The sequence below is a fragment of the Schistocerca cancellata genome, chromosome 1 (genome assembly GCF_023864275.1).
Source record: "Schistocerca cancellata isolate TAMUIC-IGC-003103 chromosome 1, iqSchCanc2.1, whole genome shotgun sequence".
Lineage (NCBI taxonomy): Eukaryota > Metazoa > Arthropoda > Insecta > Orthoptera > Acrididae > Schistocerca > Schistocerca cancellata.
In genome coordinates this window covers 678,500,654-678,572,742 of record NC_064626.1, presented here as the reverse complement: position 1 = coordinate 678,572,742, position 72,089 = coordinate 678,500,654, and the positions used below count along the sequence as shown (strand labels likewise).

Here is a 72,089-nt window from a genome sequence, read left to right as displayed (position 1 = left end):
TAACTATTCACTTTTTCTAAGTTCGAGGAAAGGTACACTCAATCCCCAACGAAATTAGTATAGGCACGCTAATTCAGATACAGAGATATGTAAACAGGCAGAATACGGCGCTGCAGTCGACAAGGCCTATATAAGACAAGTGCTTGGCGCAGTTGTTAGGCCGGTTACTGCTGCTACAACGGCAGGTTATCAAGATTAAGCGAGTTTGAATGTGGTGTTATAGACGGCGCACGAGCGATGGGACACACTATCTTAGAGGTAGCGATGAAGTGGGGCTTTACCCGTACGATCGTTTCAAGAGTGTACCGTAAATATCTGGAATCCGGTAAAACATCAAATCTGCGACATCGCTGCGGCCTGAAAAAGATCCTGCAAGAACGGGACCCTCGACGATGAAGAGAATCTTTCAACGCAGAAGTGCAACCCTCGCGCAAATTGGTGCAGATTTCAATGCTGGGCTAACAATAAGTGTCAGAGAGCGAACCATTCAACGAAACATCATATATATATGGGCCTTCGGAGCCGAAGGCCCACTCATCTACCCGTGATGACTGCACGACACAAAGTTTTCAAAGTTTTATGCCTCTCATGGGCCCGTCAACACCGGCTTTGGACTGTTTATGACTGGAAACATATTGCCTGGTCGGACGGGTCTCGTTTCAAATTGTATCTAGCGAATGGACGTGTACGGGTATGGTGACAACCTTATGAATCCACGGACCCTGTGTGTCAGCAGGTGACTATTCAAGCTGGTGGAGGCTCTATAATGGTGTCGGGCGTGTGCAGTACGAGTGATATGGGATTGTGTCGAGGTCCGGTGGCCGGCAAGTCTGTGGATGGTTTTTAGGCGGTTTTCCATCTGCTGGTTCCCCTTATTCCGCCTCAGCTACACTATGTCGGCGATTGCTGCGCAAACAAGTTCTCCACGTACGCGTAGACCACCATTACTCTACCACGCAAACATAGGGGTTACACTCGTCTGGTGTGAGACGTTCCCTGGGGGGTCCACCGGGGGCCAAACCGCACAATAACCCTGGGTTCGGTGTGGGGCTTCGGAGGGGTGAAGTGGACTGCGGTAGTCGTCGTGGGGTTGTGGACCACTGCGGCTGCGGCGGGGACGGAGCCTCTCCGTCGTTTCTAGGTGGCCTGTTAACATAACATAACTGTCCAAGTCAAATGCGCCGGTAAAGCTGTTGTCCTGCATCATCGCTCAGTCTACGTGTCTGTAACACAGCATAAAAGTATTCTTATGATCGTACTTGACTGTACTGGACACAGCTCAGCTCAGCTTCCGCTCCATGTGAAATGAAATCCAATAAGAAACGCGGAAGAATACATGATATGATGTTAACATCAGGTTTATTCTTAAGGTGAACACAGTACCGAAAAAAAATCTGTGTTTAGTAAGACGTGAGACGTGTATCATCTTAAAAAAAAAGAAATACCCGTTATTTCAGACAATTTGTGGCATTACCAATATCGGTTGCGGAGCCAATAGCTGACGGACGGGATTTTAGTTGTCAGCGCGGCGACCGAGAAGGGCTGGCCACGGTCCACGGGTTAGCAGAGCGTCTAGTGGGTGCGGGATTTTCCTTGGCAGGGACACGCAGACATGGGTGAGGCGGTTGAAGAAAAGACGTGACTATACTGAACGAAGTATAAGATCTGTTTTGAATTTTCAGGGAAACTACCTAACCGTTCTTATAAACATGACGCAACAAAATGCAACATATTAATCACAAAGATGAGATGAGCTCATTGCAACTTTAAGCGTGGTCGTATCATAAGTATTACGAAAGTTCCAACTGTTCCCTTTCAACTATTTCAAGTGATGCAATATTCATTCTGCATCGAGTCACACTTGCAAGGACACCGAAAGTACACTTGATACTACCCTAAACAATGAGATAAAAAGTGAACTTTCGTGTTTCATATTTTATTCATCCATGTGTACACTTCCTAACACTTCCTGACTGTGACCTCGTTCAATAATTTAATTTTGTTTAATTTTTTTGCACTTTTGGATCCGTGTGAGTGATCTTCCTGCTGGTGATATGGGGGCTGGCGAAGAGTAGAGGTGTAGTCGAAAGTTTACTAGCTCGATATTCTGTAACTTGACAAAAGAAACCAAAGATGTGAGCGGCGAGGTTCAATCAACGACAGTTAGTGCCATTTGCAGATCGGGGACTGGTGGAGAGGAGACGCTGGCGGTAGCGCGCAACAGTTGATCTTAGTTTACTGCTATGAAATGAGAAGTCAACCCCAGCTTTGTGGGCATGTGACATATTTACGATGGAATACTGATCAAAACGCTTATTTTTTCAGATAATATTTTGTGTTAATTGATAGGGGGACATTTCAGTTCAATGAGATGCTAATTCAATGGTTAGCGCTGGGTGATACTTGCAGTAGGTCCATTCCTCACGCCATGACCCATTTCTTTCTTCAGGTTTCAAGAATAAGTTTTAGGATAGCATGCGTTAGGTTAGAGATACTTGAAATGTTTAAGTGCTTGTGTTAACCTTCAGTTGCTATAAACTAAGCGCACTAATCGAAGAATTCTTCATTTTGTGTGTAATGCTTTTTTCAGTGGCCAAGCAGGTCTTCTGGGAGTAGCATTCTCTGCTATGCCTCTGCGGAGTATGTACCACATTTACACTTACATGGCAGCAAGGAAAGTAGAACGTGCTTGAGCCACGTCATAAGTTGAGGAAATGCGAGTGTACACAGTAAGTCGAAATTACTAAATATCCAGTAATCGTCTCCATGCCGTTCATGGCTGAAATTGCACGACGGTAACCGTGTAACGTGATGTTGTTAATTGTCCTACAACTTTTCCACATTCAGGCGACCCACAAATAACACATACGAGGGCTATTCGGAAAGTGAGGAACGATCAGTCGCGAAATGGAAAGCACTGTGAAAATCTGACGAGGCTTTTCACGGACGTTTTGGGCAGTGTCTCTAGTATGCCCGTCGACCGCATCAAGACGCTCTTTTCAGTTGTGAGCGCACTGTGAGCGAGTAAAGGTGCCTAGACCAACAATGTCTCCCACCAAGTAGGAGGGCTCGCTGAGAGGCTTCGCCTTAATGAATGCAGCCCATCCAACACAACTGCCACGCACTTCATCCTTCATGGCAATTCTCAGCCGCACTCTGCAGGGGCAGTGAAGACGCTCCTGCAGCCTTTTCGATGGGAAGTGTTCGACCACCCACGACACAGCCCTAGTTGGCTCGTCCTGAGTATCATCTCTGTTCACATGAAACGCTGGATACGAAGACAACACTTGGACGCAGGCTACGCGCTATAGACCAGCGTAGAGAATTATTGGAAAACACAGGCGGCTGCCTTCTACGACGGTATTGGAAATTTGGTATAAAGCTCCGACAAATGTCTAAGTCGGAGCGGCGACTATGTAGAGAAGTATCTGGAAAGTGTAGCTAAATGTGCAAAGAAAACAGTTTTGATTTTCACTGTGGTTTCCATTTTGCGACAGATCGGTCCTTACTTTCCGAACAACCATCGTATAACCTATTCTAGAGCTAAGGTGATCTCACTATGTTGGTGATTTCGTTGTGTACTGTGGCCAACCCCAACGAACTGCTATTTAAAGTCAAAGAGATATCCCGTCGAGTTTCATGTCGACCTTCATCCATAACCTAACCTCTGGTTTTCATATAATACCTTGCAGCTAAGACCGCACAGTGAGACCCATCTTGGGGTACAAAGAGTTGTAGCGACGACTTTTGTGTCTAATTTTGTATTTGCTTACACATTAAGCTGCAGCATATGCTAGAGTGGCACATTTGTACTGTGTGTTATTTGCAGTTTGTTTTGCGCTATCAGGCAGTATCCTGTCGGCCGCTCTGCAAATACGCGCGCCGCTGGTTACGCCGCCGCATTTCCTACAGCTGCCAGCGACGCACGAGGGCGCTGCCACGAAGATTATGCAGCTGCCAATGGGATCAAGCATTCCTTCTCCGAAGCTCCAGAGGCTGGTGTACTTAAGTTGGAACAATCACGTACTGAAACCAATTTCGTGTGTTTGCCAGCTGAATAACATTTACAGACCTTCATAGTGGCCGGGATTCGACGTCTTCTGAATATACATTTTATTGAAGAGTGATAGGTTTATAAATCTTTTCTACACGTATATATTTATACATTCAAATCAACTGTTAGCAACCGACGCTGCAAATAAAGCAACGAAGTTATATACTATTTTTACTACTTGGGAGAAGATGTAGACTGAATTAATATCCTAGTTCTACGTTCATGAAGAGATGTGTTCCTCGCTTCTGTATCCACTAAAGAACCACACGCCGTGCAAAGGAAGACATAACATACTTCTTTTGTATGTGTGTGTGTGTGTGTGTGTGTGTGTGTGTGTGTGTGTGTGTGTGTGTGCATGTGGGCGTGTGTGTTTTGGGGGTCTTAACTGGGGTAAATTTATATTTGTATGTGGAGATTTACTCCGACATGTGAAGGTTTTCTGTGCTTAGGGTAATTTATGTATGTGAAATCTGTGACAGCGACAAATCTCTGTGGTGTAGATCTAGATTTCGTTGTTAAAACATTAATTGGGTTAGTCAAGCGCGGTCTAGTGGTGTAAAGAAAGCTTTTCCCCGTGAGGTTTCAGTCGAATCTGAGGAACGTGTCAGTTTGAATGGAATTTGAGGAACGGGTCAATAGCAGTCGCATTTCCTGAAAACACGGAAACCGCACTGACAAGCGAACAGAGTGAAAGTAACATCGCTTGCAAAACGAATCGACCATGGCGAACAGCAGCTCGAATTTCGGATTTGTGGGGATCATTCCATTCCGGGCAAGACAGATGCTAGAACAACCAGAAGTAGACAGAAAGAAGTGCAGATGAGGGATAGAAAGGCCGAAGCAGACAGGAAACAATTTGGGAAAGAGATGCTGAAGAACGGCAGAAAGCAGCATGACCAGTCTGGTCCGGCATGTGTCAAAATTGAACAAAGTAAAGGAAACAAACATCTTCTCTTTCTGAAAGAATCCAGACTATAGAGGACACTATCACCTCATTATCTAAGTTTTATCTCAAGAGCGCAGTCGCTGGAGGAGCAAACTGTATCAGAGGCTGCAGAACCGGTTCGGGTCTCAGACGTCACTAACGTGTATAGCAGGGCGTATTCTGAAAGGTAGCGCCTTCCTCGATGAAAAACAGGCCCATTGTCAGAGAAGTGTGTGCGGAATTCGTGTCCGTGTCCGTCAAGGGGCAGGATTTTGACGACCAGCACTTTTTTCTCAGTAATGAGATCCTCACTTATACCGCAGGTGGAGGCCACATATTGAAACGTTGATTAAAAAGTTTAATGATAGCCTGCTGAGCTCTTGGCCAATTAGAAGAAAGTTGAAGTTCATGAGTAACTTCGTAATCGTGAAATTTTTACCAGTCACAATACACTGTACAACCTTCGCAGAATTTGAATCTGATTTTATAAAGTTGTACTGCTTTCCTGCAGAACAAAATATGGTAAGCGTCATAAAAGTTCCGCCACTGAATGGAGCACACTTTCAATCTTATTTAACGTATTTCGATGAGATCCAAAAATGGTATCAGCATCTTGACTACCCTTTAATAGTACCCTTTCAATAGTGGTGAGCTAATTAACTGTCCATAAACAGAATACCGACCTACATAGAAGATCCCTGCCTCTTAATCTCGTGCTGGGCCTTCTTTTGCCCGGCGTAGTGTAGCAACTCGACGTAGCATGGTCTCAACAAGTCGTAGGAAGTGCCCTGCAGAAATATTGGGCCATGTTGCCCCTACAGCCCCAAATATTTGCGAAAGTGTTGCTGATGTAGGATTTTGTGCATGAACTGACCTCGCAATTATCTCCCATAAATATTCAGTGGGGTTCATGTCCGGCTATCTGTGTGATCAAATCGTGCGCTCAATTTGTCCACAACGTTCTTCAAATCAATCGCGTACAGTTGTGGCCAGATGGCATGGCGCTTTGTCATCCATAAAACGTCCATCATTGATTGGGAACATGAGATCCATGAATGATTGCAACTGGTCTCAAAGTAGCTGAACATAAAAATATTTCCAGTCAATGATTGTTTCAGATGGACGAGAGGATCCAGTCCATTCCAAGTAAACACATCTCACACCTTAATGGAGCCACCAGCATCTTGCACTGTACCTTGTTCACAACTTGGGTCCATGACTTCGTGTGGTCTGCGCCACACTCTAACCCTACCATAAGTCCTTACCAGCTGAAATCGGAACTCATCTCACCAGGCCATAGCTTACCAGTCGTCTAGGGTCCAACCGATATGCTCACGAGCCCAGTAGAGGCGCTGCAGACGATGTTGTGCTGTTAGGAAAGGAACTCGCGTCGGCCATCTGCTGCCATAACCAATTAACGGCAGATGTCGCCACTCTGACCTAATCGATACGTTCGGCGTATGTCCCACATTGATTTTTGCGGCTATATCACGCTCTATTGCTTGTCTGTTGATACTGTCAACTCTACGCAAACGCCGCTGCTCTCGGTCGTTAAGTGAAGGCCGTCAGCCACTGTGTTGTTCATGGTGAGAGGTAGTGCCTGAAACGTGGTATCTCGGCACACTCTTGTCACTGTGGATTCGGAATGTGAATTGTCTAACGATTTCCGAAATGGAATGTCCCATGTGTCTAGCTGGAACTACCATCCCGGGTTCAAAGTCTGTTATTTCCCGTCGTGCGACCATAACCATGTCGGTATCTTTTTCACAAGAACCACCTGAGTACAAATCACTGCTCCGCCAATATTCTGGCTTTTTATACCTTGTGTACGCTGTACTACCACCGCCTGTATACGCCCATGTCGCTATCCCATGACTTTTGTCACCTCAATGTATGGTATAAAGCAGCCGATCTCTAAATCAGATGTATAATTGACGACATCAGACACCCAGATAATGTAATGAGAGATATTTTCCTCGAAATGGTCTGTAAGGTCAGCCAAGGCAGCAGGTAAGTGGAGCAGCGGGAATAGTCGAAATACGAGATCCATCTCCAAACCGTAGCTTAAACGTATTGCCTACCAAGCTAACTCTGTGGTTTGGATTGAGGACTTTTTTGGTGGAGAGAACGCAGCAAAATGTTTTGGATGGAGAGTCAACAACACATGTGGAAGTAATTTCGGGTGTGTCCCAGAGGAGAGTGTTGGGATACTCGCTTTTCATGTTTTGTATAAACGACACTGGGGACAATATTAGTAGTAGCCTCAGACTTGTTACAGGTGCTGCAGTTACCTATAAATAAGTACTGTCTGAAAGAAACTGCATTAATATTCACTCAGATATTGATAAGATTCAAAGTGGTTCAAAAAGTAACAACTTGGTTTAAATGTTCAGAAACGTAAAATTTTGCAGTTCACAAAATGAAGAAAAAAATACGTAGTATCCTATGACTACAGTGTCAGTGAGTCACAGCTGGAATAGTTTAACTCATACAGATACTTGGGTGTAACACTTTGTGAGGATTGTCTCACCCATTGGTAAAGCATGTGATGGACGTCAGTTTATTCGTAGAATACTGGGGAAACTCTGTTAGTCTACCAGGTGATCAAAAAGTCAGTATAAATTTGAAAACTGAATAAATCACGGAATAATGTAGATAGAGAGGTACAAATTGACACACATGCTTGGAATCACATGGGGTTTTATTAGAACAAAAAAAATACAAAAGTTCAAAAAATGTCCGACAGATGGCGCTTCATCTGATCAGAATAGCGATAGTTAGTATAACAAAGTAAGACAAGGTAGAAATGATGTTCTTTACAGGAAATGCTCAATATGTCAGTGACAGTGGTTAGAGTAGATTGTGTAAAATCTGGACTATGTCAAAACCGGGAGTTTGTACGGGCCCTGATGACCGTGCACTTGAGCACCCCACAAATTAGTCATCATCATCATTATGAGCAACTTCACCTCAATAGCTGTAGTCGAGGAATAATGTTGTGAACAGCACTGTAAAGCATGTCCGAAGTTATGGTGAAGCATTGGCTCGGATGTTGTCTTTCAGCATCCCTAGAGATGTCGGTCGATCACGATACACTTGCTACTTCAGGTAAACCCAAAGCCAAAAATCGCACGGACTGAGGTCTGGGGACCTGGGAGGCCAAGCATGACGAAAGTGGCGGCTGAGCACACGATCATCACCAAACGACGCGTGCAAGAGATCTTTCACGCGTCTAGCAATACTTTTTTTTCGTTCTAATAAAACCCCATGTCATTCCAACCATGTGTGTCAATTTGTACCTCTCTATCTACATTATTCCGTGATTTATTCAGTTTTCAAATTTATACTGACTTTTTGATCACCCGGTACTTTGAGAGATTGCGTACAAGAGCCATCCTGCATAAACATCGTACGTTCCAGCAGGTGTTTATCAGCCAGGCTGGGGATGATGCGATTATGTAACATATCGGCGTACCTCTCACCCGTCACGGTAGCAGTTACAAAACCAGAATCACGCATTTCCTCGAAGATAAAGGGCCCAATGTGGTAAATCCAAATCATATCGTGACTTTCTCGTCGTGCAATGGAGTTTCCACGACAGTTCTAGGATTTTAGGTAGCCCAAATTCTGCAGCTGTGGGCGTTGACAAACCCTCGTAGCGTGAAATGAGCTTCGTCGGTCCACAACACATTACTCAACCAATCGTCATCTTCCGCCATCTTTTGAAACGCCCACATCGCAAATTTCCTCCGCAGCACTAAATCGCCAGGTAACAGTTCATGATGCCGATGGATTTTGTACGTATAGCATCGGAGGGTACACTAAGTTCCAACCAAACAGTAGTGTATGGAATGCCGGTGCGACGTGCGACTTCACGAGCGCTGACTTCCCCGTGCATAGACGAACCCGCTGCAGTCTCCATTTCTTCCTGAACTGTCTCAGCAGCATTACGCCTTGTGCTCGGTCGGCCACTACGGGGTCTATCGTCTAAACAACCCGTGGCTTTGAACTTCGAAATCATTCTCGCCACAGCTGCATTTGTCAACGGACCTTTACCCGTTCGAATCTCCTTCCTATGGTGATAAGACCGTAACACTGAACTAGCACATTCCCCATTCTGATAATACAGCTTCACTAAAAGCGCCTTTTCAGGTAACGTCAACATGCTGCGACTGCTGGCGCATCTGATACTCTCTCTTTTTTTTTCTTTATTGTCATTTTGAAACCTGTATACAGGCAGGCCTGCAGTAGCATACTACGCCGCTCTTTGGCCGCAGAGAAACACAAAGATACAACGAAGACAATTAGTGAAAAAAGATGGTGGACATATAAACAGAGACAAACACTTTTTAAAATACAAGGTGCCGTTCACGGGCGTAGAGTCCAAGATAAAATTGTTCAGACACTTGGACACAGACAGAAACGAAAATCGTCACACGTGAACGTAGGTGCACAAAACGAATAACACTGAACCACTTAAGCACAAAACGACGGCACACACAGAACACGAGGCGTTGATCTCCGGCGCGCGAATGTTCACTAACCATGTACGAGTCCGGGGACCTGCCAAGAGAGGTGAAGGGGGGGTGGGAGAGGGAGAAGGGAGAGCAGATGCCACGGGCAGGGGAGATAGGGGGAAGGGAGGAAGGTGGAGGGGAAGCCCGGGGGAAGAGGGGTGGAGGGAGGGGACAGGGGAAAAGGAAAGAGAAGGGAGGGAGGGTGCCTAAAGGAAAGGGCACAGGAAGTGTAGGGGAGGATCAAAGTTGATAGGAGGGGTAGATGGAGGGTAGGAAGACATCATCAGGGAGGGGGAGCTGGCGGAAGCCACCTTAGGAGAGGGTAAGGAGGGTGGAGAGATGGAGACTGGGTGGGACGTAGGGATACAGGCGCAGCAGCGGGCTGGGGTGGGAGAGGATGGGTGAGATAAGCAGATGAGGAGGATCGAGTTTGCGGGAGGTGTACAGGATCTGTATCCTTTCAAGGAAGAGGAGGAAGTGGGGGAAGGGGATGGGATCATACAGGATCTGCGTGTGGGAGGGGAGACGGATGCGACAGGCGAGGCGGAGAGCATGGCGTTCAAGGATTTGGAGGGATTTATAAAAGGTAGGGGGGGGGGCGGAGATCCAGGCCGGATGGGCGTAACAAAGGATAGGGCGGAGGAGGATTTATAGGTGTGGAGGATGGTGGAGGGGCCCACACCCCACGTACGGCAGGAAAGGAGACGGAGTCGGGAGTGTGCCCTGGCTTGGATTGTCAGGAGATGGGGAGTCCAGGAGAGGCGACGGTCGAGGGTGACGCCAAGGTACTTAAGGGTGGGAGTGAGGGCGATAGGACGGCCATAGATGGTGACTGATTCTCTCTCTCATTACAGCTCCTTTTATACACGATTGTCATGCGCAGTCACTGACGTTTTGCTGTCCAGCGCCATCTGTCGGACATTTTGTTCTAATAAAACCCCGTGTCATTCCAGGAATGTGTGTCAATTTTTACCTCTCTATCTACATTATTCCGTGGTTTATTAAGTTTTCAAATTTATAGTGACTTTTTGATCACCCGGTACTTTGGGAGATTGCATACAAGTCACTTATGCGACCCATCCTAGAAAACTACTTAGGTGTGTGGGACCTGTACCGAATACGACTAAAAGGGGACGTTGAAAGTGTACAAAGAAGGGAGTACGAATATCCACAGGTTTGTTGTATTTGTGAGAGAGAGTCACAGAGGAGAATTGAACTTATAGACTCTTGAAGACAGACGCAAGCTATCCAAAGAAAATCTACTTACAAAATTTCAAGAATTGACTTTAAATGACGAGTCTAGGAATATAGTACAATCCTCTACGTATTGGTTCCGTAGGGACTGCGAAGACAAGAATAGACTAATTACAGGATGCACTTAGGCATTTAAACAATTATTCTTCCCGTGTCCATAAGTGAATGGAATGGGAAAAATCTCTAATAGCTGGTGCAATGAGACGTGCCCTCCGCTATGCACTTCACAGTGGTGAGAAGAGTATAGATGTAGATGTAGATTCAGACTGCTAAAGTATTACATGGTCAGAGACGACCTGTTGGCGGACATGAGCGGCACTGAAGATGTTGTGTGTCCCATCGTAGCTATTAAAATTGGTAATCAAGTTTATGTTTAGCAGTAAGATCTTTGATGATTTACCTTCTGATGCTTCTGATTCCAATAGTTTGCAAGTACATGTCCTTTTTTGGAGTCAATTACACTTTTAGATTAGCACTGTGGCAGTCAGTAGTGAGGCATGGTAATATTAATACAAGGTCAGTGTTAGAAATGCGCAACCACTGTATGGAAGTATTTATCTGCATGTCAACATTTTCTTGTCTTCACTGCACATAGCGTAATAACCCCATATTGCATGAGTATATGCCAGTTTTACAAATGTTTTAGATGATGCAGTGCAGCTACAAGCAGTGGCAAACATCGGCGGAGCCTGACGAAAAGTATTTTGTTTTCCTTCAAGAGCGTCAATGAAGCAATGGGTCAGGTAACAAAAGTGATGTTTCGTTCTGAAAATGTAGGGTGTGTGTGACATGAGGAGGAATTACGAGTATTATATCCTGCTTCATCATAGAATGCACTGTAGATGATTTTATTAGTTTTTTGACATAGTTCCAGCTGCGTATTATACCATGGGGTACTTGCCGAGATAATCAGAGGATTTGTCAGACGCCAGCTTTCGCCAATAGAGCGCTGAGCGATCCTGACCATATTTAAGTTAGGAATTTTGTTTTCTTGTTTGTCACTTTTGTACTTTGACCAGCCCATATTGCTAGAAGTGTTGCCCAATTTGGATTACGTCATCTTTTCTGAACTTGCTATGCGTATTGCAAATGTGACTCAGATTATCACATGGACAGATCTATGACGGTGACGGTGCACCCTTCTAAGCGTCAAAAAGCTCTCTTGAGAACTTAGCAGAACTATCACTCCTGGAAGAAAGAATATTTGCGAAGACATAGGCTTAGCCACAGCCTGGGGGATGTTTCCAGAATGAAATTTTCACTCTGCAGCGGAGTGTGCTAAGCCGTCGTATGAGAGGCCGCGTCAAGTGGACATCGCCGTGGATTTAGCCACATTCATTTTACTGCCCGCTGCAGTTCCGTACGTTGATATCAAATCAAGATTGATTCTGACAGTGCATTCGACAAGGTGCGGCATCGTTTTCTGTACTCAGTAATGAGCCAAATGGGTTTTCCACCCGCCTTTATCGATGTCATTCGGTGCCTCTACGGCAGCACCGGATCGCTGATTCAGGTCAATGACCGTGTGGAGGGACCAGTTACGATCCGGTGTTCCATAACGCAAGGTTGCCCACTTTCGACAATACTCTATGCCATAAGCCTGGAGCCACTCATCCGGAGTCTGACGAGCCACCCTTCTGGTCTCACTTTGCGACAGCGAAATCTCCTCTGCAGACTCGATTCTTTACAAGGTCTCGAATACCTCAATCAACATGTGGCGTTCAGAGTGTTCCATATCGCACAGGTTCTCCTGCTGTCATCAACTATTGGACGCAGCCTCCAGGTTGCGTTCGGATACTCTCTTACGGCCGGTACGCTCTTTAAGGTCCGTTACGAAACACTCACCCTCCCCCAGACCTTGTCCGTGTGTGACTCCGAGCGGCGTCTTTGTACATGTCCACCGTGCAGAAGCAGTGGAACATGGGCCCGTCCCTTACGCGCAGCTTGCTGGAAATTCTTATGCCCGTGACCATAACGCCAGCCACCACTACCAGTCGGACACATCAAGCACCATCTGGCGCACATTTCTCATTTCATCGTCGACTTCAGTTATGCTCACACTCACTTACCGAGCACGCGTCTTCTTCGAACTAAAGATTTTTACATTCCATTTGTTCATATCCAGCAACAACATCGAACTCAAAACATCCATCGACGCGGTGGCCCACGGTCTGGCGTCATATCCACCAACGCCTCCTTCCGTCCAATGTCCGGGCAACATGGTACCACGTCACATGTGGAAAATTCGCCACAAATCAACGCCTTCACGCTATCGGACTAACGGACACTCCGCTTTGTTCGATATGCTACCTCACTGATGACGACGCCCACCAACTGACTTGTGCTGCTACCAGCGACGTCTGGAATCTGGGTCGACAGTTCGTTGCTTGTTATCTCCGCGTTCTGCCGGATTCGATTCACCCATGGACTTCTATCCATCCCGAGGATACTTATTCCCCCACCAACAAAAATCATGCGATCGTATGGTTCAAGGGGTGGACTATCACCTACATTTATAATGATGACGACAAATCACGCCTTGGCCTCTGGCAGTACTTACAAACTGCCCACAATGAAGTCGCGCACAGACCGCGGTAACGCGCCTTCTTCGCCAATTAACTAGATGCGATCTTTACGTCTCCTTCGCTCAGCTGGATGATACGACACTCCCCCCCCCCCCCACCTCCCCCACCCCTCCCGCCCTGCTGACATCTGAAACTTTCCGCGCTACATTACTATGTCGCAACCCACAGTGGAATAGGCGCATGGACGCGTGTCCCCCCCCTTTTTTTGTGGACTATACCAGAGCACCCTGGTCATTCCCCCAACTGTCTCCTCCTTCTTGGCTTCTGTCCCCCTTTCGGGCACACCGTGGCCAGGCCTCGCGTGTTGACCCCTGCCCACTCTGCCTCCACGCTCCATCTGCCAAGCAGATGCCTGCAAGCCTTATCGTACCCCCGTACCTTCTTCCCTTTTTGTCTGTGGCTTCACACGTCTTAGCTTACTTCAGTATTATTGTTATTATTTTTTCCCACACCTTGTTAATAAAGACTACTGCTCGCTTTGTTCGAGTGTATCGTCTCGTGTTGATTCCGCCGGAAGGATGGCCTTTCTGTTGTATTTATGTTTGTACAAATAAAGATACTTTGTTTACTTACCCTGTTTCTGGTAAAAAAAAAGGAAAAAAATGTTGGTAGAGCACTTTCCCCCGAAAAGCAAAGGTCCCTAGTTCGAGTCTCGGTCTGACACACAGTTTTAATCTGCCAGGAAGTTTCATATCAGCCCACACTCCGCTTCAGAGTGAAAATTTCATTCTAGAAATGAGATTCTTTGCGTCACGGTCTGCACTTAACTTTTGCTGTGGAAATCGTGTTTTGCTTTGTCTTGATTTGCTGCAGACATCAAGCTAAAGTCCATTTTTCTAAATATGTCAAGGTTGCATTTTTATTCCGATCTTCAGACATAGGGAAGATTTGATGTCAGGATTATCGTGTGCTGTTGAGGTTTTGTATACAGTTATCAAACTAGCTAGTAAATCTTAGGACTATTACATAAGCAGGTTGTACAACTTATAAATAGTAAGAACAAATGAACAAGCCTTTTCTAGTGTGAGGGCCATTAGGTACTACGTTAGAGGGTGTTATCTGTTAGGCTCTCATGAACTGTTAAGTTCACAACATATCCTTCTGATGCAAATTTACGTACTAGAGATAAGTTTTACTTGTGTTACATTTATGCAAAAAAGCAACATTATTACAGCAATTATGACATCCCGATGTCACAGAAAAATGTTTTATGATATCTGATCATTTTTTTTTTAAGAAAAGTAGTTCCAGGTTGAATTTCGCAAGTATTTTGAGCGAAATGTTTAACCATCACATATTTTTGTTAAAACTAGGGATATTGTGATGATCATGTAGCATATTTGAGACTTGGGGGGGCACTGGTCCATGAAAGATGCATATTACGCACATGTTATGTAATGTAACGGAAATAATTGATTAGTGAAGTCGACAAACACGAAGCTTCTATTAGCTAGTTTGCACTATGAGCCCAGGCTAAAAGGTAACTTTATTTGATTTATGTTATGTATAACGGAGATTCCTGGTGTTATGTTTTGATATTGCTAACACATTTCATCTATATACAAACCTGAGGTGTTATAAATCTAGCAGGTAATATAACGCCTTGTCATTTTGTAAATATTGATATAAGACATTCTAGTTCCATTGTTTGTTTATTTAATTTCTGGGATGGTTGAAATAGGTGACGAACGAGTATGCAATTTTCGGAGTTTTTTATTCTTTTCTGAAAGGTTGATGAAGGGGTTCTAATATCTCGTATGATACAAGTCGCGCCAGGGACGTTATTTAATGGGCAGTAGCTGGAATGGCGTGTGGCGCTAGAAGTTGTGTGGCTGTTAGAGACTTTGTGCTTCAGAAGTTAGGGTAACGCTCGTTTCACAACAATTTCCGCAAACGTGACGTCATTTTGATAGCATTCGATACCGACCTCTTTCAAGGTTTCAAGCACGCGTACGAAAGATTTACAAAAACATGTCATTCTTGGAATGATTTATCGTAATTATGTCAGTTAGCAATTTATCGAAAGTTAATGCCTTCATATAAGAGTGCTTTCTTAGGAGTGAGTTATTATCGTCGATAATTTACAAATTTAAGAATGAAACAAATTTGCTTTCTAATTTTCAGTATGTAGTTTCAACGGAGCATTAAAAATTTATAACAAACACGTCAGTATTATCATTAAATATTGCTTAATAACGCATCAACGATACAAGCCTTCAACATAGAATATGGTTTCTAAGACCGGAGTTAGACAGCGCATGGTTAAGTGCTAGCGTAGTGAATAACGTGGTGGTTTCTGGAGTCGAAAGTTTTTGGTTCGCGTTTTGGTTCTGCGTTTTTTTCATGTTAGCGTTGTTAATACGTTCTGTTACTTTCTTATGAATGTAATGCAAGTACAGTCTGCAGTATTGGATATTATTTACATTTATTCCGATCTGAGAACGAAGGATGAAATAAATATTTAGAGATTTCCGAGTATGTGGTTAGGCTTTAATTGCTGCGACTGAAACAAGCAGTAATAAATATTTCTCTCTTTATAATATTTCCGAATATGTGACTATTTCCGAATGTGTGGTTAGGCAGGAAACTAAGAGTGCAGCTTTAAATGCTAGGACTAAAATGAGCTGCAAAAAAATTTGTATTTTTTCTTCTCACAAATATTTGTCTCTTTATTTCCGAATATGTTGCAACTTCCGAGGGTGTGGTTAGGCAGGAACCTACGAGGACAGCTTAAGTTACTGCGAGTGAATCGAGGAGCAATAATATTCATATTATTCGATAATCGATCATGTGGCCGTCGATATTGTGTTTGACGTCAAAATGACGTCACGTTTGTGGGAATTGTGAAACGAGCATTACTCCAGAAATTACAGTTATTCTATTCGCTTGTTATAGGAATAAGGTTGATCTGAGGGAGGCGTTATTTGAGAAAAGATAATCATTGTTCGTATGTAGACGGTATTTAACAAGGATAATAGTATTATTACTTACCCTAAGGGAGATCTTTTTTGAGGAAAAGTGGTCACTGTTGGTATGTGGACAGTACAGAACAAGAATAATAGTACTATTACACATAGCGAGATAACTATGAATCGTATATGATATAAAATAAGGTGAGAGTGAAAATAACGACTTTTCCTTGTGATGAAATACATCTTCGAACGTTGACGATAGATAGGAAGAATTTCTGACTGGTGACTACGCAGCTAGGACCTACAGCACTGCCTTTAAACACAATCGATTGCCACACAGTACTCGTCGGTGAGTAATAACTCCTGACCCTAAGAGCAGTTTCGTCCCAGCTATAGTTAGCAGACTCCTTGTTTTTATGTGTGAACTCTATCATTAAAAGTAACTGGAAGAATGACAAACCAGCAAGATCGGACGTTGCGTTGCCAGTGATTACGAAATTCACAATAAGGAGGACAAAGTCAGTCCTTACCAGAGTCTTGTTTCTTAAAAATATTAGAGGCTGATGTGACATGACTGTCAAATATCCCTATGTGATATTTTTTTCATTTCTCTGCCAGTATTTTATGTGGGTGTTTTTCTTTTATTCTTTTTTTTTTAAATCAAGAGTACTGTGCACGTATGCTTGGCTGGAAGACATTGCACTTTTCTCTTAGAGAAGGTTTGCTCCCTGTGTGGTCTGCAGTTCTTGTTTGTCACCAGAAGTTGGTCAGTTGAATTTCTTAAGGAGGGGTAAACATTCCTGGGGAGTGGAGCAGTTTAGCAGAAGTGGGGCTACGTTCCACTCTTGTGCTTTTGGTGACTAGAGCCGGTGTCTATCCTCTCTGAGGGCAGAGACCGCCATGTCAGCACTGGCGTCCTCAGAGAATAATTGAGCATGACATTTTTGCTTTTCCTGTACGAACATCAAAGTACCGTACTCTATGGCGCCGACTGAGCAGCGCGAGCAAGTCAGTTGCTTTCGCTCCAAATTTTTGGTATATCCAAACGAATGAGTCGCCGTCACCGCAGTTCTTGGCACGAAGAGGTTGAGCAATCACTGGGGACACTCCTCCAGGCCAGTAACAACCTCTTGTTTCTTGAAGTGCGTTTTGTACGCCAAAAGAGGGAAGTTTCTTCTGCGTTCCCATGTCTTTTTCAAATAAGTGATTATATAACGTTGGGATTAGAGACCAGACAAACAACACGCCCGTAATTATAGTAACGCCATCCATATTCTGCGAGGTTTGCAACTTACTTATTCTGCCACGTAGCTTGTGTTACCTATTGGATTACAATATTTCGTCTGTTTTGCTCGTCATCTTTGGATTCACAAGCTGCCCCGATGAGGAGATATTGCTATTTTTTCCCACACAATCTTCCCTATAAGTTCGTACTCCAGATATGCATGGCGACTGTCGAGACAATCTGGGCGGCGAAGCAGCTGTGCTACTTAAATAACGTACCGTTGAACAGACTAATTTTGTTGAGCGTAGGCTCAAACCGTATCATTGGACTTTACGGTATTTTTTGTGACTGAGCGCCCGTATACCTTTTAACTACGGACTTGAGGCAGATGCGAAATGTAACTATTTTGCTTGTGATCGGTTTTTGTTTGTTTTCAAAGTGATCATTCAGGATAATGACCTTGAGCTTTGTGTCTCGATTAATAATGAAAATCTGTATCGCCCGATTTTGAATATTTCTGTTGAACATCGTTGTTAAACTAATTTTTCTTGCTCGTCTTTGTTTGCGATGCTGTGTTGCATTATTTGTTTGAATTTGATTCCACAACTGTGTAAGACCACCATTCGCGAATGTGTGAAATTATAACAACAAACAAGTACTCGATTTAAACAATAATTATTCTGTTTCGACAGAGTGCGTTTATTCATAAATTATTTCGCTAATCTGCCTAACACATCTAACAGTCAATTCCTTAATAAATGCATTGGCTAAAGAGATGGTGTACGACAGACACCTACCACAATGAAGCGAGCCAAGCTTATGCTCTAGGTTTACACTTCCCGTACCGATGGTGCAGTCACAAAAGCGAACTTTTTTTAACACAGTGTTCCTGAACGCTCATTAAAAGATAACCTGATTGCGTCAGAGGTCGAAAGCTAAAGTGTCTGATAAATCTAATTTCATTTATAAAGGAAAGTGATCAGTATGTGACAACCGTATTTACAAAATAAGAACAGTGTTGAAATTTATCTCCAGCAAACACATAGAAAAAGGTGATGGACATTTAACGTCCTGTTAACGACGTGATCATTATAGGAGGAGTACAAGCTCTGATTGGACAATGATGGCGCAAGAAAATTGGTTTCGGTCTTTTCAGAGGAACCTTTCTGGCTTTCACCATAAAATGATTTAGCAGAACTATGGAAAATCTGAAGCGGAGTGTAAATTAATTTTTCTCGTACAGATACTAGTCTACGTTTCAATCACCTCTCCTGGTGACAATACGGAGCTTATTGGGAATAGGGGTTAACCCAGCGCACTACTGGACAGTCAGGTGTTCATGAATTTCTTCTCCATTTCTTGGGGAAATACAATCTATTCGTCTGAATTCAAACACGCAAACTAAGAATGTTTTCGTAGTTGTAACTGTGTCACGAAATGTGAAATGACTCTGCATCAGGTTGTATCCAAACCGGTCTGACGACGTTTGTTAAGATTTTTAATCGGTTGCCTAACACGTCACTAGCGCAAAATAACTTGAAGTTTGAAAATCTTAATGTAGCACTCTCAAGTTTAACTGAAAAATAGAAATTTGAACAAACATTTTTCATTTCAGTTTACATACTCTGGATTCACGGTATTTCCATTCATAATAAAAGAAAATTACTGATATGTATGTTCCTTATTCAACATTCGAGTCGCCTTTTATGTTCCTTACGCAAATAAGTTGTGCATTTATGAGCCAAATGTTTGACGATGATAGTTTCCTCATCGGCTCTACCTTACCAGCTATGATTTGATAACATTTAAATCTCTTGTAGTAATGCTAGTTACAAGCAATTTCTGGTCCCTAACGTCCCTGACGCTAGGTTCCGGTAGTCATCGCAATATGTCTAGCAATAGACAGAATAAATTATAATCAGTCTTGCTTCAGATTTTGAGCCAAGCGACTCAAGAGGCAGTGTTTGGAGCCAAGTGACTCAGGAGTGACAGCTGCTTTGGATTCAGCTCGGACATTCTTTCGTGGATTCATCCGGATTACAGTCGTCTGGTCCACCTACACGACTGTCCATTTCCTCGTTGATCTGCGCAAAAGTTTTGTTCCTCGTCTCGGGCATGATTGCGTAGACATAAATAACAGCACACATGCACATCACGGTGAATCCCCAGAAGGAGTAGTAGGCGCCCAGGCCGTCAGAGACCACTTGGAACATCTTCTTGAGGAAGAAGCCATACAGCCCCATCACAGTCGTGCCAATAGACACACCGATGCCCTTCACAGATACGTGGAACAGTTCACCCATGATCAAGGACATCACTGGTGCCGGGCCGACAGAGAATGAAATCTGGAACAAGTTTAACATACATTATAACTTCACATTTTCCGGTCTTCTTAGAGAAAGCTAAGATAATCTAACATGTAGCTAAAAATATTAAAAAGTGCAATGCTAAAACGTGTATTGGCCTTCCACATTTCGAAACCAATAGAAACATGAATAACTCGTTGAAGTCACTCAAAAGCTGCGTATGCTGTTACCATAGTAGTGCTGCATAAAACTGACAGTTACGCAGAAGTGAAGTTACAATCTGCTTTTATCATGTGTAGCTAAGAGCCAGTGTCTTGTAGAGAAACACTTGCTTCTGTGACGGTAAGGGAAGGTAGATGTGATAACGAGCTGCATGAAATAACGACGACAGATGGACAAGTTTTAATGGTGTTCGAGTTTCACACTGAAACGTCTCAGACACAGATGGTCAAAATATGTTACTGAAAAATCTATTGTGGTGCAGAACATTCACTATTTGTATTTTGATTGACAAGTATGAAAATATTCCTATCAAACAGTGACGGAAGAATCCATGATGCGGTCTAAATTTCTTCATTCTCGTGTTCAAAGTTACTGGATGTACATCAAACCATAGCTTCAGCTTGGGAAACTATCGGCCAACGACGCCCAGTGGTTAGAAGGCACATACATCACCGATATTTTGTTGTTTTGTACTCAACTGGTAAGACCACAGTGTCCGTACTACATACGCTCTTCCCTTGCTGCAGTCTCTGGGCGGTTGTATCTTCATGAAGATAATACGTAAGTGAGGCCACCGACAACGTGTGCACAGATTGCGATTCGTTAGAGGGGTAAGTTTTAAAGCAAAGCACACCAATATTTTTACTGAACTGATAATCGTTCTCTTCAAGAATGAATTCTTGTGTAGGCAGTAAAATTAAAGGAGGCAAGTTACATTATCGCTAATAGCCGGAACTTATAACACACCGTTCTAAACGAACAGATGTGGATCCTTCTATGTAGATGGATTCTGAGTAGGAGATGTGGCAGAAAATAATGAAACTAACAAAGAAAACGCTTACCCAACTGCAGATACCGGTTTTCCAAAACAGTCACCCAGTTGGAAACTGTATAGCTTTTCTTCACCAATATACGTTGGTAAACCTGCACCCACAGAAACGTTATGACTGGTATCGCTGACAGCGATCTGGCAACATTGCTGACTTATATTCTCCGACGCTTCTAGGTAAAAAAAAAAAAAAAATGATTCATATGGTTCTGAGCACTATGGGACTTAACGTCTGAGGTCATCAGTCCCCTAGAACTTAGAACTACTTAAACCTAACTAACCTAAGGACATCACACACACATCCATGCCCGAGGCAGGATTCGAACCTGCGACCGTAGCAGTTGCGCGGTTCTGGACTGAAGCACCTAGAACCGCTCGGCCACTGCGGCCGTCGCTTCTAGGTCAATCTCTCTTTGGCGGGCAGTCTCCTGCAGGAGATACATAGCCGTATACAACTAGATAAGGGAAGATGAGTTTTTGTACTGCGTCACGAAAGAAGGGACAGCCACATCTGGACGAACGTGTGCCTACAGTTTTTATATAAAGTTTCGCGAATTCCCGAACGATTGTCCTAAGTCTTCAGGGGACGTTCCTTTTCAGGGCACAAGTTTTTGAATCGCATAGTAAAAGAGAAACAGTAAAAGACGAGTTGTGGTAACGGGGGCTAACGACGTCAAAAATTGACGCAAATGTGAAATGAGTAACGCTCTTCTCGGCTGAGACCGCCAGATAATGAGGTTAAGGATTAGGAAGTTGAGTTTACCTTTCTCCAGAGTGTGGTACAATATTGGGACACGAAAAGTTTGTATGTCAAGCTGGTTTCAAAACATAAATTAGAACTGAACGAAAAGACAATTGATCGTCGTATGTTCTGACTTTCTTGACATAACTGCCAATGGTCTAGGTTTCTTCAATCATTTTTAAGTAATTATGATTCATGAATTTTTGATTATCGTTCCAGACCAGAACGTCTAAGTGAAGAATGTAACACGACAAATTATCTCCATCAAAGAAAGCTCGAATAAGCAAAGTAAAATCAGTTTGATGTCATTTCTTAATGCCGGCCGGAGTGGCCGAGCGGTTCTAGGCGCTTCAGTCTAGAACCGCGCGACCGCTACGGTCGCAGGTTCGAATCCTGCCTCGGGCATGGATGTGTGTGATGTCCTTAGGTAAGTTGGGTTTAAGCAGTTCTAAGTCTAGGGGACTGATGACCTCAGATGTCCCATAGTGCTTAGAGCCATTTGAACCATTTTTTGTAGAGCATCTGACAAATAGGTTTAACGTTAAATATTTCAGAAAACCCACGAAGCAGCCGCCGATCAACTGTATCTGATTATTCTGACAGTGGCAGCACTCTGCTGCGTGGTGCTACCTCCACCACCAGACCATTATTAACATTCAGATGTTGTGAAAAGTGTTCACTGATATTTACATCAGTGCAAAAAAAATTTAAATAGGATTCTACGAGTACCACGAACTCTCCCGAGTATAGTTATTCATAGGGAAACACAATCATCGGTTACACCGGCGAAGGAGATGGTCATCCCTGCGGTAGCTGCAAGATATTGGCCATTCAAAATGATCAAAATTATCCCCCAACAGTGGCCGTCTGTCACGCCATACGTGATGTATCTAAAATTACTCCTGCAGTTAAAATCTTCGTTAGATAATTAACAGCTGCTTAAAATCACTATCTCACATGCTCTAAAATTATATTGCGTCTACCGAAACCTTCTGCATTGTTTCGTTCACTTTGTTCTGCTGCATTACATTAATTATTATTTGTTTGATGTATACGGGTTCATGTGATGCATTTACAAGTAAACAAGAATAACGTTATGGAATTGCTGAAAAATCGCTTTACAGTAACTATATTCATATTGGAAAACTAAAGATAATATTCTACATGAAACAAATACTAGCTTTCCCTTGAGAAGCTGTTGCATTACATTGAATCCAATCATTCCGGCGAGCGGCACCCAATCGAAGGAAGTAGGCACGTCTCCGTAGATGTCGTCGACATAGAAATAGGCTCCCTCTGCAGCCAGACAGATGGCGCACACTGTGAAAGTCGCCATACAGAGGGGCCGCCTATCGAACCTCTCGACGATCAGCGACGACATGACGTTTGCCCCAAGCGTGATGGCCGACAGGATAATGGAAGAGATGTTCGAGTCAAGTTCGCTTCCACTTTTCTCAAATATGTACGTCGTGTACGTGGCGAGAGCTATCGATCCAGACGACATCTGGAGCAGAATGAACCCTATCGCTAAGAGCAACGTCCGGCGATGCACAGACACCAAGATGATGTCCGTGATTTTCCCTTTGTTTTGTTGTTTCTCACGTATATCTTTATACAACAACTCCAGCTCAAACTTGAGCTCCTCTGGTGTTAGTTGGCCTTTGAGTCTTTCGAGACACCTAACAGCTTCCGCTTCTCTGTGATGCGTGAGAAAGAAGTATGGTGACTCCGGCATCCAGATGAATGTCAAAGCGAAGAGGATCGGAATTGAGGTGCAGATTAGAGCAACGGTGGTGATGGATAGGTAAGGCCCAATGCAATACACGAGCAGGGTGCCACATTGCATCAGGATATAGTGGATCGCAATTAGCGTCCCCCTTAGGTCGGTGTCGGCAATCTCACACAGAAACACGGGTATGGCCGTAATAATGGCACCACCTCCCAAGCTCCCAATCGCTCGTGCTGCGAGCAGCATTCCGTAGGAATCGGCGAATGCCACCATCAACCACCAGCAGACAAAGGGTGCTGCTCCGAGAAGGGTCACTTTCTTACGCCCCATGACGTCCACTGCATAGCCAGTAGCGAAAATGGCCACCAGCATGGTGAGTGAGTTGATGGACGCGAGCCAAGAGCCTTCGTCAGCGGTGAGTGGAACTGGTGAATCTTCTGCCTCCAGGATCGGCAGAGTCGTTCCAGGCCAACCCATGTAAGTGCCGTAGCACGTGTAGATCAGCGACGCTGTAAGAAAACAAAAAGAAGGCCATATGAGTATGAACGTATTATCTGCGAGATCCCTGCCACATGGTGTGCAGAACTGATAAGAGGTGACACGGACACCTTGAAGGTAACAGTGACTGAGTATTTTAGAATACCTGGAAACCAAAACAGTTTTTGATAGTAAATACAGTCTGCTTAAAGCTGCAGTACTGCCCTGTGTGCTAGCGATGGCTATTCACCACAGGACCTGAGTGTTCATCACAGCCGGCGGGAGTGGCCGAGCGGTTCTAGGCGCTACAGTCTGGAACCGCGCGACCGCTACAGTCGCAGGTTCGAATCCTGCCTCGGGCATGGATGTGTGTGATGTCCTTAGGTTTGTTAGGTTTAAGTAGTTCTAAGTTCTAGGGGACTGATGACCTCAGAAGTTAAGTCAAATAGTGCTCAGAGCCATCTTTTTGTTCATCACAGTTTTACCTTGATTTTGTATTACGTGATGGGAGCAATCACAGTTACTGATTTTGTTTCTCTTACTGATTTTAAGGAGACAGATCGATCTAATGACGGTTATAACGATCGAACCCGATTATTGAATTGAATAAAACAAATTCGCAATCAAAAACTGTTTTGGTTTCCACGTGTTTTCTAGTGGGCAAAAACCGAGCTATGAGACTAAACAGTCAATATCGTGATACCTCAAGACAAGAATGCCGTTAGCCACGAACAATTCGAGAGCCGCATTTATACATACGCTCATGAACGCTCAGACATGACTTTGTCGCCATGTTCCTAGTTCGTTAGTATCATCAGCTGTAAGGAGGGTTGCGTTCACTGAATATTTTTTGTTGACGTCGCGTTCTCCGTGTTGCGGTTTTTCCTACTTATTACATTAAATTAATGTCATTTGTGACTCCTAAGAATGTCAAAAAGTGTTCATGCTGTCACGGGGACTAAGGTTGTTGCAGGAGAATAACCAAACATAAGAATAGTATTCGTGTTTCTGATACCTCTAAACAATACAAGGATAGTTCTATAATCTGTGCTATATTAAAGAAGAAATATTAGCGAAAGACAGCTGATAAGCCGAAATAAGTGACTAGGCAACGAATAAACTTTTAGAAGGAGAAGAAAAAGTATTGTCTCCATGGATTAAGAAAAAGATAATTGCTTTTGTATCGGCGTCACAGCATAAAGTAATTTTAGTGTGAATCAGTAGCAGTGGATTGTAGCCGTACCCGTAAGTCAGGGGCCGGCTAGTTGATAATAACTTGGTGCTATGTGAAGCAGCAAAGTATTTTTGTGCCGACATTGGCGCAAGAGTTGCCGAAACGACGTACTCAGTGCGGTTGCGAGTAACTCTTGCAATAAACCGCCATCGAAAGTAGCATATTAGCGCTGTCGTAATGTGACCTGAAGAGGTGCATTCGCAAAACGGTTGCACACTACCGAGTAAAAATAGGGGTCTGTCAAGTAATATCAGTGTCTTTAGTGTCACAGCTCTCTTGGACGACGGTACCGTGCTACAAGGGAGACTACATAAAGCATCCAACGGGGGACCGCAGTTCGAGTCTGTGGCGGGACGATTCCACCCTCGGGTTGGACGTAAACGTAGCAGCTAGCGCCTCGCCGGGTATATTATCTACAGGAATAGCTTCCGGCCAGCGTGTAAATCTGTCAACAATGGTTAACATATGCCGTTGACCTTCGGGTAGTGGTAGCGGTCCCACGACCTCAGTATGTATATGGGCAAACCTCTCGGTCGTGTCCAGGAATTTGCCTACTGGCACCTGAACATAACGTGAAACGTTCCTGCACTGGCAATTAACGCACTCACGAGACCATTAATGGAAATCGTTTTGTATCCCGGGCCACACATGACGATAAGACAAAAGTTTCGTCGTCACCGCTATTCCGGGATGTCGAGATCGTGGAGGCTATGAAATACTTGTTTGCACAGCTCTGCCTGAACGAACGGGCGAGCTTTTCCATTGGATATGTCACAATACACCTTAGTCTCAATGTTTGCGTCTGAAACGTCAGTGAGCGTGTGCTGCATCTTTGTCAAACTGCTTTGCTTGAGCCAAGCGTGCGAGATCGATTGTCACCGTGACGGCGGTAACGCGCGATAAACAGTCCGACACTACATTGTTGTATACTCAAGTATGTTTGATGTCTGTGGAAAATTGGGCAGTAAATTGTTGGTGATTAAACTGCCTTCGACAGAACTTGTCGATGTTCTGGTGGAAAGCGAAGGTCAGAGCTTTGTGGTCCGTGTAGAATGTGAAAGTAGGAGAATAAAGCTGAAGTTGGTGCAGTCAGCGTTGTTGCCAATTTATTCATTGTGGCAACTCTCCCAGGGGCGTTTCCAAACTTTCTGCCCAGGGAGGGGCAGGGATTGGGGGAGGGGGGGCAGTGTGACCACCCCCACTTCCCTTCTCTCCCTCACTTTCACCCCTCCTGTCCTCTAGTTGCCTCCCATCAACCAATTGTGAGCTGATCAAAAAAAGACTGTCCTGAGCTGCTGGAGAGGCAGGACACAAGGTACTGTCTTTATTTATTTATATGTGGATTGTCTACACGTACCTTTACAATGACTGTTTTTGTGTCCTAGGTGGTGATCATCCTGACCTCTAGATCTTTGGACATTGCAGTTTTCCTTTTTATGGCTTAGTATGCGTAACAACATGTGGAACAATGGAATATAGTACAGGACTTAAACCACAGTACATGGACAGTATGCACAATCCTTTGTCAGTCACACCAGTGGAAGAATGGAATGATTTTCTGACAGCCAGGTGAGTATGAAAGTATCCTCACTCCACCAGACTTTTATTGTTTTTTCACGTATTTTCCATTAATTTTCCCAATTTTACCAGGTTTTCCGTAATTTCAACACATTTTACACAATTACTCGAGTTCCAAGCCGCTGCTCTCCACGACTTTTGTCGTCAACAAAACGTCACGTCACATCATTCTTGTGATGCTATCTGCTAGTGACATTGCAACGTGGTTCTCAGTTTCTGTATCATTGTTAAACCACAGTGTCTACTTTGTGACTGCTATATACATATGAACTTATCGTCAAACCTGTTACGCTGGCTGCGACACATGACACAAAAATTGTTCTGTAATATGCAAAATAACAATCAGCGGAGAGTAGGTGCCAAAACTATGATCCTTAGCTGAAACACTTTATAAATTCGATAATATTTTAGTACTATTGGCCATCTCTTCCTCTGTGGTTGGGAGTCACAAAGTATTCTCGCTTTCATAGGATAAAGTCGGAGACTGAAATATCTCACCAATATCTATTATGAATACCACCTCAACAAATGTAGCATATCCATAGCAACACTCTGCCATCTGTTTCGAAATGATCTGCTCAATCATTAAACCTATCGGCTAAGAATACTGAGCAAATCATTAGATGGTCTCTCTGTCCTTAACCAACATTGAATTTGATTTAATTCGCAGCTGGCCAAAAGGAGACAGCACGATACACGCTACATTCAACTCATGAAGGAAGAGAACGACCCGAGTTCCACAGAATGAATACACTTCAATATTTTGCTTTCGGAAAGGGCGTAACACATGTTCCAAACTTGCACAACTGATGCTAGTGATACAGACCGTATTGTATTACCAGCACTAATCATATTGATTGGTATTCTCAGTCCACTACCATAACTACCATCTTAAGAAGCCTTTTCTACTCTAATCTTACCCACGCCACCCATCCAAGTACCATTGATCTCTCTAGATGTATGTATGACGAGGAGGTTAGCACTGCTTATTGGTGTATAGTACATTTTTCCTCAATTTATATGTATTTTTCGACAATTTCTTAATTTCACCGATTTTTTTGCCTTTTTAGCACACTTTTTCGATATATACAGACATGCTCAAAAGTATCCGAAGGACCTGAATTGCATTTCGCCTGATTCACATGCAACCCACATAACGCAGCTGTCTTGCAGGTCCTCTAATCGCTCCTTGGTACAGTCGTTTGACTATTGAAAATGGTTCCAACAAGCCACCACTAGAAATCTCTGCTCTGTATCGCAATAACTCAAGATTTAAAGTAATACCACGATACTACAAATATCAGGGAACACCTTATCACAGATAAGACTGCCATTAAGGCTTGTATGCTCACATTTATTGCAATAAATGACATACCTGAAATGTTACCATTCTCATTATTACGTCAGATAGCTAATGCACCTAGTAAGTACGTCGTATTCATGATTTCCTCTTCAAAGTAACATACCTTACTTGTTATTTAACACAAAATGACATTAAAAATTTAAGTTATTCACGAGCAGCTAGTTGAGAACATGTATGTACTTTAAATGACACGACGAACCGTCTCGTTCTGCGTTTGAATTCAAACCCAGGTCACGCAGACTAAGATTTCGTGACTGACGGAAACTAACAGTCATTCCTGACTATGCATACAGAAAGTGATAAATCTCGATTTTAGACAGTATCAATTAGCAAATATCAACTTTAAGTTACATAACGCAAACATTTTTAACGGACGCGAATTCCAGCATCCATTGTCCCTCTTAACGAACTACGAGAGATGTTAAATATTGCTTCTTCACAAGTAACTTACTTGAAATGCCGTGAGGTAAAGCTTTGTGTTGGACAGGGATTCGAACCCAGAACCTAATCGGATTATTATCGAAGCACAATCAACTGTGACATATTGGATTTTCTCGGCAGTAGCTAGCTGTTTTAACTGAAATGATGAGACGAAACATTAATTTGTTTCTTCGTCAGACTCCAACCCGGCACCTATCGCTGTTATACTCAAGATATACGAACGTTAAATATGGGTTTCTTACACCAGCAGCGATGTGTGAGCATGTTTGAAATAGAAATAATATGTCAAAGAGTTCAGTGCTGATTGGGAATCAAATCCCACACATATCGTTGTTGACTACACACAAAGAGACGTCAGCTATCGAATTTTTCTCCACCAGCAGCTCGGAATAACAACCTTGAACTTACAGTGATCTCTCAAATAGTTCTGTGTCTCACTGGGAGTCAAAAACGTCAGATGTCGTTAGTGTTGACAACGAATGAAAATGCATTAAAAATCAAAATTATTATCCACCAGCAGATAGGTGTTCTCATGCTAGAGCTTGATGATACATAATGAAAAATTTAGTGCTTTAACTCAGAACAAGTTTTCTACATGCATGTAATCAATAAACTGCATGTGCATTGTCAGACTGTTATAGACAAAAGCAGAGAATTCGCATATATTATTGATGATTAATTTCTCTCTGATGTTTAGTATTGCTTTAACAACACTGGAAGAGACCTTACGAAAATTATGCACTGTATTATAAGAATGAAATAAAACTACCCACGAAAACCTTACGACGAATGTCTGTTTTAATAACACTGAGTAACTGTACACAAGCGAGCTTCTATTGACACGAATTATATACATATTACTCACTTAGATTTCGATTGGATCAGTGTATAATTGGTATCCTGTGTCATACTCAACAGGTATGCAAATGTGACATTTCATAAACAAAGTTATGTATTCCTAGAAACCCAAAGTCTGCTTGTCAACAGCGGAAAGAGGCGTCACCTGTTGTGCAGCATTGTAAGTTTTCACTATTGCACTATGAGCTGAAAGTATTTTTTTTCGATTTCGTTATCGATGTTTGATCTGACTGCTTGTAGCTCTTTCACAGAAGGGATAAAAACGATTCAGTCTGCAATATTGGAACTGCGAACCATATGAGACGCGTTTTCACAGGTCAGCACGTCCCCCTACAGCTAGGGAAGAGATATACATCGTTCCTTCGTTTTACGAGGCCAATAGGAACTAGAATTCGTAAATCGCTATTTGACGGACGAGATTAGTTGCGATTTCCACGTGCAACGGCTTTCCTGGGCTGAAAACCGTAAATTTACAATCTTTCGTTACACCTCAAGCGATAATAAGTCAGCTTATTCAATGGAAATGACATGAAAAATCAAGTGAACTTTAAGGTTTAATTCCATGCACACCAGGAAGTAACTCGTCGACCACAGCGTTGCCAAACATACCCTGCCTTGTTGCCAAACAGGAGTTACAGTACAAGCAGGAAGAGAACGAACGTATGTGACCCTAGAGCAGGCAGGGAAGTGACCATAGCTGGCGTCTCAAACACGAGGCTGCTATGGCCTGGAATACGTAATGCGTCTGATTCGCGCTTCTGTAACTAGCGTTAGGGACTGGAGCGTAGTTACTAATAATACTCAGAACTGACTCCAAACTAAGAATCATATATCAGTAGCTCTCATAATTGTTTTTATATTTCTTTCATAACTGTACTCAAAACTAAAAAACTCATTTAGAGACGATGTCGTGCCTCGCCGATAGTCTAGCACACCAAACAAATAAAAATAAAAAAATTGCGTGCGTGCGTGTGTGTGTGTGTGTGTGTGTGTGTGTGTGAGAGAGAGAGAGAGAGAAAGAGAGAGAGAGAGAGAGAGAGAGAGAGAGGGGGGGAGAGAGATAAAATTAAAAATAAAAAGGATGAGAGAGGAGGTAAAAAATTGTTGTAAAGAAATTGAATACTGGTATGTAAAGAAATCTTTCATTAAAATGACACATTCCACATCATTGCGAAATGTCGTATTCATGATCTATGGAACAAGTATTAATCTAATCTAATGTAATCATATCACATTGCTGACTAGCCGTGACGAGTCATGAAATACCGAAATTTTCGCCAATATCAGTAACCAAATCTTATTTGAAAATAAGAGACGACAGTTTTTTAATAATCTGGGACTCCTATCAAGACCCTTTCTTTCCTGTTAACTAACCACGAAAGATGTCTGATATACATCCATTCAGAAGTAATGAAGTGTGTATGCATTTAAAGATTAAGCGCATGATGTGAAGTTCTTTGACAGAGATACAAACCCAACACGTAATCGGATTGTTAACTAAGTAAAATCAAATGTTACGTATCGGTTTTTCTTACCAGCTGCTAGGTGTTTGAATCTAAAATAAGGATCAAATTTTTGTGCCTGAGCGACAATCGAACTACGCTGCGATCGTTCTTCTTTATCGTCCCTGAATATAGCTTAAGTATCAATTGCTTGCTCACCAACAGTAAGGTGTGTGCGTGTTTGCCCAGAAATTGTTGGCAACACCTGAACAGACATTAAAAATGCACGTCATTTTGACTAGCAGGCCGGTGTGCACGTGATAGGGCTTGAAATGGAATTATGAATATTTTTGTACTGGATCAGGAATCGGACCCACATGCTTACCATTGGAGGAGACATAAGGAAGATTGCAGTCTTGGAAAAAGGAACGAAATGATCGAACTATACTGTTCCGACACTTTCAAATCCTCGAAAGAGGAGATACGAGGTCGAATCACAGTCCAGCACCAAGTTTTTCGACGTCTCTAGTTCAATCAAGTACAAATAAAATAAGTGCCCTGTTCCTTTAAATGGCTATCGGTTCATCAAATAAAATAAAATTTTCTAATGTAAGTAAGTTTACTGGCGACAGTATTTCTGTTTACCATGAGCTCCACCTATGTCATTTCCCAAAGTAAACCGGCGCTGTGCCGGTGGGACTGAAGGAACATGATGTTTAATGCGGATTCTGGATTATAACGTCTTTCTCTTGAGGTTACTGGAGGTAAAGTAAATCTGTTCGTGCCCCTTAAAAGTAAATGCCTGAACCCATGCATTGCGCTTGTGATAGTTCGTTCCATCAGACCATTGTGGCCACATTTCCCAGCCCCAGGAGTGTGCTGTAATGGATGAGGTGCTTAGCTTAAAAAATTAGTCACGATGAAAAAAATGCGAGTCTATTAAATGGTTAAGTAGAAGCAAGCTTCTGAGGCGGAGACTATGCTATTCTCATGTCATCAGGATGTAAAGACTCTTCTAGGCATCACTGTCTCGATGTGAAGCCATTTTGAAATTTCCACTAATTAAGGAAATTTCTTAGTTCGAGAAAATCTACTGCGAAGTGTGAAGTTACCGGATAATTCGGTTATTACCGTCATTATTACTATCGTTTTATTCATACCGCTGGAACACATGTGCTTGAAGATCATTTAATGCCTTTTGGTCACTATAGAAGTAGTTTCCCAAGAACAGGTTCTTTCCCTGTCTACGGAATCCTTTTCATGTTAACATCAAACATCAGCAATTACTCGTAGATTGCATGAAACCTAAAGTAATTGATGAAGACGTTACTTGATAACAAAAACGCGCTGCCTTTCTTCATTTACTTGCACCTAGAAATGGCTGTCGAATACTGCCAAACCAAAAGCCAAGGCACCTTACTGCCTTCCGAAATACGTCGCTGTCAGTTCTTCCATGTTATTTGGTCGACGTGTCCTGTTTCAAGTTGTGTTCTAGAAAATCAATTGTTTTCCTTTACAATAAACAGAAATATGTTCCAAATTTTCGCAATATTAGTTCAAATTTAATATTCGCTTATATAATGTAGGAAAGTATTTCACAGTTGCAAAACCCGCATCCGACTCATTGTCCTTACACTTAGTCGCCGGCCATAAATTCTAGCTCAGACACCAGTTTAAGTAACCTAATGTAGCGAGGACTGTTTGCCAGTGCTCTTTCTCACCGGAAAATACTCAATTCACTCGTTGGACTCGATAAGTACACTGTAAGAGTAATTTCTGTGTGTATGCAATGCATACGGATTGTAGAAATTAGTGGTGCTCTCTCTTCCAGTTCTGTATACAATATGACTGACCTAAACGGGCCCTTTATGATTACAGGCCGTGGGTGGTGCAACATCATACTGACAACAGTAATGTGCTTATACTGACAACCTCACTCTTCGTTTAACCTGATTTTGTAATCATTTAGTCCGCAGCTCGTGGTCGTGCGGTAGCGTTCTCGCTTCCCGCACCCGGGTTCCCGGGTTCGATTCCCGGCGGGGTCAGGGATTTTCTCTGCCGCGTGATGACTGGGTGTTGTGTGATGTCCTTAGGTTAGTTAGGTTTAAGTAGTTCCAAGTTCTAGGGAACTGATGACCATAGATGTTAAGTCCCATAGTGCTCAGAGCCATTTGAACCATTTTTTTTGTAATCATTTAAATAAAACAACATCACCTTCCAGTGGGAGACATTTCATCCCCCTTTTCCATCTGCGAAATTTGTCAGTAAGCTTTTTGCCTTCCAACCAGCTAAATGCGGCAGAGCACGACCGGTAAACGATTCACAAACCACGATTTAGTGCTGTTAAGACTATTTCTTTAAACATTGGCGTAGCTGAAGGAATTTAGTTTCTTCTTAAATCTTCTTATGGTGCAACGTTCACAGGTATCTCAAACAGGAAATACTCTTTATCCAGGTGCGAAAGTTGTAAAACAAACTTCTCACAGTTTGTGTCAGGTTGATCTTTTCGTCTGATAGCACTGCGTAAGTATTTTGTCGAAGAGGTATCACGAGTAGTGTTCCTGTATCTGTGGGAATCAGTGGTTGAAAACGAGTTTAACACCAGTGGGTATAGCACTGCTAAATTTTCAAAATGATTGTCAACCTAAGTTTGAGTTCATACACAAACTGAGGCGCATTTATAATATTCAAGCTAGACTGTGTATCCTTGTCTTCCTTGAGTGGGCACACACGTATACAATACAATGAATACTTCGAACACTATAGTTAATGTTGCTCTCATAAACTAATTTTTTCAAAATTCTTCTCGTTCTTAAGCGTGCAATATGTGTTGTAGATACAGTCTTAGAGAAAAAAAACTGACCGCCGAGTCGTTCACGTAAGGTGGACAATACAGTCACACTCCCCTCTGAATTCTGAGTTCGGCAATATGCTCTATCTGGCAACTCTTGACTGCAGTCTGAGTGCATTACTCTTGTCTATGACCATATTCTTGAGATAAAACGCGAGACTAGCTAATGTGAAGTCTGGTAACCATAAGCACACGCCGACAAAATTTTTATCGCCCCTTTCCTCTCGGCGCGGAAGCTATGAGTATAATTCATGCGAATCTACAATATACTTCACTTTCTGTCACATTGGTAATAACAGTTTGGTTCAACAATATTTTAGCGAGAGATTTCTGGGCCGACCATCTGCCTGTGAACACTGCATGGCCGACCGCGGTAGTCTCGCGGTTCTAGGCGCGCAGTCCGGAACCGCGCGACTGCTATGGTCGCAGGTTCTAATCCTACCTCGGGCATGGATGTGTGTGATGTCCTTAGGTTAGTTAGGTTTAAGTAGTTCTAAGTTCTAGGGGACTGATGACCACAGCTGTTAAGTCCCATAGTGCTCAGAGCCATTTGAACCATTTGAACCAACACTGCATGCGTCTCTGTTCTTTGGGACCCGCTTACTGCCTACCGGCGGGGTCTGAGGCACTGTGCTGCCCCACCTTCTGCCGGCAACGTCTGCTCCACTCCTCACTCTCGATGGCGTAAAATGCTTTAATGTTGTTGAGTGGTGTCCCATAAAATCTGTCTACGATTTGTGTTTTACACTCGATAGCAATTGAGGTGCAAAACCGTTTTCATTTGACGAGTGTTTTATTACACTAGTATGCAATACATCAATGTGTCACAGACTTAATTTCATTGTTTCTGATCCAGTGCATTATAATTGAAGCGTCACATCTTTTTCTTTCTCGTTTCACAGGAGATTCATCAAATAATTTATTTTTGTCATGGATTCATACGTGTTAGTCAAGGCACAGCGAGTAAATGCAGTGTAATGTGTTTGGTTTCTTTCTCTGATTCCCTATGGTAAATGGATGCGAAACATTGTGTCTATACCTTTCAGAACCTGCTCTATAGCTACTATGGCAAATTGCTTGTTTTGAGGATCATACATTGAATAATGGAGAAGTAAACACTGTTCAAAAGTGATATTTAAAATATTCAGTTGGATTTAAGGCGACAAAATTGCCCATATTTGAAGCTACCCAGAGCTACCTAGAGCCACTGTTAGCAAATGTCTGCAGAGAGTTCCTAATTGCTAATGTGGAAATTTAGCATAGAGGCCCTGTAGTAACCAAGAGGTTCCTTTCCTTCATACTTGTCACCCTGGCATGTGAGTCTTTAGTGAAGAACAACATTGAATTTCATTTCGTTGACGGTCGCTTCGAATTTCTTCAGAGACGCTTGTATTGTGAAGCAGCTTGGCAGTCAGAAAGCCGAGATCTATGTCCATTAACGCAACTTACTGTGTCGAGCTACCAAGAGGATTTGATGTGTAAAGATTTAACTCAGGTTTTCTCCTGATTTCGTTACAGAATTTTTTCTGGAAAATTGCACCACTATAAAATAAATCAGAAAAAGAAGCTCGCACATGCTGGCCCCTACCACAGGTAGAACAGATGACTCCTTGAACCGTTGCGACACAAGACATGGGTGGTACCATGGGGCTACAGACACACTGCTGCCAGCACCCCACTCTCATCATGGTGTTGGTCACTCAGCCTCATAATGCATCGTGAAAGATAATAAAAGTTGTCACTTACCTGAAGAATAGCATTTCTTTAGCCAAAAAATTGAATTTTCTGTCTCAGTGTCTTAGATTACATGAGAATTATATAGCACGAGTCATTCAAATGGAAAGGGAATATCAAGTAAGTTTAACGAGTCAGTTCAGTACCATACACGGAAGTGATTGCGCTGTCACAGTGTTGTGAAATGTTTATGACGATGTTTCCAATTCATAATTCCATTTCAAGCCCTATCACGTGCACACCGGCATGCTAGTGAAAATGACGTGCATTTTGTGTTGCCAACAATTTCTGGTCAAACACGCAACATCTTACTGTTGATGAGCAAGCAATTGATACTTAAGCTATATTCAGGGACGATAAAGAAGAACGATAGCAGCGCAGTTCGATTGTCGCTCAGGCACAAAAATTTGATCCTTATTTTAGATTCAAACACCTAGCAGCTGGTAAGAAAAACCGATACGTAACATTTGATTTTACTTAGTTAACAATCCGAATACATGTTGGGTTCCTATCTCCGTCACAGAACTTCACATCATGCTCTTCATCTTTAAATGCATACACACTTTGTTACTTCTGAATGGAGGTATATCAGACATCTTTCATGGTTAGTTAACAGGAAAAAGGATCTTGATAGGAGTCCCAGTTTATTACAAAACTGTCATCTTTTATTTTCAAGTTAAGATTTGGTTACTGATATTGGCGAAAATTTCGGTAATTCATGACTCTTCACAGCTAGTCAGCAATATGATATGATTAGATTAGATTAATAGTTGTTCCATAGATCATGAATACACACACACACACACACACACACACACACACACACACACACACACACACATATATATATATATATATATATATATATATATACATACACACATTCTTTTTTTTTTATTTGTTTGGTGTGCTAGACTGTCGGCGAGGCGAGGCACGACGTCTGTAAATGAGTTTTTTAGATTTGAGTAACGTTGCGCAAGAAATATAAAAACAGCTATGAGAGTTTAAGAACCTTCAACATCGCAGCACATCAGCAATCGTTGGTTAATATATTAAAAAAAACTAAAACTAACACTAGGTGCTTTTTTCGCAATCGAGGTGGGTTTTTAGTTTTTTAATAAACTATGAGAGTTACAGATTTATGATGCTTAGTTTGCACACAGTTCTGAGTATTATTAGTAACTACGCTCCAGTCCCTAAAGCTAGTTACAGAAGCGCGAATCAGACACATTACGTATTCCAGGCCATAGCAGCCGTGTGTTTGTGATGCCAGGTATGGTCACTTTCCAGCCCGCTCTTGGGTCACATAAATTCGTCCTCTTCCTGCTGGTACTGTAACTCCGATTTGGCAACAAGGCAGGGTATGTTTGGCAACGCTGTGATCGCCAAGTTACTTCCTGCTGTGCACGGAATTAAGCATCAAAGTTCACTTGATTTTTTTCTGTCATTTCCATTACATAATCTGAGGTATTATCGCTTGAGGTGTAACAAAAGTTTGTAAATTTACGGTTTTCAGCCCAGGAAAGCCGCTGCACGTGGAAATCGCAACTAATCTCGTCCTTTAAATAGCGCTTTGCAATACATACGTACATCTTAGCTAGCTGTGTGGTGACGTGATGACCTATGAATAAGCGTCACTTATGGTGGGCGGTTCTAGTCTCGCAGAGAGAAACGTTTTTATCCATTCTGTGAAAGAGCTACATGCAGTCAGATCAAACATCGATAACGAAATCGCAAGAAAATACTTTCAGCTCATAGTGCAATAGTGAAAACATACAATGCTGCACAACAGGTAACGCCTCTTTCTGCTGTTGACAAGCAAACGTTGGGTTTCTAGGAATACATAACTTTGTTTATGAAATGGCACATTTGGATACCTGTTGAGTATGACACAGTATACCAATTAAACACAGTCCCAATCGAAATCTAAGTGAGTAGTATTTTACTAATTCATGCTGATAGATGCACGCTTGTGCACAGATACTCAGTTTTATTAAAACAGACATTCGTCGTAAGGTTATCGTGGGTAGTTTTATTGCATTTCTTGTAATACAGTGATCAGTTTTCCTAAGGTTTCGTTTAGTGTTGTTAAAACAATACTAAATACTAAACATGAGAGAGAAATTAATCATCAACGATATATGCGAATTCTCTGCTTTTGTCTATAACAAAAAATGGTTCAAATGGCTCTGAGCACTATGGGACTCAACATCTTAGGTCATAAGTCCCCTAGAACTTAGAACTACTTAAACCTAACTAACCTAAGGACGTCACACACATCCATGCCCTAGGCAGGATTCGAACCTGCGACCGTAGCAGTCCCGCGGTTCCGGACTGCAGCGCCAGAACTGCACGGCCACCGCTGCCGGCTGTCTATAACAGTCTGACAATGTACATGCAGTTTATTGATTACATGCATGTAGAAAACTTGTTCTGAGTTAAAGCTGTCAAACAAGATTTGAAGAAGACTATAATGCCATACCAGACGACAGCTAATGTAGAAAATACTTTTCTGGTTATTTTGGCACATTGCTCCCTTCCCATTCATAATATAAAAGCTTCGAGATGCATCTGCTGCCTGGAAGTCTATTAGACCTGAAACGAACAAAATGTCGCAGAAGTTAACCCTTTTTCCACATGCAGCTTTTTGGGGTGAGAAGTGAAGGGAATTATGTTCAAAGTTTCATTAAACTGATAACTTGAGAAGACAGCAGAATTGCTTTTAAAAATATGTAGCAACGAATATAATAGAACTCGCGACGTCTTATCTACGGCGTTGGACGCTTACCGTTACGCTGCTAGCTCCCATGTAGCTTCAGCACCTCCATAAGATGACAAAAGTTCTTCCAGAACTTCCGAATTTCACAATGCTGTGAGATAATGCATATGGCCGGATCTAGACTTCTGAGAGACCGACAGTTGCAGCTTTTCTTTTGCACTGCACGACGTTTTCAACAAACAGAACGCGCAGTAGAGTAGCTCAAATGGAAAGGAACACTTCCTATTTAAAATTTCTGCATCCTCCACTGATGGCAGTTATGTGTTGGTGGTAGTTACGTGATTTTATTTCGGTGGTTACAAAATAGAGTCGAATGTATGTACTGTGTAGCCGAGGTAGCTAGTTCATGGCGATTCGGTCAACCAAGTACATGAATGTACTGAACATACTGCAAACCACTACAGGGAGACTGTGTGTCAGAATTCGCATCGAGTGTGTCGCAACGGCGCTATGATAGAAAAATGAGCCTCAGAGAACATGATTTGGTGGTCTGGTGGATTGATGCTAGGTTCTTATGATAATGTTCTGGGTTCGATTCCGACTTCTGCCTATGATTTGTAGTAGGAATAGACAGATTCTATTCTCTTCTGGCTACGCCAAGTGAAGAAGGTATAATGGCATTGTGGTCTGCAATTCACATTAAACATAATATTTCTTCTCTGCCAAGTAGACGTTAGGTTGAACCACAAGTGGGAACTCTATCACCAGTAACCTTTGTTATACTAGTTATTTATTTCTAGTAACGAAACAAACGCTATGTAGGGTCACAGGACACTTATTCCATCTTTTATTTGAACTTCTGTATGTGGATAAAATTGGTTCTGAACTGGGAATGCTACTCAGACCGCCCTTAGCGCGGAATTTGATCCCTTCGTGACAATGCATCTCGACTACTATTTGTTGTCTGTTCAAAACTGCACATTCCTCAACATCTCGACATGCTGCGCGTGAATGGGTTCGAATTCTTGCCCGGCACTAAAGTTTTCATTATGTATCATCAAGCTCTAGCATGAGAACACCTATGCATTTTCATTCGTTGTCAACACTAACGACATCTGACGTTTTTGACTCCCAGTGAGACAGAACTATTTGAGAGATCACTGTAAGCTCAAGGATGTTATTCCGAGCCTTAAGGACAATCTTATCTGTGATAAGGTGTTCCTTGATATTTGTAGTATCGTGATATTACTTTACATCTTGAATTATTGCGTTGCAGAGCAGAGTTTTCTAGTGGTGACTTGTTGGAACCATTTTTAATAGTCCAACGACTGTACCAAGGAGCGATTAGAGGACCTGCAAGACAGCTGCGTTATGTGGGTTGCATGCGAATCAGGCGAAATGCAATTCAGGTCGTTCGGATACTTTTGAGCATGACTGTACATGCTCATATTGCTAACATATCCAAGTGTGGCCTGATTTTATAACGGTGATATTCATTAAGCTACTAAAAATTACCGAGAATTTACTCCTTTCCTATGATCTACAAGCATACATTTCAAATTGGACAAGCATGAAAGTAATCGAACTAGACAGTTGAAAGTAACCCCATTTGGTATCTATATGAAACATGATGACTGCCACATGTTGACTTGGTTCGCATTCCAATTTCCAGGAAGGTACCACATAGTGCTGACCTTGTATGGAACTGATTTCTCCTGCTGCTGCTACCGCGATTTTATGTAGGCGTCTGCTATTTTTGTATATACCAACCAACTCTGATACATGCCACCAACCTAGCCAGGGTATCTACACATGTACATGGAGCGCTGTTTGGGGTTACAGAACTGACGTTACTGTGATGTAAGTACAACGCAATTACGCTACTTCATCTGCTGAATTCCCCAGGTGGGGGCCCTATCCCTTCTCTCCCTTACTCCATTGACACTGAATGCATCTCCTGTGGTGGTAGCATAGACCCTAACGTTGCAGATCTAACTTACATACTATACATTGGGGCGGATCCACACTAAATTATGAGGGAATAATTATGCAGAGAGATCCACCACAACCGCTACCCTAGGCTTTGCGTAAGTGGATCCACACCCAAAAAAATATTACTGAATTCAGAACGAACCATATTCCTGCAAGTACAAAAAGCTGGATCCATCCCGAACAATATTCTAAGACTTAGTGCAGGTGGACCCACAATTCAGACATCGCTTAGCATCATACATGGGGCTGATCCATTCTGAACATTATCCTGGTATTATTAGGTCGACGGATCCACCCCATCCGCTATACCTGTCTATGTACAGGTGTATCTGCCCCATACAATATACCAACGATGTGTTGTGAGCTGGATCCACATCTAATAATATTCTTGAATGTAGTACAATGTGGAGCATTACCAATATCCTACTCATGGTGGAGTAGGACTCACCTACCGTATGCATATCGAAAATTTCCCCAGGAACCTACCGTCATTGGCGACACTTTTGGTGTTGCTGGAATGAGAGAGCAAGGGTTTGGGGTCCTCGCCTCGCATACTAAACAGCCTAATTGCGTCGTGTTTAGATCAGGATAACGTCAGCTTTCTAACCCCAAACTATGGTCCATGCACACGAAGTTCCCACTGTATCCTTTGCACGCAACATTCGTCGATTGTCATGTAGCTATGAAATGGGGACTACTATACATTCAACTGTCTAGTTCGATTACTTTCATGCATATCTTATCTGAGATACATGTCTTATCTGAAATACATGTCCAGACACTTTATAAAAATGCTGTAAGGTGGTTGTTGATAACTTTGTGATCACACCAGGACTTGTGATCTGACATATATAAATTTATTACTCCAGAAGGAGGGAAATTCTCGAGAATTTTTAAACAGGCTGAGGAATATTACCCATATAAAATCAAGCCACATCTGGTCATGTCAGCAATATAAGCATATACATATCGAGAAAATGCAGGAAAGACATAGAACCGACAAAATTACGCAAACTGATGGAAAATACATATAAACTGAGGAAAAATACGACAAAATAGAGGGAGGATGAGAGAGTATTGACATGTTTGCTTGGTGCAGGTAAATTCTTGTACATGAGAGCGATTATATGACAGCAAGAGGAATACGAAAAGAAGTCGTCATGGAAGCACAGGGAACCAGTGAAACATTAATTAATCAGAGACAGCGATAAGATGGCTGGAACAGATCGTTTAACGTGGATGACCACCAAATGTGGAGTAATAAATTTATATATGTCAGATCACAAGTCCTGGTGTGATCACAAAGTTATCAACAACCACCTTACAGCATTTTTATAAAGTGTCTGGACATGTGGTTACGGTAAACTTTACGTCCTTTTTGCTATAGAGTGTTGTATTACCAGCTTGGGGACTGCAATATCCAACTACAGAATGGCTCGCGTGTCTGACCCTCTGCAAGTGTTTTAAACTCATGTAAGGAATACATGCGAATTGACTGTTGTCTCTGACGCTTTTCTGGAAAGAAAACCAATTGGTTCTAAACTGACATGGATCTGCGTTAAAGGATGAAAGAAAGTAAACGGAGTAATTGGTTGAGAGGCGCTGTAACAAGGTAGACTGATGATGCATACTACAGAGAAGGAAATGAAGTGGTAGGTCATTTATTGCACAGTTAACTATTTTTTCTGTTGTTCTCTTAGTCATTCTGCCGGCCGGTGTGGCCGTGCGGTTCTAAGCGCGTCAGTTTGGAACCGCGTGACCGCAACGGTCGCAGGTTCGAATCCTGCCTCGGGCATGGATGTGTGTGATGTCCATAGGTTAGTTAGGTTTAAGTAGATCTAAGTTCTAGGGGACTGATGACCTCAGTTGTTAAGTCCCATAGTGCTCAGAGCCATTTGAACAATTTTCTTAGTCATTTTCTGTTGTCTGGTATAACCTGCTTTCGACTCATATAAAATTGTGTGTTCTGGGTGTGATTTAGAGTGCTATCTACCTGCAATCATTAGCAGCAAACCTCCCTATACGATTGCTGACAGAGGACTTACAATGCATGCGTAATGAATCATGTCCACCAAATCGATGGAAAACCTATTTTGGCACCCTGCTCTAGACGAACGAAGAGTGTGTGTGTGTGTGTGTGTGTGTGTGTGTGTGTGTGTGTGTGTGTTGGGGCTTATGGGCGCTCAAAATCGAGGTCATCAGCGCCCTGACACACATTAAAAGGAACGAATGTGGACAGACCTAAGAAAACTAAAGCACACACTCAAAGAAAGCAGGAAAAGAAGGAAAATGCTACATAAGAAAGTAAAACCTAAGGAAAGGGGAAACATAGCAACAAAAATGTCACAGGAAATTGTTATTGGCTGGCCACTGACATAAAAAATGGGCGAGCTTGTCACACAGTGAGCAAATTAAAATCCTCTCCCTAAAATCTTTGTAAAAACATTTGACAGGGCACAGAACTTTAAAACTTTAACCACATTCGTCCGAGTGTTGCCTAAAAGAGATGGCAGGTCCGCTGGCAAGTCAGCCGCGACCCGCTGGTCAGAAAATAAAACGCAATCCAATAAAACGTGGCGCACAGTGACCTGGACGCCACAAGCACCACACATTGGAGGGTCCTCTCGCCGGAGAAGGAAGCCATGCGTCATAGGGCTGTGGCCTATTCGAAGCCGAGTGAGGAGAACCTCGTCCCGTCGATGGGGCTGAAAGGAAGTACGCCACACACGCGTTGTGGGCTTGACTATACGGAGCTTATTGTCAGTCACTTCCAGCCACTCATCCTCCCACCGGCGCATGACCCGTGAGCTAAACAGCGAGATGAGTGCGTGCAAGGGGATAGCACACTGAGATACTTGTGGATCGAGACACGCCTCCTTGGCTGCGAGATCTGCCCTTTCATTCCCAGCAATGCCGACATGCCCCGGAACCCAGCAAAAAGCTACAACCTTCCCCAGTCGCTGTAGTCGGAGGAGGGCATCCTGGATGGTCTGGACAATTTTGTCTGCCGGATACAAACGTTGCAATGAGTGAAGGGCACTGAGTGAATCGGAACAGACAAGAAATTTAGGAGAGGAAGAATGTCTCATGTGCACCAGTGCCCGCAAGATCGCAGACAATTCTGCATCAAAGACAGTAAAAGTCTGAGGCAGTCGGTCCTTGAGGACACGATATGGAAAAACAACTGAGCAACCAACAGAATCCCCTTGTTTCGACCCATCCGTAAAAACAGCTACATAGTCGTGGTGCTCAGATAAAATGGCAGAAAATGCTGCATTAAAAACGGTGGCAGGAGTGCAATCTCTCTTGTACTGCAATAAATCTAAAATCACTCTGGGCCTCTTCAGTAACCAGGGTGGCAGGCGGTTAAAACCCTGGATTTGGGGTTGTATAGACTCCACACCAAGCGACTCTAGTACACGTTGCACACGGATCCCAAATGGCAACGTAGCCCGGGGACGGCGGGAAAAAAGGCGGTCCAGAGGCGGATGGGCAACAGGATGGACAGTAGAGTAGGAGTAGGAGTAGGAGTAGGAGTAGGAGTAGGAGTAGGAGTAGGAGTACGAGTACGAGTAGGAGTAGAGTGTGATGTTGTCACATCTATCCCCCACACAGAGGAGTTGGGCTGACCCTCCAGGGAGTGTCGCCATCTTAAACAAATTTGGCAACAATGCGGACTGCACCAACTTTGGCTTTATCCTCCTACTTGTGAATACTCTTGCCTCCAGCTGCAGATGATAATAGTTCAAGGATGTGTAGATGCCAACAATTCCAGGTCATACATGTTCCATTGTATTAAACTGCTTATGAAACAACACGAGAACTCTCTATTGTGATTGATAAGCTACGGAATATAGTCTTCTTCCAGTACAGGTGACAAAGTTTATGCATGTCAGTGGAAGCGACTTTGATCACTGGCCACTTGCTCCAGTGGAACCATATGTGTATATGTAAGGGAATCACCATGTGTGCTCGATGTGAACACAGAGAAAAGAGCGAGGGGCTGCGAGGCTTCGTTAACATACTGTTGCAGTGCTGCACCGATTGATATCTGGTTAGTGTTGACCACTATCGCAAGGGGTGCATCTAAGCAGGATGAGCGAAAAGCGCGTCCTCAGGTATGCTCTTCTTGATTATCTCGAAGGCGTCTATCACTGACTGTGACCTGTGCACAGTTGCTCCACGTTTAGTTTTTAAAATGGCCAGAGCTGCGTTAAGTAGTTCTTGACATTCTGCCGCATGTGGCAGATGGCAGCGGCACAAATTGAGCACACCAAGGAACATGCGTAATTCTTTGGCTGTCTCTGGGCGAGGAATGTTCGAAAAGGCTTCAAGTTTCTCCGGCTGAGAACGTGTTCCCGCTGATGAAATAAGGAGGCCCAATAATGTTATCTGCGGTTGTCCAAACACGCACTTAAAGATGATCAAAACGATGCTGTACACATCGGTGCGCTCAAAAACTTCTCTTAGTTGCCGTTCATGTTCCTCTGGATTCGCTGAGAACACGAGCATGCCATCCAGGTCAGCGAAATAACACGATAATCCTCGTAACACTGAATCAATGACTCGTTGCGATGTTTGCGCAGAGTTTCTCAAGTCGAAAGTCAAGAGTAAGCTTTCAGACAAACCAAAAGGTGTCATTGACCATCTTTGGAATGTCTCTCTCAGAAACCGTTATTTGCATGTATGCTTCGGTCCAATTTAACAAGCTAAGTACCGTTTCACATACAATGCCTGATTACAGTCTCGTAGCAGAGGTACTGGACGAAGGTCTGGTATCATTCTCGCGCTTAAAGCACGGTAGTCGCCTCATGATGGCCGCCACGCAGCGCGTGTTTTTTTTTTTTTTTTTTTAGAACGAATGCAAAATGTGACGACCATGACTTAGCAACCGCGTACCGGTCGGGGGCAAATCGTCTGTGCAGATGGGTGTTCAGCCCTAGTGTTCTTTCCCCTGCAATGTTGGCAGAGAAAATAAATAACAGTATTACGACACTTCCACAACTTTACGTGATTGCTCTACAACGTAACCTGACTCGTTACAACTCAAAAATCACACATATTTCCAAATATCTACTATTTACTGTGTTTTCAGTATGTGAATATGTTAATTTACAGAAGATGAAATGAATATCACTGATATATTTCTTGTAGATAAATCCCTTGTAGAGAATTTTTTGAAGTATTTCTGTCTTCAATAACAGAGTGCTGAGTAAATGTATAAGATACAGTTGATATCTTTAGGGATATTCGATAAGTGAAAAAACTTCACAAACCAAGTTCGCAAAAAATTCGATGACCTGTTTCGACAGAGCTATGCTGTGATCAACGGATCTTCTGCTGTTAAAATTTTTACGGCATAAGATCCGAAGATGGCAGCATAGCTCTGTTGAGACTGGTCATTCAATAAAACGATTGTTTAGTTATCTTGGCTTGTAACGTTTTCTTCAGTTACCATACAATGCAAATTGGCCCCCGACTGACCATGTCAGGAATGTATCAGTGATATTCATTTCTTGTATTGTAAATTTAAGTGTTAATTGGAAAAACTTAATTTTTGTGTACTGAGCGCATATGTTCCAGCTACCTCCATCATCTGACTCATCATTAATACTGGGAGTCACAGTGCGAATAATTACTGTGAGACGATTTTCGATGTATTTTTGTACAATTCGTCTCTCGAACAACACGAGAACACAAGTTGCTGAACGAAGAATCGTGGCCTTGTCCAAGAAATTTTCCAGCACGTCTAATGTGAACTACAGTAACCACGGAAAATGTAAATGAGGCCAGGAGGACAGTAATTTTAACTCAGCTTCCTCCTGGTATGGTATCTCTTTTCGACCAAACGGCTTGATAATATAACCGCACACATGTACGGTGATACTCGACCTGGACACAACCAGCACGAATCCTTATGACGTAAGAACACCCTTCCCCTATATTTGCCTCTGCAGCAACTTTCCACCCTTCACATTGTCCCCCATCGTCAGCAACACAAGCACACTACTCTGTCACATACCACAACCATTTACTCGAGACGTGCAAGTAACGCCAACTAGAAGGCTCTCCTCAGGCAGTGAGCCACAGGAGTCTAAACTGCATTTTCTCATGAAGATTGTAAAACAGAGACAACAGTTTCGGGAACCTCTTTACTCTTGTACGCTCAATCACTCTCCTGGTCGGCTGGAATATTTCCTAATAGACATTCGCTGACATTCATATGTCGTTGTCATGAATAGTAAAACGAGTGGGGTGGAAAGCTAGTAGGCAGCAAGTATTTACCTGTCACCGCAGTCAGATACTGCATCTTGCGTCGGCTGTATCCTGCCGCCATGCTTCAGGCAGTTGCTTGCAGCTGGTACTGAAATACGGGTAAAATACGCAGGCGTGCTTTATACGTTTCGGCCGCTCGTCACATTATAATTGAGCATTATCAAATGACAGATAAGACTGACAACGTCGCCGAATATTTTGAATAACTGCTTTAACTACGGCTTTTCAGTAATTCTGTTATCTTAAACAGAGGAATCACAAAGCAAATTATCTAATTCCGGAAGCTCAGTTTTCATGTCAACAGAGTAGAAGCAATTTGCTTAATAATAAGATTTCGCTTAGAGATAATGTGATATTCGCTTTGCTGATATTCATTGCCACTCATGAGCTCGAGAATAGTTGCTATGTTACTGCAAATATGATTGTGCAACAGCTATTAACAGTATCAGCACGGAAAACTTCATTTAACTGAAACACGATGGGCGAGCTGCACTGATGATGTCTAGCAAAAATCTGCTTGCCGCCTTTTTTCTTGATTAATTTTATTCGTATGGTTAAATAGAGATTGTGGCTTGGTAAGTGATATGTTCAGCATGACAAATTAAGTAAAGTGTCGTACGTAAAGTCATATACAACTTCTATCAAAAAGTTCCGCAAATGCTTTTATTTCCGGCGTATTAGCGACGTCGGCACAGTAAGTACAGTGGCAGCTTAAACTAAAAACAGACTTGATGGGCGTGTGGCCGTATTGTATCAACGTTTTTACGTCACAAATCGTAATGGAGCAGAGAACTGTGCATCCCTAAGTCAAGTGTTCGATACGTTGTTTTGAAGAAGAGGAAAGCGTGTGCAAAGTTGTCCCGCACACCTTGCCTCTCAAAATAAGACAACAACCCGCGGACGCCTGCTCCAACTTACTGAAATGAAGAACGAGGACAATTTAGAAGAAAAAGAAACACCTCTGGTGACGAGACTTCGTGTTGTTAATACAATCTACCACAAAACGACAAAGTGCAGAGTGGGTCCGTCAAGGCCGAAATAGGTGCGAATGTGACGGTCGAGTTGAACAACATCTCAAAGGACAATTTCACATTGTTGTATGACATTCTGTGCGTTGTAATGAAGTGGTAATGACTTTGTAGCACGTCTAAAGCATTAAAAGCGCCATCATAATTTTATTTTTTTTTAGTAATCAAAACTAGAAGTGTTTTGGATTCACGGGACAGTTCTTTCATGGTTTTTTTTCTTTACTGTCTCCTTCATGTTGTTGTGGAGAATAATTAATTCTTCTGCCTCTATTTATGCAATTAATCTCATGCAGTGCAGTATTTGTCGTCATTCGCTCTTTGACCTATTTTGGAACACCAAAATAAATAATACTAATTACATTAGATAAGTGGCGGATACAGAAAAACCTCAAGTAGGAGGCGCTAAGGATGTACTGAGCTACCTTTACTTTTACCGTAATAAAATATAATCAGTAATATTAATATTTATGAATGTAAACTAGCTTCGTAGAAATAAAGGTCGGAAGATTTGAGATTGTTAATCATCAAAACCTGTCACGGAAAGCAATAAAACAGGGACTAACTCGACTAACACGATTAGTAAGATCCAGTCTGATGTCGAATTAGTATACGCCGCTCCTGTAAACGATGCAGATTGTTTTTCCATTCTTTTCTCATATACATGACATGGAATTTTAGTTCATGAGTCTGGGTGCGTAACGGCTTAATAAGTACTGGCATGTCCGTCCCCGGTAGCTGAGTGGTAAAAAAAAAAGTGGTCAGCGCGACATAATGTCAATCCTAAGGGCCTGGGTTCGATTCCCGGCTGTGTCGGAGATTTTCCCCCTCTCAGGGACTGGGTGTTGTGTTGTCCTAATCATCATCATTTCATCCCCATCGACGCGCAAGTCGCCGAAGTGGCGTCAACTCGAAAGACTTGCACCAGGCGAACGGTCTACCTAACGGGAAGCCCTAGCCACACGGCATTTCCATTTTACCTACGCTTTTTCTAGCACAGACTAAGCAAAAAATTAAGTCAGAATTTAGTTAAGAAAGTTCTACTCTTGAAAAGCGAAGTCAGATTGAAAACTTAGCTGCAAAAAGCGACCCATTGGAAGACAACATCACGCTGCGAAAATCTCTGTGTAACGTCAGGCTCTGCATTCGAAGGCAAAAAAGAGCAAGAACAAAATTTAGACACGTACCTTCTCTCAGGATAAGGTAACGGCGAGAAAGGAGCGGTTCGAACGGCATGTCTATTGGAGCTCACAAGTTGGAGAATTCTAGTAGATTTAGCAGGCAGCACATGCGTTCAACGAGAATGATATTCGCATATGCGGATATGGCTAAACCTTGACTGCGCTATGCATTAGTCACCCTTCATTACTGGGCTTCGACTTCAATTATACTCTCTTCATGTACGGGACTCACAGTATCTGTGTGAATAGAGGATCTGCACGAAAGTAGAGGCATTTGGAAGTTGCGTCGGTCCGCCGAGCGTTCTCGAGTACCCGAGGCGGCCAAAGCGACCGCTCGCGTTAAGCGGAAGATATGGGTTCAAGTCCCAGCCCGGCACAAATGTTGACCGTCTTATTTTTTGGGGTCATCAGTCTCCTGACAGGTTCGATGCGACCCGCCACGAATTCCTCTCCTGTGACAACCTCTTCATCTCAGAGTAGACTTGCAACCTATGTCCCCAATTATTTGCTGGACGTATTCCAATCTCTGTCTTCCTCTACAGTTATTGCCCTCTACAGCTCCCTCTAGTACCATGGAAGTCATTCCCTGAAGTCTTAACAGATAACCTATCACCTTGTCTCTTCTCCTTGTCGGTGTTTTCCACATATTTCTTTTCTTTCCGATTCTGTGCTGAACCTCCTCATTCCTTATCAGTCCACCTAATTTTCAACATTCGTCTGTAGCACCCCATTTCAAATGATCCGATTGTATTTGTTCCGGTTTTCCCAGAATCCATGTTTCACTACCATATAATCCTGTACTCCAGACGTACAGTCACAGATATTTCTTCCTCAAATTAAGATCTATGTTTGTAGTACTAGACTTCTCTTGGCCTGGAATGCCTGTTTTCCAGTGCTAGTCTGCTTTTTATGTCCTTCTTGCTCCATCCTTCAGTAGTTATTTTGCTGCCTAGGTAGCAGAACTCCTTAACTTCATCCACTTTGTGTCCATCAATCCTGATGTTAAGTTTCTCTCTGTTCTCGTTTCTGGTACTTCTCATCATTTCCGCCTTTCTTAGATTTACTCCCAATCCATTTTCTGTAGTCTTTAGACTGTTCATTTCATTCAGCAAATCATGTAATTCTTCTAACTTTCACTGAGGATAGCAATGTCATCAGCGAATCGTATCATTGATATCCTTTCACGTTGAATTTTAATTCCACTCCTGAACCTTTCTTTTATTTCCGTCATTGCTTCTTCGCTGTGCAGATAGGACAGTAGAGGCGAAAGACAACGTCTCTGTCTTACGCCCTTTTTAATCCGAGCGTTTCTCACTTGGTCGTCCACTCTTATTGTTCGCTCTTGTACATATTGTGTATTACCCATCTCTCCCTATAGCTTACGCCAATTTTTTTCAGAATTTCGTACATCTTGCACTATTTTACGTTGTTGAACGCTTTTTCCAGCTTCACAAATCTTATGAATGTGTCTTGATTTTTCTTTAGTCTTTCTTGCATTATCGATCGCAACGTCAAAATCGCCTTTTCTAAAGCCAAACTAGCATATCCTCAATTTTCGTTTTCGTTGTTCTGTGTTTTATTCTTGTCAAGAACTTGGATGCATCAGCTGTTAAGCTGGTTGTGCGATAATTCTGGCACTTGTCAGCTCTTGCAGTCTTCGGAATTGTGAGAATGATATTTTTACAAAAGTCAGCTGATATGCAACCAGACTTATACATTCTATACATCAATGTGAATAGTCATTTGTGGCCACTTCCCCCAGTGATTTTAGAAATTCTGATGGAATGTTAACCATCTCTTGCGCCTTATTTGATCTAAAGTCCTTCAAAGCTCTTTTAAAGCGTGATTCTAATACTGGATCCCCTGTCTCTTCTAAATCGACTCCTGTTTCTTCATCTATCACATAAGACATATCTTCCCCATCACAGAGGCCTTCAATGTACTCTTTCCATCTATCCGCTCTCTCAGCTGCATTTAACAGTAGAATTCCCGTTGCACTCTTAAATGTTACAACCCTTGCTTTTAATGTCACGGAAGGTTGACTTTCCTGTATGCTGAGTCAGTCCTTCTGACAATCATTTCTTTTTCGATTTCTTCACATTTTTCATGCAGTCATTTAGCCTTAGCTCCCCCTGCATTTCCTATTTATTTCATTCCTCAGCGACTTGAATTCCTGTATTCCTGAATTTTCCGGAACATTTTTAAACTTCCTTCTTTCATCCATCAACTGAAGTATTTCTTCTGTTACCATGGTTTCTTCGCTTTTACCTTTTTTGTACTTACGTTTCTCTTTCCACTTCTGTGGTTGTCCTTTTTAGAAACGTCCATTCCTCTTCAACTGTACTGCCTACTAAGCTATTCCTTGTTGCTGTATCTATAGCCTTGGACAACTTCAAGCGTATGTTGTCACCCCTTAGTACTTCCGTAACCCACTTCCTTGCATATTGATTCTTCCTGACTAATCTCTTCAACTTCAGCCTGCTCTTCATCACTACTACATTGTGATCTGAATCTACATCTGCTGCTGGATACGTCTTACAATCCAGTATCTGATTTCGGAATCTCTGTCTATATCCCCCGGCCTTTTCCAAGTATACCAGCTCCTCTTATGATTCTTGAACGGAGCATTCGCTATTACTAGCTGAAATTTATTACAGACCTCAATAAATATTTCTCCTCCCTCATTCCTAACCCCATGACCATATTCTCCCGTAACCTTTTCTTCTACACCTTATCCTACAACTGCATTCCAATCCCCCATGACTATTAAATTTTCATCTCATATTATGTTTTGTATTACCCTTTCAATATCTTCATATAATTTCTATAGCTCTTTACCTGAAATATCGTTGTCGGTGTTCGTTTGCTGTCGCTTCTGATAAGAAAAACCCTGTCACTGAAATGTTCTCTGTAACACACTCTTTGCTCTACCTTCCTATTCATAACGAATCCTACCGCTGCTGCTGTTGACTGTCGTATAATGTAGTCATCGCTTAGGCTTATTTCACATCAAACCGGCAGCCGACAAGCCGGCATTTTTGCCGGGCCGACAGAGGACCTACCGCCTCTTCAAACTTAGCCGACAGCCGCACGGCATGTCCTACCGTCCATCCGTGTATTGTGTATATTCAGTCAACCTCGACTACAAATGGAGCACGACCGGCTATTAGCGTGGTATCTCTTGTACAGGCGTTTGAAAAACAGAAGATGAATGCATTGGGTGGGTCATCCACTCAATATGAGAAGAGACGAAGTGGGTGCATTCTTTGTTCTTTTTGAGGAATTAAAGGGAAATGAACATAAGTTTTTTAATTATTTTTCGGATGAATTTACGAACTTTTGACGATCTACATGCACGAATGAAGAATTCCATTCAACGCCGTAATACGTCCTTCCGAGAATGTATTCAGCCTATACAAATGTTGGTCAAGTGAGTGGGAAAGAATATCTCAATGTTGTCGAAAACCGTAGGCGCACTGTGCAAAGGTGCGCTATGGGCTGAAACAAGTGACTACATTTCCACAAGAAGTAATTCGCGAAAGTAGAGCACTGCCATTGTTAGTTGAGGATATGTAAAAATGTTCGTACATAGTTTCATCAAGAAGTGTGATGATCATGCGGGAATGCTTTCCCATTGCAGACCACTGGGCATGGAATGGTCCTAATGTAGGGTTGTTCCCTTTATTTCTTCCATTATTCTTTACGTTAAGTATACACTAGCCGCTTTTCCAGAAAGATATAAAATCAGCATTATAGTTACAGACTTGGCGTTTCCACAATCAGTAAAATAGACAAATGTGTGTGCCAAGGTATTTGGTCTCTACGTTTTGAATTTCGCTGTGGCTAATCTGCCTTCGCGCGATTCTCATGGTGTTCGGAGTAACTATGATTCGCATGTTTCTACGATCCGTATCATCCGAAGGAATGAAACATATCTTCCTGAAGGATAAACATAAGTTAAAAATATAAGAATTAAATATAAGAATACAACAATTTAAAAATATTGTAACACCTGAAAATGCCATACACACATATATTGTATAGTAAAACTTGCTCATAACACGAAATCACAAGGGACTAAAATAACTTACCAAATTGGACAAGTTTCCCTATTACACAAAACTCACTAGGCTACGTAGAATTTGTCGGATGTCACGACAAAATGATAAATTTGGAATTTTGCCCAAATGTACTGAAACTTCTCTGTTTAAATGAGTGTGTCTGTACTTAAACTACTGAATGACTGAGAAAATGAAACTTCTACGTTATTTGGTTCTGAGTAAAACTGAACATACTGAGCCTACTCTCTCTTTACTTTTTCTTATCATGTCAACACTGACCCACAATATTCTAGCTCAACGCAATCTGACTGCTCAGAAAAAAAAAACTGACAACCAGACTTCAAATCATCAATACAAAAGAATAACCCTGAATAAGAAGCGATCCTGTCAATAACCTATACATTTCATTAAGCACTTACCTCACAAAAATCTTTATTACGCGAACTACTGCAATACGGCGAGCGTCAATACTGCCAGCTAAATAAAATATTCTAACTACTAAAGCCACTAACTACTAATAGGCATGTGGTTAGCAAAGGAAAGATTTTATTGCAAACCTAATAATGTATTTTTTATCTTAATAATGTGACATTCAGTTCAAACACCAATATAAATCGTCATTGACATCTAGTATAAAGGTCTATAATCATGAATAATATGCAGTCGAACACGTGCAGATCATTAGCCTACGCTCACACTTCAGAACCTCTATCAATGCTAACTTCTCACATCTAACATCCATCACTGCTGGGTGTTCACCTCCAACGTCCAATCAACCACAAAGAAAACGCAGTCAGCGATCCAATGCAAAGCGCTACACAGCGATGCCAACACAGAAGTAGCCCACTTACATAGCCCCCCCTGCTTCCCACAAAAAATTTTACTAATTATTTTGGGCTGTGGCCAGGATCAATTTGTAAAATTTTTTATATTAACAATATCAAATAGATCAAATGCACACAATTATTAATGCACTGTTGGTCAAAAGCAAATATTGTTTTCACAGTCCCTAAAGACAGTCCTAATCATATATCAGAGTAGTAGTCTATCACAGGTTTATGCACAAAGTCTGAGTAGTAAATGAAAATACACACGCAAGTGGTGGATCTCCATGCAGTCTTGAAGTGTTGTCTTCCCAACGGAAACAGCGCTGACTCTTGACATGAATATTGGTAATGGGCCACAACAGAGCAAACCCACAGCAGAGTCAGTCGAAGCCCTGGAGAATATTGGTAGAATAAGTAGGTCACCACAGAGCAGATCCACAGTATTTCTTGTAGAGATTATGGTAGTAGTGGGCCACCAAGGGTGCAGACCCACAGTAGTGGGGTGCACAGTCACAATTGAAGAGTCTTGTGGATAATAAAGCAAGTCCATAAGCCACCACTTCTGCACTCACTAATTTTTTTTGCAATGTCCTTAGAACCAGCAATGCTGTTAACCAGTCCCTTGCTGAATTATCAACACACATACAAACGCTAACACAGTCATTTAGCCTCTGAGATTTTACACATATAGCATGACCAACAGAAATGTGTGCAGTAAAATGAATCCCTACCATTTACTTAGTCTGAAGAACTGGTGTCTATACAATTTACAATTTTATAGCATGGGAATACAATTACAAAGGTACAGAAAACATCTTTAAAGCACATGATAATACAGATACATTTATAGTAATACAGGCTTTACAAAGGAATAGAAATAAGCATATACATGAGTATTCCAGGAATTGTCACATAAGTAAATAAATGAAACATGAGAATATCAATTGAAATATTAAATTGACACATAACCATTAAAAGAGAGCAGAACAGAATAAATAATGTCTATACATCATTCTAACCGAAAGAATGTATTAGATTTGAGGATAACAGTATTCCTCATCGTAATGAATGGAGATTAGTACTAGAATAGAAAAATTCGATTAATCTTACCAGGTAAATTCACAGATACAGGAAAAACACAGATACACAAGGGTACACATAAACACATAGCGGAATAACACAAAAGGAAAGGACAAGGTCTGTTTTCAGTATAACATTTGGTACTGCAGTCCAACCCAAAACTTCATTCTACAGATCTTCCCTCTTCAACATTTGTTCCCACAAAAAAATCCTATCTAAGCATGCTTTCTGTATTGACTTTCACATATTTCTTACCTCATCATTTTCCATTATCTTACTTCATCATTTGTTTCCAAGAAAATTCTACCTAAACCTGTTGTCCCTAAACCCTCGTGGCTCTGAGCACTATGGGACCTAACAGCTATGGTCATCAGTCCCCTAGAACATAGAACTACTTAAACCTAACTAACCTAAGGACATCACACAACACAACACCTAAACCCTACTTATAATTTCATTTCCTCTTTCAAAATAATTATTCCTCAATATACAACACTCTTTGGCGAAACTTTTTTTTTTATAGCTTCTCAATACATTTTTTCCCAGTTCACCACAACTCATTCTCTTATATAGCCTACTCCCTCTTAAGCTAACTTAAATCTACTGAGCTCAGATATATAAACTAGAGAACGATGCAATACATAAGCACAAAACAGTTAACACAAACAGCAATGACAAAAAAATGCAAATTGGCAAAACAAGCAGCAGTATACCTAAATTATCAAAGCAAATGCAACATTACAACTAATATAAGGCAATGTGCAGCAAACAAGAAAAATAAATCAGTGGTAAAACTGGCTTATAAGAGTAGTACAAAGTAACATTCAGTAATACAATGCCTGGCAAGTAGTAGCAGCAAATGGAATAATTTATACCTAAACATAACAAAGCACAAGCAGAAAAAGTATTACAGTAAAGATAGCAATGCAGATAAGGTAATGTCTTTTTACATCTTAATGCCTATGTCACATCTTACCACTAAAGTGATGCACCACAACAACTTGTTCTACCAAAAAATTACCAAGTCCTTGAAAAGGAAATTATGTACACAGCTGCTGTTATCAGTCACTTCTCCTTATGCTTCTTTCGTTTCCTAGTGATCCTTTTTTTAAAGAATGTAGATCATAAAATTATTATTTAATAGAGCTTAATAATGTGACATCCAGCTCAAACACGAATATAAACTGTCATTGACATCTATTACAAAGGTATGTAATCTGAATAATATTCAATCTCCAAGTCTAAAATGTACAGATCGTTAGCCTACGCTAACGCTTCAGACCTCTGCCCTCCATCAATGCTAACTTCTCACATCTAACATCCATCAATGCTGGGTGTTCACCTCCAACTGCCCAACAGCACTCCCATCACTTCTGGCGACTAACTTCCAACTGCCCAACACTACTGGCGATTAACATCCTACAACGAGTCCAATAAGCCACATAGTCTCTTACAAAGAAAGCGCAGTCAGAGACCCAATGAAAAGCGCTACACAGCGCTGCCAACACAGAAGCAGCCCGCTTACAGTACGTAGCTTCAGTCCTGCACAGTAGATTTTCATTTACGGTGTATTGTAGAATAGAACTCTAGACAATTAACTGACTGATACGAAATACGGGGTCATGAAAACTGACAACGGCCGGGAGAGCCGTGTGCTGATCATGCCCCTCCGTATCCGCATCTGGTGACGTCTAAGGGCTGAGGATAACACGGCGGCCGGTCGGTACTGTTAGGCCTTCCGAGGCCTGTTCGAATCCAGTTTGAATTTCCTGTTCAAAATTGTATCTTTCTGCGCAGTTTTTTGCACTGTACAATAGTTCCAATTGCTTTTTGGGAGAATTTGTGAGTGTTGCAAATTGCATTACATCGTTTATGCACGCCGTCTACATCATACTCCGCAAGCCACCTAATGTTGTATAGCGGAGGGTACTTTCGGTATCACTATCTGATTCCTCCAACGCTGTTCCACTCACGAATAGCGCGTGGGAAGAGTGATTGCCGGTAAGCTGCTGTATTGGCTCTAATTTCTCGAAGTTTCTCCTCTTGGTCATTACGCGACACGTATGTAGGTGGAAGTAATATGCTGTCCGACTCTTCCCGGAAAGTGCTCTCTCGAAATTTCAAAAATAAATCTCTCCGTGATGCACAACGCCTCTCGTGTAACGTCTGCCAATGGAATTTATTGAGCATCTCCGTAATGCTCTTGTGCCGACTAAACGATCCCGTGACGACATGTGCCGCTATTCGTTGGATCTTCTCTATCTCTTCTATCAGTCCTTTCTGGTAGGGATCCCAGATAGATGAACAACACTCAAGAATGGATTGAACAAGCGCCTTATTAGCCACTTCCTTCTTGGATGTGTTACATAGCCTTATGATTCTTCCTATGAATCTGAGTCTGGCATCTGCTTTTCCCACTATTTGTTTCACATGGTCTTTCCACTTAAGGTTGCTTCTAGATATTTTACAGCAGACACTGTTTCCAGCGGTTTCTCATCAATAGTGTAGCTATACAGCAGTGGATTTCTTTTCCTATGTTTGCTTAGTATGTTACATTTATTTACGTTTAAGATCAACTGCCAGAACCTACATCATTCATCAGTTCTGTGGAGGTCATTCTGCAAATCGTTACTATCTTCTGGCGTTGCTAGTTTGTTATAGACAACCGCATCATCTGCGAACAGCCTTAGAGAGCATTCGACGCTTTCTACTACGTCATTTATATATATTGTAAACAGTAACGCTCCTATCACAATAGCTTCTTCAAGCTTATTACTTGCTAGGGACATCATTTTGCTCTTCTTTTGTTTCTCCCTGATCATCTACTGTATTGCGGATTTCTATTAAATCTATTGCTGATAAAAGTGGAGTGTGCTGACAGAAAGCCATTACGTAAAACGTAGTCATCTTCACTACGTGAAATGTTTCGTATTTTAATTAATTCAGCGGCAGCTGCTGCATTTTCGTATGCTTCGATGGCCACAGAAACGTCTTGTTCTTGACCTCCAAACCCCGCTTCGTTGACGCACTTGGTAACAGTTCTTGGCTTTATTTTCACATTTACTGCATGCAAGGCGGAAACAGACTGTGCAAGAGTAAATGCACTTTCAGCTCCATCACTAAGAATAAGATACTGGATCAGTAACCGCCTATAAAGGGACTTGAAAGTGTAAATAACACCCTGGTCCGCGAATTGTGTGAGGATGATTGAACCTCGCAAGAATCAAGCCAATTTCAAGTTTTATGGCCGGTTGCATTGTCAAGGAAAAGGTGAACGTGGTGACTCCCTTTGTGCATTTTGGTACTGAAAGAGACCAGCCACTCTTCATAGAACCAATCACCATTCATGCCTTTTTATTGCTTCGGCATGTGACTGGAAGCTTACTGACGTCTATGTTTCCGAACCAACGCGGTTTTGCTGTCTTTCCAGTCACCAGTGGCTTCTCCATTTCACCTAACATGTTTCCACCAACATTACATTGAGTCTTTCCTTCGACATTTTTCCGAAGGTGCACTTTTCGCCTCGAATTGCTAGAGATTTTGATGGCTGTGTGTGATAAAACAGTGCCGTTTCATCGACACTGAACACGTCTTTCGGGTCATAATTCGGACTTAGGTTGTACTCTGTTGTCTTCCATTCTGTTGCTACACTTTCCTGCATATCCTTAGCTTCCTCACACACTTCATTCCACGAAATGTTCTGCCTAACTTCGAGACTGACCAACCATCCTGTGGATGTCTTAATCGCCGTTGTTCCAAGTTCTTTAGAGACTGTGAGAGCCCCAGTCTGCAACATGGATCCAGACTGCGGTATCGCCGCCATTAGGTCGGCCGCACTTTCAAATACGCGCTGCCATTTACGCCATCGCGTGACCTACAACTGCCAGCGCGGCACGAGGGCGCTGAAAATAATAATAATAATAATATAACAACAATACGCCGCTGCCAATGAGATGCAAGCATACCCTCTACGGAGCTCCATCCTACTGTGGTTCTTTTTGTGTGTTTGGCAGTTGAGTAACATTTTTCAGACTTACATAGTGGTCGGGGATCGACATATGGTGAATAGACATTGTATTGAAGAATGACAGCTTTAGAAGTCTTTTGTATCTGTGTATATTTCTACATTCAGATGTACTGTTGGCAACTGACGCTGCAAATACAGCAGTTAAGCTATGTATTATTTCTACTATTTGATATTAGATACTGTAGAATAAATTACCTGAATTCTCTGTTCATCAACGGCATCTGTTTTCGCTCCCGAATCCTCCACTAAAGAAACAAAGGTATGTTTTTGCCCGCGAGCTTACGAACAATTCCCACACATCTCGTTAATTTCTTCACTTCCCGTCATCTTCCCTTATCTTGTCCTGGCTTCTTACAGCAGCATATATTTGGGTTTTATCTCATTTGGAACAATATCACTTCGCGCACAGAGAGTTTGTCCTCACTCCCATTGATTACGCCAAACGTTTAGTTAAGTATTAGCGACACATATATTTTGTTCGTCTGTATATCACTTACAGTGTTACTGAAACTGGCAGAAAATAATGCAGGTAGTGCGTTTCTCTGGAATGCTTGATATTGCTGGGTAAAACCATTGTCTAACGGAAAGACACGCACCTCTTTCACTGTGCCGATTGCAAATGGCTCCAAGCGCTATGGGACTAAGGGGGGACGTACACGAAAATGACCAAAACTTTGAATTTTTTTATTGGCTCTTCATTTACTACATAGTATTGAAATTTCAGTTACCAACTATTACGTTCTAGTTCCGCTTCTAAATGCGAAAAAAAAAAATTGTAATAGCTTGCACAGGGCCAGGCCATCATCTTCTTCTTCATTCTCTCGTATTATCTATTTATGCTGTTTTTTTTTTCATTTTTGTGCAGTCACAATGCAGGGAGCGTTTGTATACTACATCAAGAAGGCTGTGGAATAACATCTCTGCCGTCGATGTTATATTCTTTGGTTTATAGCGTTTGTTTACGAGTGTTGTTTCGTATAAACTTTTACGAAAGTGGTGAATAGACCTGTTATATTTTGGAGCATGCCTCGTTCTAGTAAGGTGTTTAGAAAGGTTAGTACCTGTCGTGCTTCTCGATGTAAAGATGAAACTAGTCCCTACTAACAAATGAATACTCGACTCCAGCCAAAAAAGCGAGTGCTTCGAAAAGGAAAATTGACAGCGGTCTATCAAGTGGTGAGTGTGGCTCAGACACTCAAGCTACTAGTGGTTTTAGGCTTATTGATTTGAAACTTCTGTCTGATATATCATCTGCATGTGTATGTGCTAACTGTGGTGCAAAAAGTTTGAGATTATATGACGAAGAAAACGAAATTGGAATAGTGTGTAACTTGCATCTCACTTGTGAAAGCTGCCATTCAGATATTGCTTTCAGAACTTCAGCATCAAGTAACCGCATATATGAAGCAAATATGCGTTTAATATATGGCATGAGATGTTTGGGCATAGGCAGAGAAGGTACCAGACCGTTTTGTGGGATCATGAACATGCCACAACCTAGTGCTAGGTACACCACAGGAAATAAAGCACTTCTAAGTGCTCTTGAAGAGCAAGTGGAAGAAAACTTGAAATCCTCTGCAAAGGAAGTTGTGAAGATGAATAGTGAACTAAAGACAGAAGCAGATAAAACGCCAGACACAGATTTGTGTGTGTCATGTGATGGAACGTGGACGAAGCGTGGACGAAGCGTGGACATACATCATTGTATGGAGTCTTCTGTAATTAATGTTGATACTGGAAAAATTCTTGATATTCAGGTAATGAGCAAATATTGTTATAGCTGTGAACTCAAAAAGATAGCTGGTGAAGTGGAAGAAACTAAGTGGCAGGTTGAACACAAGAAAGAGTGCTGTACAAATTATTCTGGTTCTAGTGGTGGAATGGAACCTGGAGCTATGAAAGTTATGTTCCATCGAAGTGTGAAAAAGTATGATGTTAGATACACAAAATACCTTGGTGATTGTGACTCTAGCTTCAAAACTGTTTTGGAAAGTAAACCTTATGGTCCTAGTTGTGCTATAGAAAAGTTGGAATGTGTTGGCCATGTGCAAAAACGAATGGGAGGCAGGCTTTTAAAATTGAAACGTGAATTGAAAAGCAGGAAACTGGAGGATGGAAAACATTTAGGTGGTCCTAACAGACTCACAGACAAAGAAATTCATTCTTTACAAGTGTACTATGGCAAGGCTATAAGAGACAACAGTTAAAATTTGAAGAACATGCAGAAGGCTGTGTGGTCTATTTATTTTCATAAACTATCTACAGATGACAAACCCGTACATAATTTGTGTGACATATCATGGTGCAAATTCAAACTGGCTGAGCGTGATGGCATCAAATATTCACACAAGCACAGTTTACCTGTGTTAGATGTTATAAAACCAACATTTAGGTGTTTAGCAGAGCCAGACCTCCTACGAAAGTGTATGCATGGAAAAACTCAAAATCCTAATGAAAGTTACAACTCACTGATTCGGAAACGTTGCCCTAAAACAACATTTGTTTCCATAACTGTTGCTAAAATTGCAGCATATGATCATTTTATTTTATCATTTATCTAGTCATGTCCGTAGACGGTACTACACGCTTGTCTAGTTTTTAACAGTGGTAATCTTGGAAGAATAACAACTCTACAGAGGCTAGGATTTCAACCAGGAGCTTTCACATATTCAGTACTGAAGGATATCGATGACAGAAGAGTTTCTGCGGCTGAAATTAATGCCAATAAAATTGAACAACAGATTAACCAAAGAAGAGACTGCTTGCAGATGAAGAGTATGCATATGGCTTGCACTAGTTCACACAGAGAAGGTAAGACCTCATACAAACACTGTCGAATCTTTGATTCAGTTTTCCTGTAACTTACATTTTTGTAACTTCGTGTACCTTTTTCTCACAAACCGCAAAGGGTAGAGAAATTAAATTTGGCATATGACTAGTCAGTACTATAGTGAAAAATTCTATGGAAGGAATATTCATTTAGTAAAATAGTAAGGCATTTATAGTAGAATATATTCCTTAAATTTGATATTTTATTTTTCAGGGAAATTTGGAGACCCGTAAAATTGTAATGAATGAAGATATCAAAATTCGGTTCCACAAATATCTGTAATAATTCTGTATGAAAGTGTGTACAAAAATTCATCAATTTTCCTTTTACAGTTTTTCCAAAAACGGAACATTTGTAATAGCATTCTTGAAAAAATCAATTGTTAATAAGTAAAGATGTAGATGTTCAATAAACATGAAAATTTATGTACATATGCTCATAACATTTCTTAATAGCTGTACCAAATTTGGGTTGATTATCTCAAAAAAATATTTTTTTATAAAATGCTTCTCAAAGTACTGTAGTTTCGTGTACGTCCCCCCTTTTAATATCTAAGGTTATCAGTCCCCTAGACTTAGAACTACTTAAACCTGACTAACCTAAGGACATCACACACACCCATGCCAGAGGCAGGATTCGATCCTGCGACCATAGCAGTCGCGTGGTTCCCGACCGAAGCCCCTAGAACCGCTCGGTCACAGCGGCCGGCGAGCGCCGATTGCAGCATAGTGTTTGTAGATGCGCAACGATGTTCCCATATGCACTCGTTAGTGTCAGTAATAGCGTTAAACGAGAAACCTCGACGAACAGAACCCTCGCGACCGTATCATTTCCTTAGACGTACCGACACTCCGTGTAACTTGTTCGTCGTTGCACAAAGCGGCGCAGTTTGCTGTTCACACCACCAAATGTGGTTTTGCGCCTCTTAACAGAGCTGTACAGTCTATGTGTTAAACATCAGCGTCCTCGTAGAGTCGTGAAAAACTAATGTATACTGTAAGACCGCTGTACTGTGTAAACTCTTGTACGCAATGTACAGATAATTATTAATTGAGCCTTAATATCTGCATTCCGTTTTCACGTAAGTCAATTTCCGCTTTATACAAAAAAATCAGCATATTAAAGTGTATTGAAATGCTTGTACGGCTCGGGTAGATTTCCGAATGATGCACTTCTACTTTGATCAAGTTTTACCGTACAATAAATGTATGACACCAATTGTGAAACCCAGCTGCAATTTTACAATTAATATAACGCCCTTGTGCCCCCTAACTTGATGAGAAACATGCGTGTAGTACCGTCTACGGACATGACTAGATAAATGATAAAATAAAATAACATAAATAAGAAATAGTAATTGGGAATAAAATACGGGACGCAAAATTGGGAGGCCGCAACGCTAGCCACTGTCTTTTTTTTATTTTGTTCGTTGCGTTTGATCTGAGCGAACGTCACATGTCACCCGTTCTGGCGGACAGCCCGCTGACCGAACATGCTGAGCTACCGCGCCGGTCTGCCATTAAGTGGGCTGAGCTTCAAGCATGCTAAAAGGCACTAAAATTACGTCGAAAAGTTTGATGGCCGTTTTCGCATAAACGGTCGAGTATCTGCTGATATACCGAGACACGTGTTCGCTTATTTAGGCTCCTCTTCCACTGAGCGAAATTCTGGGAAATAAAGTTATGGCACTTGCCGTGTTCTCCTTGTTAGCACAAATTTTGTTGAAACTGAAAATTTGGAGCTGTTATTTAGCAGTAAGGCTGATCTACCTGTATTTATTCGAGAATCGTGAGTCAAGTGTTTAGCACTACGCGCAAGCGCAAATACGCGGCTGTCGATTATTCATGTTTTCTATGGAGAAGTTGCTCGTTTTACGCCTGAGTTTTACCAAGTGTTACCACAATATGACAAAAACGTAAGTGATAACCGAATATTGAATGTTATTATTTCAATTGTGGAACTGCGTATTTCTGTGAAATAATAGCTGACGAATTAATGTTCTCTTTCAGCCAGCTGCTAAAATCGCACTGACATTTCGACATATTTTGATCAGAACAAATTAAAAAGATTTACATCGAGAGTGTGACAACTGACTATAACCTTTGTTTATAATTAACTAAAAAACTTCAAACCACACCATGGGATTTCATAATAAATCGAGCAAGTGAACTAGTAGGACGCGTTAAATTTGCTAATATGAACAGAATGAGAAAGGAAGCGAAAAATGTAGTGGTGAAAACAGATAGGTATTATTCGAACATATTTCTATCTGTATAATCATTCGAATAAATAGGTCCGCCAATAAATTGTAAATTAAATAACGATTAACATGTAATACCACTGTATTTTATTTGTTTACTTTTCGTGCAAAACTAGTATTTGTTCCCTTGGCTCACTGCAGTTTCTGTTTTATAAATAACTTATTAATTGTTTGTCCAAAAATGTGCCTTTGTGGCTCAGTGGCTTAAGTTCCAGACTACAGATCTTTGGCTTAGTGTTCTATCCGTGGTTGGTCCAACGATTTTTCCTGTTATTATCGCTTCTTTCACCTATAACAATGACAGTAGTGCCAAGTCAAGTTGCAACATATTTCGGAGTACCTGTTGAAATGTAGATCCTCTCTAAATGGCTGTATCTATTCAGAGGTAGGAGAAGGCAAGGGCACACCACCATGCATAGTAAACATAAAAGTGCTTATAGGTGGACGGCCTCAGCAGTTTGGGCTATAACGCACTAGGCAGTCACAGCGTTAAGCATCCAATTCAGTCAGCCCGCTGACGGTGAGTCACGACCCGTCAGCCGAGCAAGATGGAGGTGGAATATGTATGCCTCTTTCTCATAAGAAATGTACCTCACTATATTATAAAAATTATTTTTCCATTGTTTTACTTGCTTTATGGGTAGTGGATTGTAAGTTCACTTACATATATGTTGGAGCATACGGGAAATATAGTGATTCATCTGTTTTTATATAATCAGTTTTGCATGAAAATCTCATCACAAAAAAATTACAAATATCTGAGAAAAAACCCATATCAGGCAAGGGAGTACCGTTGTTGTGCGTCATTGTAGAAGCTGAGGCATTTGGTATATCTGAATATTTAATGATTGCTTATGGAGAAAGGAGTTTAACAAACAATACAACAACTTTTCAAAACCTGCTGTCTCGGACTAGGCTGTTTATAGAGTACACTCTTGCAAATAAATGGAGAACGGAGAATTTTTCATCTCGCAATGTATGTTCGAGATGAATTTGTAATTGCCGCAATAAATGCGTGCTTTGTTTTACAAAATAATGTACCAGAAAGAGATAACTATAAATTTGAAGACATACTGTATGTCCCTCCAGAACTGGAAATTCTCCCAAGTCATCAAGAAATCTATTTCAGGATGCAAGGAAGGTCTGGTAGCTTCGTCAAGTGCACGGACACTGAAGGCAGCTCATGAATTATTTGCCAAAAATTACAGTAGACTTGATGCTTTCGTCCAATTAAAAACAAAAAATGGTTCAAATGGCTCTGAGCACTATGGGACGTAACATCTGAGGTCATCAGTCCCCTAGAACATTGAACTACTTAAACCTAACTAACCTAAGGACATCACACACATCCATACCCGAGGCAGGATTCGAAACTGCTACCATAGCAGTCGCGTAGTTCCCGACCGAAGCCCCTAGAACCGCTCGGCCACCACGGGCGGGGGTCGTCTAATTTTTGCTTAAGAAAATTACGAGCTGAAAGTCACACATCAAAGTCATTATTAAAGATGAATTCAGGAGTGCATTGTATGTGCAGAACGTATTTTCTTTAATGCGATACTGGTAAATCTCAGTAAATCAAATAAAGTTTCTGACGAGACTTTTTTTTTAAAAAAAGAGTTGTTCCAGAAACTAGCGCTTCAGTCTGGAACTGCGCGACCGGTACGTTCGCAGGTTCGAATCCTGCCTCGGGCATGGATGTGTGTGGTGTCCTTAGGTTAGTTCGGTTTAAGTAGTTCTAAGTTCTAGGGGACTGAAGGCCTCAGCTGTTAGGTCCAATAGTGCTCAGAGCCATTTGAACCATTTTAACCAGAAACTAATTTAAAAGAAAGGAAAAGCACATTGTTTAACGAGTGAGAAAGGATTGGACCTATGAATGGAATTGGATACAAGTTTACCCATTATCCTTAACACTTTTTATTTACAGATGATGAATAAGTGTTTTTAATGATATACGTCAATATTGTTTCGGATAGTATTTGTTATTCATCAATAACGGATAATAATTTATATCTGTATTCGTAATTCGCCGTTACCATAAATGTTGCCCATGTCTGGTGCAAAGCGAATCAAATCGCACAAGAGCACGCTGTAAACTTGTAGCTGGTGTGGAAGTGAATGCAGGTGCGTGAAATCCGTGTGTGCGTCACTCCGCTGTGCCAGCCGCGTGTACGTGCGCTCACACGCCTGTCATAGCATCGGTAATCTTCGACAACTTCGGCCAACGTTCGCGAATCGCATTAGTGCTCTCACTCGCACGACAAAGGCGCATGTGGGCCACGCGGACAGGCCATCGTTTCAGGGCTCTTACGGTCCTCCAACGGCACCTCCGGTCATCGCTGACGTCGTAGTGCTCGTCAACGCTGATGTTTAACGAGTTCCGCTCAAGGCAGAGCACACGGTCAGGCTTTTCAGTGCAACAGTGGTAGACTAGACTCTAGAGGTGAATGTGAACGACGTCTGTACTCTGAGCGAATCGTTAAAAGAAACTGAGGATAGGTCACGGCTGCTCGAACGAAACTGCTCAAGAAATTTGAAGATCTTGAACAATGTTAGTAACAAAACAAGCGCAGACTCCTCGGGATTCCAGAGAACAGCGAATAGAACACAGACGAATTATTGATGAATCTTCCCTGAGATTAGCTAGGTTCGCAGGTGACAGTGAACGACATTGACAGAAGTCTCGGAGGGTGACTTTGGACGCTACGATCCATGAAACCTGGACCTGTAATAGTAAAGTTTGTGTCGTACAGGAAAAAGATCTGAAAACTTCAGAGCGAAAAAGAAACTCAGACTGTCAGGTCTGATAACTATGCGACGATCTCAACACTGTAAGGTTTCGAGCAGCGTGGTGTCGATATCTGGGCTATACAACGTATAGACAAGAGATGATAGAATAACTGTGAATACAGACGATGGAAAAAGCTCAGTTTGGATTGCAGATGTACTGACTTAATCTTATTTACACTTTTATTTAGCAGTTTATTGTCCTGTTATTGGTGTTACTCACCGTTATTGCTATTAATAGTACATACTTTTTATTTTCATCTTCCTTTTATTACTGTTGCGTGCAGATTATTTCAGCTCTGTGTATCGAGCTTTTTTTTGCTCCAGACTCAGCTAATTAACTTTTTATACCTGGGATTCACAGTCATATAGAACTTTATATAAAAGACATGATATTTACGCCAGTGATTGTAACATTTTATTTATTTTACGATTGCAATTTCGGCCTTAGGCCATTATCAAGTGCAGATTTTGTGGCTTTAAGCCATGTAAACTTAAAATGAGCTGATCAACGACATATAAATGTGAAAGTGTTACAGTCACTGGCGTAAATACGATGTCTTTTATAAAAGTCAGCTGAGTTTGGCCGCAATACCTCGCTTCACCATGAAACTACGTGAGCCGCTTTCACCTCCTCACCTTCCCCTCTACCGTTCCTGCACCTTCACTATGCTTTTCCCTCCTGTATGCGCTGATCCAGAGCAGGGCGTCGCATCAGCCAGTGGAGTCCTCGTGTGTGCTGCACTTGAACACATCCTCCTCCATGTTGCACACGTATACGTCTCTTGACGAGTTCTGCATCATATTTCAAACCACAGACATCCGTGTAATACTTCTTTCCGAGACCTGGCTCTAGCCAAGCATTCCCACCAGGTAAACCTAGACTGCTACATACGTTCACCAATAAAGACGATAACCAACTGGAATATAGGTTCATAGACATCAAATCCCTTAAGCTTAAGGAACGTATCTAATCCATCTCCTTTTGAAACCTCAAAGTAAGCAGATTGGCCAGTTTAATAACTGCACTCTTATGTCTCGAATCGACACCTGAGCATATAATTACAGCTAGTGACACTAACACAAATTTTCTGAACAACAGTCCTTGGAAAGCGAAATTTAAGTGTATGCTTTTGCTTCAAGTCTGACTTTACTTCAGTTTACTTCCGCTTACACAGCCACTAGTAACACCCTCACTGATTTACTTGCAACATAATCCCCACTCAGAATAATTCTTATCTCTCAAACATCTTCGTCTGGCTTACCTGCCCACAACGTAATTTCCTTGGCATACTCACTAGGATGTCCGAGAAAGAAAGCAAGACTGACTATATACAGAGATTTTAATCGCATCAGTCTATCTGAACCTGCTGCTCAGACGTAAGAATTGGTTTGGGAGATGACTTCTGGTTCTTAGCAGCCGTAAACAAAAAACTTCGTAGATCTTCTAACGAACTTAGTTACATGGCAAATGGAAAAGTGGGAAGAAAACCCGCAACTTGACTAACTGATAAGCTAAAACAGCTCATGACTCTCAGACACTGCACATTGTATATACAAGCTACTCAAAATCGTATTGCTTTACAAGCAGAAGCGGGACGGAGTCAGTCAAGCAGAGAGAAATAATAAGATCACGTATGTCCATACATTAACCGACAACAGACCCAGTAGTCCTAGTCGTATAATGCATGGCAATAGTCTTTTAGATCCTGAGTCAAATCAGCTCTCTTTCCGATACGTTATTTATGTCTTACAGAGTAATATGTCACAGATACTAGATTACTGGTAACAGTTACAAGTCTGGCACAATTATACTCGCTACTGAGAGGTCAGAAGCACTGTAGAGCTAGGTACGTACATTGCTCAATGCTAAAACACTTTCAGCTGAAAGTTAGTTTCGTATCACAAACTGGGTATGTATTTAAGGTACTACTACTAACTCTTACTTACACCATAATTACATACCATACCACCTGTAAAGACATAATAACAGCGGAGGTCAGCACAAGTGATGAAAACTCAATCAGAAATCAGTTGTTACTAAATGGTTTGAAGCTGTCTGTGATCAAGAAGACAGCAGAGATTCAGACACTGATGGTCACCAGACAATGAACCCACATGTTCTAACGTCTCAGTGAAGCAATCAGTGAGAATCAGATGATACAGATTTGCTGATTTCCTTATCGGTGACGAGGGACCTCAACAGGTTAAGTCACTGCCACCAATGAGCTCATAAAAATTCCACCTCGTTCAGGAAGAGGTAGTGGAACTAAACAAAAAGAAAAATCCACTCAAAATGAAGGCTTCCATACCAGAGATATTTAATAATCGTTTTCGTCTGTAAGAAATTTGACAATTGGACATTGTGTAGCCAAAGTGGACAAATATGTGATGCTGCTAAGCCTCTGCAAAATGGCACAATTGTAGATGAAAAGCTTAAAACCATGATTATTCTATACTGAATATAGATCAGCAATTGATTCTCTTGACCAGAAGGTAAATACATACAGTTGGAAGAGACAGTTAAATGATTTTGTCTGACGGACAAACATCCTGAATGTTGTAGCAATCAGTATCTTCTGCTTATTTTCACAATAACATTCCAACTACATGGAAGGCAGATCCGATAAACACAGAACTTTTCGTATGGAGAGGAGACTCTACAAGCTGTGTCTCCAAAATAAATTTCTACAAGTCACGGCACGTTATTACATTTCTAGCCATCGAACAAAGACTGCGGGAACTGAAAGATAAACAAGAGAAGTATGTTTCATGTGATCACATGTGTAAGACAGAGAAGCCGTCAATCACGAAAATGCGCAAGAAATGTATGGGAAGTGTTCGGTCGTTATATCTGATTGTGTCTCTGGGCAGTGCTGTACTGTACTCTCTGGAGGCATTTGTACATGAGGCACAGTGGTCAGTGGTTCACGCCTCCAAGAGCACCTAACTGAACACTCGCCGCGGGGAGGTAGAGATTTGGCAGTGGTGAAGGAGCTGTCGATCGGGGCGGCGCGCGCCATCTTAACTTCCCTATGAATAATAAGTGATTATCTCAGCTCTCGTGTTTCGTTACAATCTGAATGGATTCGAACCATTATACAGTCCTATTCAATTCATATTCCTCCGGTAAATTAACGTTTTTGTCTGCGCACGCTAACAAAAACGTAGCGAAATTATTTGTGAACAGTACAAATTTTAATGAGCAGATATTCCAATGTCAATCTGTAAAACTGAAAATTAGTTATTCAACTTTACAAAGTTATAGTTTATAATGTTGTATATCATAATATACAATATCGTCATAAATACTTTTTATTCATCGTGTGACTACAATCCTTTCGAAACTTGCTAACATTTCCTTTACTATCAACATTTGTTACTTGTTACAAGGTATGTGTCGTACAGACCACTGTTATACATTTTTGCTAGTCCAGCCACTCACGCATCCGAGGGTTAATGGAAGAAACCTCGAAAGAAAACAGGGAAGTCTTGAGACCATAGGTGTCAGTCCCATCACTCTACTTAACCTATCAACGACATAACTTTCTCACAAATTTAGTAGACAACATCTGATATTTGGATCTAAATCATGACTGCTTAACAAGGAAAAGGGCAGAGGAGTGATAGATATGTTGAAGACTGGGAATAAATGAACGGGAGTTATACAGAAGGGTCCAGAAGAAAGTGGACGCTCATTGTTAGTTAATATCTTTGGAACAAGATGACATATCGTTGTAAGAACGAAATTTCCGCTCTGCAGCGGAGTGTACGCTGATATGAAACTTCCTGGCAGATTAAAACTGGTGCTCCAGCTCTAGACTCGAACTCGTGTCTTTCAGGAAGTTTTATACCGTTGCAATTTTGCTTGGTCGCGTAGTCTTTTGTTTTCTCAGAAGATCTTGGCGCAGGTTTTCTAGCAGGAGACAGTACAGCAATGAATGAAGTAAGATAGTCGTTTGAGCAACGCAAGGCCGTATTGAAGTGGTATTGTAAGTACGAAAACATGATGGCACCATAATGGCGGTGGCGTATTGTCCACGAACTTAGCCGCCAACACGCACAACAATTTATCGTACTGGGGATACATCTGAAACCGACGGTACTGTTCAGGATGTCCGTAAGGAGAGATATAGGCGATCAAAAACATCGGCAAGTCCAGCTTCCAGTGCTGCAGTGTTGCAACATTTTACTAGGTCACCTCAAAAATCTGTGAAGCACGGTGCAGGTGAAAGCGAGGTAATCCGATCAAGCGTACGACTAATTCCGAAGGCTGCAAAGTGGAAAGTTTACATTCCAAGATCGCTGCACGCTATGAACGAGGACGCCCCAGATCGCAGTATGGACTGCTGCAAGTGGTTTGAAGGGATGTTTCGCGAGGGTGAACGGTTTGCAGGGATGGTTAATTGGTCTGACGAGGCGCAGTTCATACTGAACGGTACTGTAAACTATCACAGCTGCGTGTATTGGGCTGCTGAAAATCTTCACATACACGTTGACAAACAAATTGATCTACTGGGTGTTAACGGTGGTGTGGCCTATCATCGCGATGTTTGGTCCATTCTCTGAAGGTACCGGAGAGGTGGATCTTCATATGTTGCAAACATCGATTTTACCTGCCTCCCGAGAGATGTTTGGAAATGAAAGATTTTACCTACAACAAGACGGCGCTTCGCTTCACTGTCGCACAGATATTACAACCTATTTGGATGAAAATTGGATGAAAATCTACCTGGACGATGGACAGGTCGAAGAGGAGCTGTTGAGTACTCACCATGGTTTCCAGACGCTACACCTCTTTACTTCTGTCGAAGGGGTTCCTGGAGAAATGATGTTTATCAACGGAAGCCATCTATACTGAACGAGCTACGAAAGACCATAGAGGTGTCCTGCGCAGCTATCACACTTCCAACACCTGACAGCCGTAGTTTGGTCAAAACTTCAGTAGCGTCGAAGTGGTTTGGCTGCTAATGGGGTTCACTTTAAAACCTCCCCCACGTGCAAGAATCGTAGGGGTATGTCATTTTGTTCCATTACTACCGGATGTCAAAGAACGTCTTTTCTGGACCCCTCTGTATAACAGTCTCCAGGGAATTTTTATTTTTATTTTGTAATGTCCCTCATACTTACAGTGTGTATACACCAGTTTCAATTCACCAGCGATATTTTTCAGTTTTCTGGAGAAACATTCACGTTGACTACTATCACTTTTCATTTAAGTGGAATTTATCGATTTCAGCTAGTCCTCGCTAAAATCAGAGTATTCTAGTGCTTTTGTACATAGGGATATTTCAAATGGCTCTGAGCACTATGGGGCTTAACTGCTGTGGTCATCAGTCCCCTAGAACTTAGAACTACTTAAACCTAACTAACCTAAGGACATCACACACATCCATGCCCGAGGCAGGATTCGAATCTGCGACCGTAGCGGTCACGCGGCTCCAGACTGTACCTAGAACCGCAAGGCCACTCCGACCGGCGTACATAGGGAATTGGCTCTTTATGAAAGAAATTTTATATTGAGAAAATTACATACGTTATTATGTACAAAGTGGACCATTAAATAAACTCATAGTAGTGTGTCCTTATTTGAAAGACCTTCTCAGTTAATGATAAGAACTATAAATTTGTCCTTGTGAACCAGTAGACACATGATCAGACAAATTTATCGAGAATGGTACTGAAAAGGTACACAGTTGCTCAGAACTACCTCTGCAGTCTCACAAGACTGCACGAAAACTACAAGACA

The 72,089-nt window shown here is 41.9% G+C and overlaps 1 protein-coding gene across 1 annotated transcript; it reads right to left on the bottom strand.

Annotated features, from left to right (window-relative positions):
- Positions 1–19,264: 19,264 nt before the first annotated feature.
- LOC126162071 (facilitated trehalose transporter Tret1-like) lies at positions 19,265–46,317 on the bottom strand. Its single transcript, XM_049918341.1, has 3 exons — positions 46,275–46,317; positions 22,779–23,809; positions 19,265–19,817 (listed from the first exon to the last, which is right to left on the bottom strand). Exons 1-3 carry the CDS (start codon positions 46,297–46,299, stop codon positions 19,476–19,478), a joined length of 1,398 nt encoding a protein of 465 aa, XP_049774298.1. The 5' UTR covers positions 46,300–46,317; the 3' UTR covers positions 19,265–19,475.
- Positions 46,318–72,089: the final 25,772 nt, after the last annotated feature.

What these genes read in the sequence shown, in the direction of transcription:
- LOC126162071 (XM_049918341.1), bottom strand. Translation starts at nt 46,299, where the DNA reads ATGCAGTATCTGACTGCGGTGACAG. An exon ending in GTATCTGACTGCGGTGACAG is followed by an intron (nt 23,810 to 46,274) that starts GTAAATACTTGC and finishes GTTTTCTTACAG; the next exon opens with CGTCGCTGATCTACACGTGC. An exon ending in CCGGAATGATTGGATTCAAT is followed by an intron (nt 19,818 to 22,778) that starts GTAATGCAACAG and finishes AACTTGTTCCAG; the next exon opens with ATTTCATTCTCTGTCGGCCC.